At 36.6% G+C, this 72,089-nt stretch overlaps 1 long non-coding RNA gene across 1 annotated transcript; it reads left to right on the top strand.

The window, feature by feature from the left end:
• Positions 1 to 15,379: 15,379 nt before the first annotated feature.
• LOC145716500 (uncharacterized) lies at positions 15,380 to 36,526 on the top strand. Its single transcript, XR_014139183.1, has 4 exons — positions 15,380 to 16,970; positions 24,167 to 24,261; positions 27,411 to 27,519; positions 36,169 to 36,526. It is a non-coding gene; the product is annotated as an uncharacterized LOC145716500 (long non-coding RNA).
• The last annotated feature ends 35,563 nt before the right edge of the window (positions 36,527 to 72,089 follow it).

Here is a 72,089-nt window from a genome sequence, read left to right as displayed (position 1 = left end):
TTTGCTACCTCAAGGATGAGCAAAACATAGACCCAAGACCTGGTTTAGCCTAGCTTACTAATGTCCTAAGATTTTTAGGAACCCAGAAAAAAACTAATCTAAAACACAGAGCCTATGAGGTTGAATTTTAATGATCTCCATTAGCATTTAGTAAGGACTCAGGATTTTAGTATCCTAGTCCTGTCAAAATTGATGTAAAGCAAGTGTATACAAGGACAGAGTCAGGGGGCACCCGGGTGGCTCAGTCGTTAAGTGTCTGCCTTCAGCTCAGGTCATGATCCCAAGGTCCTGGGATGGAGCCTGCATTGAGCTCTCTGCTTGGCAGGGAGTCTGCTTCTACTTCTCCCTCTCTCTCTGTCCCTGCTCTCTATCTCTCACATGCATGTACACGCTCTCTCTCTCTCTCTCTAATAAATAAAATCTTAAAAAACAAAAAAGACAGTCAGGAGGGCAAAAGTTTAAGCCTTTCATTAAAAAAAAAAAAAGGCATTGGAAACAGTGCAAGTCCTCAATACTGGACAGGGGGCTAGTGTATGTTGGGAGAGTTTAGACCTTAGAAGGAATTGGAATACATACGAAATAACCAACACAACATCTGCGTTTTCCTTGGAGGAATATATTCAGTAATAAACCAGGTATTTTTATTCTATTCTACTCCTATTCTATTCTATTTTATTCTACTCTGTTCTATTAATTTGGTCAAGGTTAACAAAGGCTGAAACTGCAGTTGCAAATTTACTTTCCCAAGAAGTAAGGAAGTGACCCATTAATTTTAACTTTCTAAATTATGGTTAAAAAAAAAAGAAAGAAAGAAAAGGAAAAGGTGATTGAAACCTTAATGCCATATGGAAATGAGAGCAGAGAGAGAGATTTATTTCCAGTTTTGAAAGGTAATAAAAACAATTGGTGGGAGGGGAAAATAACATTATACTGTGGGTGGCAGATTATTTTGAAGTAATCATATACTAAGGGGTAAAATTGTATGAGGTTTAGAGAAGTTTACTGATTTTCAGATACTCAATTGGTTAAGGGCCAACAGGTTAGTATAAACTGAATAAAAAGATGTTGTCATTTTCTCCCAACAAATTAAAGAGGGCTCTAAAGGTAAACTTGCTTTTTTTTTTTTTTTAATGTCTGTGACATAAATCGTGGTGTATCTCACCTGCCATCAAGCTGGATCACTGTGGATAGAACTGGTTGGTAAACATCATGCTGTATTATGTATTTTGAGAGATATTACCTTTTATTTATTTGGTCAGAAGATGGTAATCAACAGACTAGTGCTCTCCTGATACAGGAGGGAGCAAAATGGGAGATCAAATGCTTTTTACCCTCTGCAAATAACTGTCTGCAAATGCTCAGGTCTGTCAGGATTCCAGAAGATAGTGAACGCTCCACAGCTGGGGAAGCCCTGCTTCTTCAACTCTGATGGCTGCATCTTATTGTCAGGTGCAAATTATTTAGCAACTGCCACATTAGTTATAGGTACGAATTGCACAAATTAATCTCATAAATAATTCATTTGGGGGGCTATGAATTAAAAGTATACCACAGTAAAATAAAAATTTATTTCTGCAAAGCTGATAATGATTGATAGATTCAATTTCTTTTTCAAACAAGACTTTTAGAACGCAGCTTGTGGCTTTTTAAGGGTTAGAATCAAGAGTGTGCAGAGTACAGTGAAGAAAACAAGTATCCAGATAATCCATGAGAATGCTCTAAAATACAAAGAGCATTGAGGCAAATACGTAGGGATTTCTGGTGAGAGTTGTCCAGATAATTACATCACTTTTCCAATTCACTTAGGGTACAGAGAAAGACACCCATGTAATAAGTAGAAATCTCCTAATGTGGACAAATTAAAAAAAAAATTTTTTTTCTTCATGATAGATCTGAAATATACAGACTCATAAGTAGAAGTATTTTGATAGAGAAGATAGTAGGTCTTGATTGAACTGAGTGGCGGGCTGTCAAACAATTTCACCAATCAAATCACAAGAATATGACTCAGGTACCCCATAATTCATTTTAGAAACTTGAGACACAAGCAAAAATCTCACTTCCCCACAGTAAGACATAAGAATGTCACTGCGGACCTAAGAGAAAGACAGTCGCAAGTTTGTTTGCTAGTAGACTCCTAGGGAGCTGAACACAAAAATCCGATAAATAATTAGCTCTCCTGTGACAGGCTTCTGAATTACTGTGATACATTAATTGGACAAAATTAGCATGAATTAAGGCAAATAAGTATAACATGTAATTTATTACTTACTAAGCATGGTGCTGCAGTGGAAGCTTCGAATTTCCCTTAAGATTGCTTTAACAGCTATAATGCATTCCTTAATTTACTCTGTGGAAAATCAATTTTTTCAGAGTTCATTAAGCACCAATATGTTACAATGCAACTCTCTAGAGCATGGAGCCTCAATACATTATGCAAATCCATGCCAGTGTGGTACCAATATGTAAATAGCAGTAATATTATTGTCAGCCTCCTATTGATAAGTTTCACCAAGATAAGAACACCTAGAACTTCTTGCATCTGTTGACTGTGTGTGTTAGGGCTGTTGCATGCTGTCCTTTGCTAACTATAGCACCAATATTTCTTGCAGGATGTATCAAAGCTTTTGTCAACGGCTAGCAGCGGTGTCATTTCTTTCTAATCCCATGTCTTGAATACCCAAAAACAACAAATCAACAAGTGTTTAGTAAGTATATAGCATGGGCCCAGTGGAGTTGTTTTAAAATTTTAATTGATTCTGTGCCTCATATACCTCATTTGAGCCAGAGAAATAATTAAGGCTATCAAAGTCACAATTTCCTGGAAATATATTTCAAATCCTCATTTCACTTGGCATCAGTTATGTAGGTTACATTACTACCACCGACAAAAAAATGCAACACATGATTTGACTGAAAATAATTTTGTAAAAAGCAATATATTCAAGAGAAATGTAATCAAAAGCATTTTGGTTGGCTCTAAACTTTGATATGAAGAATGTTCTTATAAAAAATGAATGTCCACAATATCTTGTTATTCAAGGGTTGTTGATTTCGGTGCCCTGATAGTAGCAGATCCATAACAATTTATGATTCTTCCCCCACCCCCCAATTTTTTTCCTGTTTTAATTTCTAATTAATTTCCCACCATTTATTTCTCCGGGTTATTCATAGCATTAAAAATCAGCTAAATCTCATGGTACTGATGTGGCTCAGTTAGCTAAGCGCCAGATATCTGACCCTTGATTTCAGCTCAGGTCATGATCTCAGGGTTGTGAGACGGAGCCCCACAGCAGGCTCCATGCTGGGTTTGGAGCCTGCTTAAGATTCTCTCTCTCCTTTTCCCTCTGTCCCTCCCACCCCTCTCTCCCACTTAAAAAAAAAAAATCAGCTAAATCTCAATGTTCAATAACAGTATGCTATGGACTAAATTATGTCCCCTTAAACTTCATATACTGGTGTCCTTACCCCCAATATGATAGTATTTGGAGATGGGGCTATTGGAAGGTAATCAGGTTTGGATGAAGTCATGAGGGTGGGGCTCTCATGACACAATTAGTGCCCTCAGTAAGAGACACCAGAGAGTTTGCTTTCTCTTTCTGTCTCTATCATTTGAGGACACAGCGAGAAGGTAGCCAACTACAGTCCGGGAAGAGGGCTCTCACCAGAATCAACCATGCTGGCACCCTGATTTCAGACTTCCAGCCTCCAGATCTGTGAGAAATAAATTTCTGTTGTTGATGCCACCCAGCCTATTATAGTATTTGGTATGGCAACCAAGCTAAGACAGGCTAAGAGTTGGAGCAATCTAAATGTACCCAATTTGGTGGATTACAAGAATAAATTATGTTAATTTTTAAATATTGATAAGGATTAGAAGGAAATAAGCTAACTCATAACTCAAAAATTGAAAAAAAGGAAAAACGGTTAGATTTAGTAAAAGAATAAAAGTTAAAAGCTACTGAAGTAAAAAACCAAATTACTGCTAAATTCCATACAATGTAATTGCCATGAAGAAATCACTAACATATTATCTCAATGAATAGTAGACATCACGTTTTCATACTGAATTCTTAGTACCTAGAGCAGAATGAAGGAGGGCTGAGTTAGGAAGCTGGCTGGAGAACTAATATTTAAGTATTTAAACATTATTAGGACACCAAAATATCTCTGGAAACATAACAAGATGGTTTAACTGGCATTTCCATATTTTTTCTCAGGGAGAATAGCTTATGAGGCAGAAAGAAATATTTACTATGAACTGGAGGGTGGAATAAAACATGGTGGACTCTCTTAGGCAGTGGGTGTAGTTCTCTTGGGGCTTTGGTTTTGCTGAATGAAGTGTGCATCAATGGGACCAAACTGACTCACCTGGACTTAGAGGAAGTACTGAGCTGCATCTCAGTCTACCCATCCAGAGTGATAGTCCCTGTCCTCTTTCCTTCATGGAATTCTCAGGCTCTACATACATGGCAAACAAATATTTTAAGAATATCACTTGTAAAGGATACCCTAGTGATCATGACTTGCTCTACATCCTACTGTTTCCACAGTTCTTTTGTTCCTGCAACACATAAACATTGTTAAGCTGATGTTTTCTGGAATTTTTCAAATCAGATGGGAAGAAATCAGGTATTAAGGAGGCTGAGGGAAATTACATTTGCTTGCGAACAGTTTGATTCCCTGACTTCATGACTTTATATGGACATAGATTATGTGGGGATATCCTGACACTTCTAGAAAGTTCTGACCACATTTAAATTTTGGCAATAAGAGCTCATAAATATTTATTTTACAATGTAGGTTTTGTGAATGTGTTTGATAAACAAATATGATGGTAAGGTCAACAAAGCATGACTCAAAGTATTTACAGGACAGACTGTTGTGATATATTGTATCAGACCTCTGATTTATAAGGAGTAACTAGAAATGAATTTACATGATAAAATACAGCATTTACTGCCTGTAGAGTGTATAAAATACCAGCTCAATCTGTACTGCAGAAGTTTATGTGACTTTTACTACAGGTACTTTGGTTGTTTCTATCTACTTGATAGTTATTTTTTAGGGTCCTTGTAATATTCATTTTAAAAATTAATACTCTCAGATCAGATTAAAATCTAAGTATCTGGTAAATAACATATATCATGAACGATTGCATTGTGAATGAGAATGTTTTTATGAGTGTAATAGCTATGAAATCTTATGATTTGTCATCTAAGTAGTGCTATTGGAATGAAAGCTTTTAAAGATACCTAACTTCTCACTTTCCTAGCAATTTTTTTCTTTTTATATAACTATGTTTTCTGAAACTGTTTTGAATAATAATTTTTTTTTGGTCTGAGATTAATAACCACATCTGCTATTTGTTTACTTCTGTGCTTAATAATAATATTGTCATATTTGCATAGCACTTCTAATGTTGTGCTTTCACATCTTCTGTGACATGCTGTGCTTACAACAACCATCATACAAATAAATCACTTCCTAGTTAGGATCATTTTATGTGGCATTTTTTTTTAATGTAAACATTGAGTCACATGTCTGGATTTGCATCCTGTCTCTGCTTTCCACCTATACATAAGACATCTGAGAATATCTAACAAGAATTGAACACTTACAACTGCCAGCCATTATGCTTTACATAGTTTATTCAATTTAATCCTCACAATGACCCATGGCATGGGCACCTTTACCATTTTTTCTTTATAAATTAGGAAATTGAGGCTTAACGAGATTAAGTAATTGCCCAAGGTTACAGAGCTTGTAAATGACAGAGCTAGTAATGGGACCCGGGCCTGCCTGAACTCAAAGCCTGATTTTAATCATAACACAACTGCATCTCTTTAAACCATGGTGACTAGGGACCTGGTTCCCACAGAATAACACTTTGTTGTCATGATCTTTCCTACCTGAGATCTAAACTGTGAGCTTTATGGGAGCTGCATGGGGAGCTTAATCATCAGTTCTTTCTTATAACCATTCATTGTTCCCTTTGTGGGAAGATTTGCCAGAAGGTTTTTCACCATCTCCATTCTAATGCTACCCAATCAAACAGAAAACAAAAGTCCTAAAAAGAAAATTTCAAATTTCTCAGTCTTAACGTTCCTGATTCTTCTTCCTCAGGGATTATATTTGGTTCTAAATGAGAGAAGTTGGATTCAGAAGCAAACACCCAAAGTGTGATGAGAGAGAGGAGTTTCAGAATAAACTAAATAGGGCAGCTCAAGGAAGCCCAGCGTGAGGAAGGCAGTCAAAGGTGATGGGTATGGGGCCATGAAGACAGAGCTGACTGTCAAGTCTGAAAGGGAAATGAGAAAAGTCTCAAGACTGGGGGAAAGCCGTGGGAGAAGAGCTTTGGTGAGCAATTTAGATCTGAAGAAGCAGTAGTGCACTTGGTGAGGAATGAAGGTGAGCAAAGATTAATCAACTTTCCTACTGTGTGCTAGGAACTTTATATGTGTGCTTTGTGTGACTCACCCAATAACCTTGTTAGTTAGGAATAAGCATTCCTATTTTATAAAGAAGGAATGGACCCAGAGAAGCAAACGAATTAGGATTAGGAAGGAGTGTTATCTTTAAGCCAATGACTGACAGACTCTACAACCTATTCCTTTCCCACTGCCCTGAACATAACAAGATCAGAGTTTTCCCTTTATGTAGTGCCAGTATTGAACAAGTAAAAATGTGACTCCTGAAGAAACTTGTCTGTACCTCTAGACAGACCCATAACTAAAAACTCCACAGTTCTACTAGAATCCTTCCTTTCTTCATTCCTTTCCTCATATTTAGTTGGAAGCCAAGTTACATGAGTCTACTTCTAAAATGGCTCTTAAAATGTTATGCTCCTATTCATTCCCATATCTAACACCCTGGGAAATGTCATTGTCATCTATTACCTGGATGTCAGATGCCTGCTAACAGGGTTTCTGAGCAAATCTTCCTTTACCCAATCTCTCCTTATAACTGCCACTCTACTTATTAATAATCATCCGTGACTCTCTCTTAGTTACAGAATTATTCCAAATCCCATAGCATGGCAAATAAGTCCTTTCACCATCAAGCCCTGATCTATTTTATCAGCCTCATGTCTTGCTTCTTTGTTTCTGAACAGTAATGCTTCAGTCCATCTGGATTTATGTACAGTTAAGAGACTTGAAATTCTGAGATTTCCCCCTATTGGTAAGGTAGCAAGTTGACTTGCAATAATTTCATGAGTTTTGTCAAAACACAAGACATTCTTGGATCAGAGACACAGGACTTTATTACTCACAGCAACAGTAGTAGCTAAAATATCAGTATTTTTTTTGCCTTGATTCCCAAAGCCCTAATTCCTACATAGTGACTCAAAGGGGTTGGGTGATATCTGCACATGCAGTGGGTTGAAACCCCCTGAGCTTAGGGTAATTAGTACTTTATAATGGGCAGTAGGCATGGCAGCTTTTGCTCTGGAGGGAATTAATAATCTTCATTTTATTGGGTAATAAGTATGCCTGTCTTTTGATCTAGAGAGAGACACTATCTCTACCTCATTTCCCTGTAAGGCTAAGGGGAATGGTGATCAAATCATGGTGGTAGCAGTCTTGTGAGGAATGGTAGACCTAGCAGTCAGTTAAACATAAGACTTGCAACAGTTTGGGAGAACTGTATCAGGGTGTTTTTGTTCATGAGGAAGCCGCCAGAGTGGCTGACAAACCACAAATCTTAAGGTTGCTGTGTCTCCACTAAGGTTCTCATTCATTTTCCTTCGCATTCTCACTCAAATGCTCCTCCTCCACAGCAGTGAAATCAGTCTGTCCCTACCCATAGCTATAATGTCATATTTTTTTCTCAATTATCTCCTATTTACATCCTAATCTTTCACCTGGAAACAACAAATAGAAGAGGGACAAGTGCAGTTTTGTAAAATTTACAGGGACACATTATGCCACCCGCTTTGGCCTACGTGGGCCATATTACTGGGGACTTGGTGAGCAGCAGGCTTAAATGAGTATTCATTTTCTTATAATCTGGGATTACAATAATCTAATAAGAGAATCTAGGTGACCGAACCACAATTACATTTGAATCCTCTCTTTACCAGGCAGATTCCCAGAGATCAGAGCAACTAGTATATGTGGGGTTACTGTTAGGGGAAAGATGTATCATGTCAGGAATGGTCACGCAGAATGCCAGATTTTCAAAATAGATCCACATAATGCCCCAGCTTTTATGACCTGCTCATTGCTCATGAAGCAGGTAAGAAGAAACCATCTCTTTCTGAGACAATCAACTTCAGTGACTAAACTGACTTGCTAACACTGTGGACCAGGAGGAGGAAGGGAGGTAGAGTCACAAATATTTTTGACTTGACATTTAAGGAAGGCTTTGCAGTGCTCAATAAAATCAAATCCTGTGTATGCATGGAAGATCTGTTGAATATTTGCAATATAAACCCACTGTTGAGTGGCTTTTTCAATAAAAGGTAAAGCATTATCAAAATGTAAACTGTTCGAGAAGCCAAAATACAACACAGATCATTTCAAGGACCATAATGGTAGAGCCAGAATCAACTGATCTGACTAGCACAACACCTTACCAAAAAAGTGTCAACAATGGTGAGGGCACCACCAATAGCTCCGAGAGGGAGATCAGTGTTCTTACAGAGTTAATCTGCTAGGGGTGAGAGGAAGCAATGCCCCTTGGAATGTGTCTTCTTCCCCTGTGTGACAAATGGATCAAATTTGGCAGAAACCACAGTCTGGCATGCAGTAGAAGCATCTGTGTCTGAACATAGTCTTTTATTCTGTGCTTAGTCTACGACCGTGGATGTTTCCATTTTCATTAAGATAAAGGATCCATTGTAATCATGGTAATCTAGGTGGTTTGGGGTCTAATAGCAGCTTGATTCCATTCAGTCTCATTAAGGAACTGTAGCTACTGTCCATGTGTGACCCAAACAGTTTGATCAAAAGTCACAATTTATTTCCACAGTTTACAACCTCAAAAAGGAGTGTCTTTAATCTGATAATCTATAGTTTTCCACATGGCAGACCAAACATTGGCAACAGCCTAAGAGTTAGTAAAAAATATAACAAGATTCATCAAGGGGAGTAGCAAATGAGAACAGCTTTGCCTTACTCCCACTGAGCAGAACTACCAAGTCTATTTTGGTCCTAGACTAGCTGCTGCTGAGTTGAACAGCCACATCAGCTCAATGGACCACAAGATTCAGTTCAGCTGAACTATCGGTGAACCAGGCCCAGAAATTTATGGTGATTCAGGTGGCAGAGTGCAGAAGTTTCTTCCAAAGGGAAATCTGCCACTGTTTCATATAAAGCTGAGACGCTGGGGCCAGACTGCCCTATTCTTGGCTACACCACTTCCATTTGACAAGGAAGGCCCATTGGATCTTTCCTGTCTTGTTAGTCATTGAAGCTAAGCTGACCCACCCTAAAATGGTAATATCAGACCAGAGAGTTACAAGACCTCCTTGGGTCAGGTGTTCTGTTTCAGTAGGAACCTAGCAGTAAGTAATATCTGATTTTCAACAAGATGGGCCTGCTAGTCATGTCAGGAAGGTTGCCACCCCTTGCCAGAGGCTCCCATTGGCCAAATCATCAGTCACAGAGATCTAAAGCTCAAAGAGGTCACGAGAACTATGGGGCTCCAAAGATAACAGCACTTTCCTACATGCAGCTCTTCTTAATCAGAAGAATCCCATGGCCACTTTTGGGATGGAAAGGCACAAGCAAATAATATCTCAATTACTACTCTACATTTTGATGTAGAACAACAAAAGCATTGAGTTGGCCCAAATGGCCATGCCCGTATGTCATGCTTCCCTTCACTTCTCTGAAACCTGCCTAAATCCCATTAGCTTGTGAGACATACAGTGGAAAACTTTTACCTACCATCTACTGTTTTCCAAAAACACAACCTGGCTTTATGCTCTGGGCTACTCTTCATGTGATTCCCTCTGCCTGATATGTCCTTCTCATCTCTTCCATCTGGCAAGTTTTGTTTCTTTTAGAGCCCATCTCAGGGGCAGCATTCTCTGTGAAGGCTTTGCTAACTACATCCATTGGGTTGTGCATACTGCTGGCCCTTCAGGTTTCCCATGGCCCATTTCTGTTATGGTAAGAATCACACTGTGCTATAATTATTTGTTTACAATACTAGCTAGCCTGTAAGGTTTTCAGGGCAGGGGCCATGTCTTGCTCATTTTTCTATCCTTGCTGTCTGGTGTCTGTTTGTGTACTGAGCACCCTTCTGAGTGGCGGGATGAGTATCAAAAATCAGCTTCTACTGGAGTAGCGCCAGATCTACTTTTTGATATCAAACAGAAATAGGTCTTAATTCTGTCCTGTTACCAGAATGAAATATATTTTCCTATCAAAGCAGAGTACAATAAAATAATAATGTTAGGAAAGCAAACTTATGGTTCATAGATTAGATTGCTGATATGATACTAAAAAGTAACAGGATTCAAGTCAGTTTGTCTAACATCAAACCTGCTGCAAACCTCATTTGGCTAGAATTAGTTCCGATAGACAAATTAAAAATAGCAATACTAGAGTTTTTGGGAAGATGGCAGAGTAGGAGGATCCTGAGCTCACTTCATCCCACGGACACACCAAGAGAGCAGCTACATCTATGCAACTAACTCTGAAAACAGCCTGAAGATGCAGAACAGACCTTCCACAGTTAATCACAGAGGAAGGCCACATTGAAAAGGGTAGGAGAACAGAGACGTGTTAGGAACCAAACCCTGATGAGACTAAACATAAGCAGGAGGGACATCACAAGCAAAGAGAAGTAAGAGGATCCAGAAGTAAGAGGATAGGCACTCCTGGCACTGGGGGCCCACAATAGGAAGATGAGTTCCCCTATTTTCTGGCTTTGAAAACTAGAGGGGCTTAACTCTGGGAGATTTAAAAACCAGGAGTTTAACCCTAGGAGAGCTGGAGATTGATAGGAGTCTCTGCCCTTAAACCACCCCCCAAATAACTCACCCACTTTGGCAGGTGTGCCTCCAAAGCAGCTCCTGCCCTGCTATACTGAGCAGGCAGCCCAGGCCAGGACTGGCACCACCCCAAAGTGACTCCTACCCCTGAGAAGAGGGGATAATCCCATATACCAGCACACCCACAATTCCTGCAGCTGGGCCTCTTAGCTGGCTGTGCAGGAAGCAAGCCCTGCCCTTTGGGGCACCTGCAGCTATGGTAAAGAGGGTAATTGCAGATAGCTAGGCTGACTTCCAGCCCCACCCACCAGTGAGTCAGCAGGGGCTGCAAACAGGCCTCTCAACAGCATGGGGAACAAACCTTGTCTAGTACACCCACAGCAGGCAAAGCAGGTCATTGCGGCCATCTGGACTGAAGGCAATCATGGTTCAGTCACAACAGGAGGGCACATTGTACTATAGACACCACAGGATGTCTTCTACACAAGGCCACTACTTCAAGACAAAGAGATACAACTGACCTACCTAATACATAGAAACAAACATGAGAGTTAGACAAAATGAGGAGACAGAGGAATATGTCCCAAATGAAAGAACAAGACAAAATCACAGTAAAAGAGCTATGTAAAATGGAGAAAAGCAGTATACCTGATAAATAATTCATAGTAATGGTCTTAAAGATACTCACTGGACTTGAGAAAAGAGTGAATAAACTCCGTGAGAACTTAACAAAGAGATAGAAAATATAAAAAATAATGAGTCAGAGCTGAAGAATTCAGTAACTGAAATAAATAGTATTCTACATGGAATCAACAGCAGATTAGAGGATGCAGAAGAAAAGATCAGTGATCTAGAAAACAGGGTAATGGACAGCAACCACACCGAACAGCAAAAATAAAAAAAAAATTTAAAAAAATTAGAATATGTTAAGAGAATTCTGTAACATCATCAAACTTAATAACATTTGCATTATAGAGATCCCAGAAGGAGAAGCGAAAGAAAGAAGGGGATAGAAAACTTATTTAAAGAAATAATAGCTGGATCATTCTTCAGCATAAATCACCTATTAGGCCACAAAACAAATCTCAATAAAATTAGGACGACTGAAATATCAAACATCTGTCTTGACCCCAATGGTATGAAACTAGAAAACAATTATAAGGAAAACTAGAAAAACACAAACACATGGAGTCTAAACAACATGATACTAAACAAGAAATGGGTCAACAAAGAAATAGAAAACACATGGAGACAAATGAAAATGAAAACATAATGGTCAAACATTTTTGGGGCATGGCAAAAGCAGTTTTAAGGGGAAAGTTTATAGCAATACAGGCTTACTTCAAAGCACAGTGAAAATCTCAAATACATAATCTAACCTTACACCCAGAGGAGCTAGAAACAGAACAACAAAGTCCAAAGCTAATAAAATGAAGAAAATAAAGATGAGAGTGAAATAAATGAAATAGAAACTAAAAAAAGAAAAGATCAATGAAACAGAAAGCTAGTTCTTTGAAAAAATAAATAAAATTGATAAAGCTTTAGCCAGACTTATCAAGAAAAAGAGGGGGCTCAAATAAATAAAATCAGAAATGAAGGCAGAGAAATAACAACCAACACTATACAAATAAAAAGAATTATGAGAATATTATGAAAAATTATATGCCAACAAATTATACAACCTAGAAGAAATGGATAAATCTCTAGAAATATACAATCTTCCAGGACTGAGTCAGGAAGAAGTAGAAAATTTGAACAGACTGATTAATAATAATGTAATTAAAACAGTAATCCAAAGACTCTCAACAAATAAGAGTCTAAGACCAGATGGTTTCACAGATAAATTCTACCTAACTTTTAAAGAAGAGTTAACCTCTATTTGTCTCACACTTTTCCAAAAAATAGAAGAGGAAGGAAAACTTCCAAATTCATCCTACAAGGACAGGATTACCCTGGTACCAAAATTTGACAAAGACACGAAGGAGGAGGAGGAGGAGGGGAAAGAGGAGGAGGAGGAAGAAAGAAGAAAGAAGAAGAAGAAAAGAAAACTACAGGCCAGTATCTCTGATTTATAAAAATCCTCAACAAAACTGAATTCAACAATACATTAAAAGGATCATTTCTCACAGTCAAGTGGGATTTATTCAAAGAATGCAAGGGTAGTTCATCACATTGACAAGAGAAAGGATAAAAGTCATATGATCATTTGAATAGATGCAGAAAAAGCATGTGAAAAAGTACAGCATCAATTCATGATAAAAACTATCAACAAAGTGGGTTTATAGGAAACATACCTTAATATAATAAAAGTCATATATGAAAAACCCATAGCTAACATCATACTAAATGGTGAAAAATTGAAATCTTTTTTTTTTAAGATCAGGAACAAAACAAGGATGTCCATTCTCACTACTTTTATTTAACACAATACTGGAAGTCCTAGTCTCAGCAGTCATACAAGAAAAAGAAATAAAAAGTATCCAAATTGGTAAGGAAGAAGTAAAAGCATCACTATTTGCAGATAATATAATACTATATATAGAAAACCCTAAAGACTCTGCCAAAAAACTATTAGAACTGATAAATGGATTCAATAAAATCGCAGGACATAAAATTAACATACAGAAATCTGTTGCATTTCTATACAATCGCACCCAAAAGAATAAAATACTTAGAAATAAATTTAATCAAGGAGCTGACAGACCTATACTCTGAAAACTATTAAGACATTGAAGAAAAAAACTGAAGACGACACAAACAAATGGAAAGATAAGCCATGTTCATGGTTAGAAGAATTGAAATCATTAAAATGTCCATACTACCCAGAGCAATCTAGGGGGTCAATACAATCCCCATCAACACACGAATAATATTTTTCACAGAACTAGAACAAATAATCCTAAAATTTGTACGGAACCACAAAAGACCTCAAATAGTCAAAAACAGTCTTTAGGAAGAACGAAAGTGAAGATAACCACAATTCCAGATTTCAAGATATAACCCTGATGGTTATAATAATCAAAACAGTATGGTACTGGCACAAAACATAGACACATAGATCAATGAAACAGGATAGAGGGCCCAGAAATAAACCAACATCTATATAGTCAAATAATCTATGACAAAGGGGACAAGAATATACAATGGGGAAAGACCGTCTTTTCAACAAATGGTATTGGGAAAACTGGACAGCTACATGCAAAAGGATGAAACGGACCACTTTCTTATACCATACATGAAAATAAACTCAAAATGGACTAAACACTTAAATATAAGACCTGAAACCATAAAACTTCTAAAAGAAAACACAGGAAATAATCACTTGGGCATCAGCCTTAGCAACATATTTATGGATATGTCTCCACAGTCAAGGGGAAAAAAAGGTACAAATAAACTCTTGGGACTACAACAAAATAAAAAGTTTTTGCACAACAAAGGAAACCATCAGCAAAACAAAAAGGCAAAAGGCAACATACTGAATGGGAGAAGGTATTTGCAATATATCCAATAAGAGGTTAATATACAAAACATATAAAGAACTTAATACAACTCAACACCAAAAAAAAAAAAAATCTGATTTTTAAAAGTAGGCGGAGGACCTGAATAGACATTGTCCCAAAAAAGACATACAGATGGCCAACAGACACATGAAAAGACATTCAGTATCACTAAACATCAGGGAAATGAAAATCAAAACCACGATGAGATAGCACCTCACACCATAGGTGTGAATGGCTAATATCAAAAAGACAAGAAATAACGAGTGTTGGCAAGGATGCTACAAAAAGGAAACCCTTGTGCACTGTTGGTAGGAATGTAAATTGATGTAGCCACACTGGAAAACAATTCCTCAAAAATTAAAAAAAAAAAGATATATCACATTATTCAGTAATTCCACTACTGGGTATTCACCCAAAGGAAAAAAAAAAACACTAATTCAAAAAGATAAATGCACCTCTGTGTTTATTGCAGTATTATTTACAATAGTCAAGATATGGAAGCAATGCAAGTGTCCACCATAGATGAATCAATAACAAAGATGTGGTATATACATGCAATGGAATATTAGTCAGCTGTAAAATGAATGAGTTTTTGCCATTTGTGACAACATTAATGGACCCAGGGGGTAGTATGCTAAGTGAAATAAGTCAGGCAGAAAAAGACAAATACCATATGATTTCACTTAACATGTGGAATCTAAAAAACAAAACAAACACATAAAAAACAGACTCTTAAATATAGAGAACAATCAGGTGGTTGCCAGAGGGGAGGCAGGTTGGGGGTAGGGCAAAATAAATAAAGGGGATTAAGCGGTACAAGTTTCCAGTTATAAAATAAATAAGTCACTGAGATGAAAAGTACAGCACAAGGAATATGGTTAATACTATTTTAATAATTTTGTACAGTGACAGATGATGACTATACTTATTGTGGTAACTTACAGAATTGTCAAATCAATACGCTGCACATCTGAAACTAATATAATGTATGTCAATTACATCTCAATAAAAAGTTTCTTTAAAAATATTATATAAGCACTCATTGAGCATTTATAAGGTTATAAGCAAAATACAAGTGGGATCAACTGAGATAAACGTAGGGCAGACTGAGTTTGTTTCCTGAATCTATTAACTATGAGCTGGGTCAAATTATCTCACTTTTCTCTTTGTTTTTTCCTCTGATTAGGGTAAATAGTAATAGCATCTATCTCAGAAGATAGTCATGAAGAAATAGATAAGCACATGTAAGGAGCATAGAATAATGCCTGGTAACAACATGTCCCCAATAAACTACACAGCAAGTGACTGAGTCATGATGGGGATCCAAGAAAAATGGGCACTAAATATGTAAAATTTGCATTAATGGGTATTAATACCCCTTATATAACATTTTGTGTTTTTAATGTCTATTATTTTATTTGATACTTAAACACAACTGTGAGATGAGTAGTATAGGTAGCATTCCTTTATCTTATTCGATGGTCAGAAAACAAAGTCTCAAAAATGGTGACCTGGACATTGTCACATGGCTTATTATTAACAAGTCAAGATTTTTAGCTAGATCTTATCATGCCATTGTTCACACCCACTGCATGTGACCACACTGTCTTTATTTTGCCTCAGCCAGAATAATGCTCAATGATTCTATTCACTATGGGCGTATCATCTTCTAACAATTTCTGAGACTTTTTTTTTTCTGAGACTTTAATAGAAATGAATTATCAACAACCATTTCAATGTGTATGAGTATTTTCCCCAGATTTTTCAGCTCAATTTAAAATATACAACCAATTACAAATTATCGCAGTTAAATTTGTAAGATGCATTGAATTTTAGTGGCACCAGATCCTTTTGGAAATAGGAGACTTGTAAATAGTAACTGTAAAAATAAATTGTTTTACCAGTATCTTCTTACTGGGGGGTTTACAATGTTTTCCCGGTTTTGCTCAATGTGTGGCTCAGTCAACCTATAGTATTCTTTTGTCTGTGTTTTGACATTTTCTTCTAAAGTGCCCCACGCTGTCTTTGTTGCTCAGTCTTTGCTGCTGCTTCTTCTGGGAATAGTTTAGTCTGTGTTGCTTTGCATGTTTCAGAGGTTTACAGGCTTCCTTTAGCAGTAACTCAGTGTTTGCTTGTTGTCCCTATTATTACTAGGGTACATGGACCTTATTGCAAAAGCCTATACACTCATGTTTCACCATGTCTAATGTCTTTTTTTTTTTTGCACTTAAAATTTTTTCTGCTTTTTTCAAACAAGATCCCATAGTAGATACTTCACACATTTAACTACCTTGGCTTTCTCATAGCCAAATACCCATTTGGTATTTACACAGGCTCCAATGGGCAGACATAACCTTCTTTTACTGATTGTACAGGCTGGGAAGAATTCCCGTCCACCCTCCCCTCAGGAAATCCTCTGATTTGTAGCTGGAAAGAACTGCTGTCGCGCAGAATCCCCAGAAAGTCAGGTACCCTCAAGAACCAGCAATACTCTGACTGCTGGATACTTCTCATTCCTTCATTTTGTAAGTACACTTTGGCTAAAATTAAAAAAGGCTACACATCAAAAGTTTGTAGCAATATGCCTAATTTCCTCTCTGTCCAACTCTATCATGCATTAGTTGTGGTTTAAAAATATATAAAAATTGAAATAAATTCATTTTTAAAAATTTCTTCTAGAGGCAAGACAGGACAAAGTGAGAAATGTCACAAATAAAACACTTCTATTTGTTATTGTCATAAATATGCAATATGTTGTTATTCAATAGTAGGAATATATTTGTGAAATACAGTGAGGGTCACTCTCGTGTTAAGTTAGGTAGAGAATAAAGATAACTTGAATCACCTCGCTAGGGTCCTCTTCCAGCTGTCTCCACTTTATTAAGGGAAGGGGAAAGGGAAAATGTATTACTGGAGAAGAGAGTCTGGAAATTTTGCAACTTCTCAAAGATTACTGTAATTGAGATTAAACAGTAGATTTATTTTATTTGGCCTGCATGCATTCTTTTTTTCCATTTAGGCTTATCTTCAAAGGATTATTTTAATAATTGTGAAAGTTCAAACTCTCATACCTTAAATAAAACATTGAAATTACTGGTTGGTACACAATGGCTTTATGGAAAACTAATCTAACCAAATACTGGCACTGAGTGCAGAAATTTCTATCATCTTGAACAACACACAAGAGGGTCTAGGAGGGGTAGGGCAGGAAAGGGTGGAACTCGGACACCAACAGTTACAGAAAAATATCTCTTTCTGATTTCCACAAAGGGTGGCAAACATCTGTTTCTTCAGACATGCTCCTGGGGCTTCCCTGTGTGAGGGCTTGAATTCCACTAACCCCCTTTGTCATTACTAAGCCCTAAATACACTACAGAGTTAACTTTTCTTTTCTTTTTTTTCTCTTCTTTTTACTTTTCTCTTTCTTTTCTTGTTTTCTTTCTTTCCTTTCCTTTCTTTCTTTCTTTCTTCTGTTTTTAAATCATATCCTTATCATTTCAAAGGTCAAGGCCATTTCCTATTAGAATGAGGGAATGGTTGGGACAATGATGCCACATTCCACAATATCCCTTTGCACAATATCTCTTTGCATGATATTTCCAAATGATACAAGACTCACAAGAAAACCAAGTTAAAAACACACCTCTTTGTGTCAGATGGGATGTCATCTAGTGTCACCTGTCATGTCTTCTTGTCCAGAAGTAGACCATAAAACCTAGGTGAAAAGGTTTTCCAGTTATCATACTATTCCCAGAGCCACTGATAAAGATATTGGGAAATATTCTCCAGGAGTTCATTGGCTGTATGATTTATCAGCGAAAGGGTATTTCCTATGACTCCGTTTTTACCACATCACACCAGATGGCTTGCACGCTGAAAACACTCAAGTCAAGAATAGCTAATCTCCTTGCCCCTGAGAGCTCACAGGGCTTTAAATATTTTTTTTTTTAAGTTCCATTAGCCAAAGAAGAGGAAAAAAAACAACATTTTTTTAAATTTTAAGTTCCATTAGCCAATATATAGTACATTAGGTTTTGATGTAATGTTCAGTGTTTAAACATTTTGAATGTTTGCTTACATTTAAAAATAGTGATTTTCTACATGCAAAAGCTAAATTTGTGTCCTTTCCTCAAAGTCTGGCACCCTGGGGCCTGTGAATCCCATGCCCCTACAAAAGATGGAGCTGGGCGATATGTCTCTTTATAGGGGACATTTCCTCATCCATTCAAAGGAAGCCAGCTCATCTTGAACATGTATTTACATGTCTTGACATGGGCATTTGAGTTTGACACAATTAAAGGTCATTACCTTATGCCATTAACCATGTTTGAAGAATTTTTTTATTGAAAAAGAATATACATAAATCATGCACATATCTGTGTATACCTCACTGAATTTTTACAAACTAAACATACCCACGTAATCAGCATCAAGATTAAGAAGCAATGTTATGAGCACCCAGAGACTCATGAGTGCCCCTTCCAGTGACCACTCATCCCCAAATAACACTGATTTTGACCACACTTCCAGAATGTTTGCTAAGTGTTTGAATATATTTTGTCTCATATGATCCTTACAATACTGGGAGGTAGGTGGGGCTGGGTAGTTACTCAGACAAAGAATACAACTTCATTTATTCAATGCCTTTTTTGTTGCCTTCATCATGGCATTCCATAATTTGGGCAGTATATTCTGTGAATAACCTGGATAAAATCCACCTGAAAATCCTCCAATCCTACTGAAATAACTAAACTTGAGATGTTATATAACAGATAATAAAACCCGACCCACTGAAAGCGCCTGTTATTTCAAGCAGTGGGAGACTCCAGTGCAGTGGAACTCCTTCCCCTCCAGCTTTTATTCATGTTGCTTGTTTTGAGGGCTCCTGGGTGGTGCTCTGATTAGAAGTGAAGAATACAGTTGTTAGAACATTTGCTGCAGCTGTATGCTCCGCTTTCAAAGTTCCTATATTACTGAGATATTGCAATGGCTCTGAAAATACATAAAGCATTATTGTTATGCTTAGCATGAGCCCTGTAATGCTTCCATTTGGGGAATTTATTTTGATGGAAATAGCTCATTAGACCAGAAAATGCCTGTTTTGTTTTCATTTCATTTAAAAAAAATATCTGTGCATGTTTGCATAGCAGGTAGAGTTAAAAACCCAGTGTAGCAAGACTTCAGCTATTTTTTTCTTCCCTTTCAAAAACAATAACAGAAAAGGGACTTTATATATAATATGCTCCAATTTACTTGAAAATAATGAATGCATACAATTTTGCATCCTCAAGTATTAATTATAGAGGAATTTATAGTAATTTATAATGCATTAGAAGATTATTTTTTTAAGAGAACTTGGCCAGAGCCAATGGTAACTTTAGCTCTCACTTATAATAATGGAATAACTGCATTGAAACTTGACTTTTTATTCTAATCATATAATTTAAAAATAACATTTAACATACCCCCAAACATGATGAACTCATTAAAAAGCTTTTTATTTGTTATTTTACAATAGTTTAAATAATTAGCTTGTTTTAAACAAAATTTTAGCCGTTATTTTCCTTAGTTCTTTACAGACTAACAAATACTGGTGGAGTTGTTTCTTCAATTATGTCACCGTATATGTCCAAATAAACTGCAAATATATTGAATTATAGTGCCCTGGTGGTTCTGTTTAAGAAACTTTCTATAACTGCCAACTTGCATGGTATTGTGTCTCTAGAATTCATAGGCATTTTTTTTTCTTTTATGTAAAAGAAAATCAAGATTTTCTAAGGTTGGCATAAGGAGGTTGAATCAGTCGTAGAATAAGGGGCAGGTGGATTTTTATGGTCTTCTTTTTGGGGATTTTACTGTGTTTTCCCCTACTGTACTTGTAACTCTAACCCTGATCCCAATTTTATTCTGAGAAGTGGGTTTAGTGCTTTTCTGGTTATTCCATTTTGACCCAACTATGAATGTGTAGTCTTTACCTTCATAATCTGCAGTGCAGTTTAAGTAAGGCACTCAGACAGGATTCTAGCTCTTTCAAATGGAAATAAATGAGGGAAGTAGATAAACTACACTATTTGGCTTATGAGGCAGACCTTAATTTCAGCTAGAATTTTACTATCAGGATAGGCTAGCTCCCCAGAGGCCTGTTCTTAACAGAAGCCATATCTGACCACTGCCCCTTGGAAACACCTTCAAAAACATCTAGAAGTCTCAAAGTGAATAGGAAGATGGAGAGGCAGAAATAGAGTTGGCTCTTTTTTTCTTTTCACATTCCTTATCCAAAGACAAGAAATCACTCTTCTGTGAGTGATTGGTCCACAGACCTTAGGAGAGACCTCATCTGCCCACAGAAGCAGGCCCTGGCTTAAAGCCTCCACAGGAGAGTCTGCGGTTTAACAATACAATAACATCACCCCTCCCCTTAGGGGTACCATAAAAGGTCCACTTATGCAGAAAAGGGTGCTTGCTTTGTGTTTTTTAACCCATGAGAGAAAGCCCTTCATTTCTATCCCACAGTGAGGTACCCAAATTCCCTGCAATCCTCTGGCAGAGAAGGGACAGATTTAGCCTTAATGTGGGGGGGGGGGGAATCCTTCTTGGGTGGGGAGTGGGGCCTCCACGAAAGGCTGATCAGCAAAAATCTTGACAAAATATTTGTATAGCTAAGCAACATAGTTATCTCTGGTCCATTCCAGATCATGGTGGTTGATACTTCCTACCACCTTTCTCCTCTGAGGCCTTACCATCTGTTGAGTGTGCTTCCTCCAATCTCTGCCCCATGGTAGATAGGGGTTTGATGTAGACCAGGTTTCTACCAGCTCTGTGTGTGTCTTGGGCGGGGCGGGGGGGAGGGTGACTGGTGGGGGGAAAGGTGAATTCTGTGCCCTTAGATAAAGGTAATATGCATGAATCAATTAGGTCTCTTTTTATTGCAATTTACAGACATCTAATTTGACCAGATTAAGAGAGAGGAAATTCATTGGTTTATGTAGCTGGGAAGACTACTGGGGTAGTTAGCTCTTTCAAAGAATATTCAATAAGGTCTGGAACCAGAGATCTAATGCTATTTGCTCTAACCTTATTTCTGTTAGTCTCTCAATTCTACTGCTCTCTGATTGGTTGCATTCTATATATAGCCTCTTTCAGCTCTGCTGGAGAAAAAGTATTTCCCTCAGCATCCTTTCACATATTCTAAGTCAGGACTGTTGGTTTTGCTTCTGTCACGGGCTCCTGTCTTGTAGCAATCGCTTTTGGAGTTCAGCCCAAAGACACAGAGTAGGGTCTGGGACCAGAAGCAGAGGGGTGGGTTGAGAAATTTTGCTGGCTAACAAAAAGAAGCAAACAAATAAAAACAGTATCTCCAGCAGTTCTCTCTGCAGAGTGTGCATGCATCCTGTTCCATCTCTCTCGGTCAGTGAGGGCTGAAGCCTGTTTCTTCCTGAGTTTACCCAAGTGCAAACACAATTACCATGAATATATTCTCCCATGAAGAATGTGTATTCCTGCTAATCACATGGAGCCATTGCTCTGGCACCATTCCTTTTGAAATGATATCTCTGGGGCGCCTGGGTGGCTCAGTTGGTTAAGCGACTGCCTTCGGCTCAGGTCGTGATCCTGGAGTCCTGGGATCGAGTCCCGCATCGGGCTCCCTGCCGAGCAGGGAGCCTGCTTCTCCCTCTGACCCTCCCCCCTCTCAGGTGCTCTCTGTCTCTCTCATTCTCTCTGTCTCAAATAAATAAATAAAATCTTAAAAAAAAAGATATCTCTGGTATCGTTTATTGAAAGTACATTTGCCTTATTGTTGGACTTAGCCATTTTGAAGGGCCTCCCTTTAGCTAAAGATGCTTCTGTCTGTGCAACAGTGAGTGGATGCGTCTTTTATCAGTATTTTCTTTCAGAACCTCAAGTTTCTCTCCTGATGATGGTGGTATATGTATATTTCAGTTTTCCTTATTACAGTTCCAAATGGACAACTGAAAGTGTGCCCTTTTTTGAGGAAATAAAGAGAAAATTTGGTTTCAAGATGTGTCTTTCAGAAAAATTCACAAAGAATGACATGGAGTGTCTTTTCAGAAAGCAAAACAAAAATTCACTAGAATGCCAACTAAATATTTCTTAACCTGAATATTAATTTCCCCCTCAATCCTCCCTTAGTACTTCAACCTCAGAAATTAATTGCTTAAAATAGTTTGGGAACATAATAGAAGCAAAGCACAAGCATGAAAATGGACAATCGACTGGCTATTTAGATTGGGGAGAAATGAAAGGATAGTTTATTTTGACCTCTTAGTAATTGCTAAAAATAGTAATGACTCATTTGATGGTGGACATTAGTATTGAATAAGAAAGTGGCCCAAATGCAGAGAGTAACCATGCTATGATCCAGCTCACCCATGTGGCACAGTTTATGGTACTTTGTCAGTTAATCTGGGGAAAAGGGATCTACAGGTGGGATACTTTCCCAGGAAGGTCAAGTATTCAGGCACAAGGGAGAGAACTTTCTTCCCAAAACTTGTTGCTGATAACCAAAGGAAACAGATATACTTCTTGCTTCTTTTGTGACAGAGAGCTATCACTATGGGCATGTAATATTTTTGTTAAATATCATTCTTCTTGAGGCCATTGATTATTCCTTTTGTGAGAAGAAACATCCACTAATTTCAAACATTACCTTAGAAAGGAAACAGACAACTTACATAAAATAAATAGAAATAAAATAAATAAATAGAAAGCCGATGAACTGAGAACTCCTTTGCTGAAAGCCAATTTGCCAAATGACCAATTTGCCTAAAGCGAATTTGCTAAAAATCAATTTACTGGATGACCTAATCTCCAAATTATTGAGGATAGAACCAAATTTTGGTTCCACCACTGGTCCTACTTCTGCCACTGCTCTTTGTTGTCATGTTTGCCCCAGTTGGGTCTTTGCCTTTGGTAGCAAAACAGCTACCAAAACTATGCAAATGCCTGTTTCAAGGTATTTATCAGACAGTCATTAGAGGCTATGTCATCTGTTTTAGAGAAAAGGAAACTGAGGTTTACAAAAGTTAATTAACTTGCTTATTTCAGTCAGTTAAGTTGCCATACGCATTATGTACACAGATTTCTCTGGGTCCGAGGCATCCACTCGCTCTTAACCATCATTAACCGTTATATTGTTATTCACTCATTTTTAGAGTATTTCATCCTGCGACCATACCTAGGAAGAACCAGGGCAAAACAAGTTCATAATGACCAGGATCTTTTAGGAAAAGAAAGGAAATACCAGCATATTAACCAATGCTCTGTGAGGGAGTGGCATATTTGGATTGATTAAATATTCTGTTTAAAATAATTATCTGTACTCCATCTTGGAGATAAATATAACAGAAATACACAACTCTACATCTATATGGAAAGAATGGAATTTTATTGTTTATTTTAGGTTGATTTAAAAAATATCGCTGAGCTTGGAGTCACTGTTCTGATCAAGAGGAAGCCAGATTCAGAGTTCATACGTGGAACAAAGATCCAACAAATATTTAAAATCCTGAGAGTACAAGGTTATAAATTCATTTGATAAATGGTATCAGCTGTCAAAAAATGTTACCAGTCAGTAACAACTTACTCGTTGTTACTTATTAGTGTTATCAGGAACTTTTGAGAACAGTCCTGGCAACTGGGATGGGGAGGGTAATCTTACTTTGGAATAGTAGCTCATTGATGGAGTCACATCTTCCAACAGGTAAAGGATGCTGTCCCTGCCCACAGAGTAAGAGCCTAAGGTACAATTCAATAACCTGTGGTCAACAGTGAAACTGAAGCTGAGATGTTACAGAGGTGATGTACTGAGGCATTCATGAGCCCGGGCAAATTCATGTCATTTTTTCCCGGGAACTATGGTACAGAAGAAACAATCCATTCATATCACCAGATATAATGCCTGCTCTTTTGCAAGGGAGGATATTTTTCTGACTAAGTGGTTATTGGCTCTTTAGAAAAAAGAGGATTTTTAAAACCTCTCCTGGAATTTAGGTGGGAAACAGGATCACTGTGCCAAATACGGCACACTGGGGTACCTATGAATGAATTAGAAAATGGACTCCATCAAGGATAGGGATATATTCAGATTGGCTGGGAGAACCTGGGCTGGATCCAGCTCCCCTGTCGCCTCGGCTGAGAGTCTTTGTGTGGGGCACAACCTGTGTAACCATGTTTTCCTTCCCCATTAAAAACTGTGACCAACAAAAAAAACCATACTATTTACAATCTAGTTTCCAAAAGTCTGTTCCTCGTGTCAAATTCCATATTCTCATCAAATATTTTATAATTAAGTACTAATTACTTTCTAATTGCCTATTTGTTTTGTTTCTTATTGATTTTAAAGTAAGTGTATTTTAAAGTAAGTTTTTTGGTATAAAATGGTCCATGCTCATTATATCTATATATGTATCTCTTTATATAAAGTAACAAAAATGGACAGAGAAAAAATGAAAGTCTTTCCCCACTCCCAGTCTCATCTTCTGGAAATATCCACTATAGGACTAGGCCTGAGAGGGAGGGTAAATAACTTGCCCAAGCTCTACCCACCAGTAAGCAAGGGTTTGACTCAGGCCCTTTGACTCACGGTTACTCTCTAAAACTCTACATTCCATTGCCTCTTAACAATTTCAATGTCTTCATTTTTTTTTCCTTTGGATTTTTCTCAGTTATTGCCATAGAAAAACTTCATTTCTCTTACTTTCACCCTCTCTTCCTTTTGCTAGTTGGGAATCCCATATGGTTCCGGTCAAGTCAAGCAAGTACAAGAATAGAGCTAATGAAATATCTTCATTAAATAAAATCAAAGTTTTATCTTTTGTAGTGAGATTGACAGTGACAGGAAGCGACAGCATCAACCTTAAAATATCTTGAATCCTCTTCAGAATCTATAATGACATCTTCTACTTTCTCTTTCTCTTATAATTAAAATTTTAATTTAATTTACCTTAAGCACTAATGTTCAAGGGAAATTTCTTATTAAATTTTATTGTACCTCTTATTTTCCAAATTTATAGCAACTTCTACCTCACTTTGTATGAATGAACTTGAATACTGCTTCAGACTTCTTTCTTAAACTCAAGTACCTCTTTGGAACACATAAAGTACATAAAGTATGGAATAGAATCATAAAAGTGGCTCTATTTCTATGTAGTTGATTGATTTATAGAAGGAGCTTCATTGCACTGTAGTCAACATAATATGCACTACTGGATTATATTACACTTATTTAAATGTTTTCTAGTATGTGATCTCTCATCCTTTTAAGTAATTTTTCTTATTGCATTTTGAAATTCTCAAGAGCAGAACCTCTTTCTACTGCATGGCATGTCTGTTTACAATATAGACTTCACACAGGTTTAATAAATTTTATTAAATTTTGTTATATAATTAGCCATCAGATGTGAAAAGCTTTTCTACAGAGCTATTTTTTATAACATGATAAGCTCTTACATTACGGACTTTATTTATGATGGGTATGTAGTAAGTTTTACTAATTTTATCCAAAAGTTTTAGGATGATACATTTTGGAAGGAAGCTGGGGTAAAAGCTTCAGTCCAACTCCAAGCATCTGGTCCCAGATTCAGATCACCTCTGGCCTTGTTTTCTTGCAGCATTGATTGAGAAGGGTGAGACTCCAGGAATCCTGGTCTGCAGAGTTGTGGCTCCTCCTTTGAGAGAGAATGCACTCTATGAACGGAGAGTTTATTTTTTCACATGTAGCTAAAAAGTAGGGAATGTTATTCACTATAATGATTACTATGCTGTTTTAAGATTAAATGTGGACCTAGCTCTAATTATAACTTACAACATTTAAGTTCTGAATTTTTAAAAGCCACGTGTTTGTCCCTACTGATTTTTTTCTCTTTTATACAGTTTTATGTATTCCTGCATTTTTAACTTGCAAAAGCAGCATGATACTTAAGATCTTGTATTGTTTCTTTTTTCCTTTTCGTAAGACTGTGTTTTTAAGATCTACCCATGTTTGCTATTTGCATTTCCAGATCATTGCTTCTAAGCAAGGCATAACGTTTTATAGTATGCATGCACCATGCTTTACCAATCTATTCTGTTAGTGATCTTATTTGATTCACACTCTGCCACCACCACTAATGTGACACGTTCTTCTAAATGTCCCCTTAAGCAACTGTGTGAGCGATTCTCCAGGGATATGCCCTGGAGAGGGATTGCCGGATCATCGGTTACACCATTCCAATTTTCACTAAGTACTGCCAGACTGTGCTTCAGAATGACTACTAGTTTTATTTCCACATTTTTGGCTAACTCCTGGTATTGCTCAATTTCTAGATTTTTACAAATCTACTAAATGTGAAGTAGTACTTTAATTTGCATTTTTTCCTAGTAATTAGTCAGACTGAGCATCTTTACAAATCCTTGTTATTTATGTTCTCATTGAATTTCTCTTCCTGTATCTTGTTCAATTTTTTTTCCTATCAGGTTTCTTATCTTTTTCTTTTTTTGTGTAAGTTTCTTTTAGAATGTAGATACTAATCCCTCGTTAGTTTTTGTTTTTGAAGGGTCTTCAGCTTTCCTGGTTCTGTCAGCCCTTAGTCTATGGCAACTGATAAACAGAAACCCCAAATTTGGTTTAGTCTTCATCTTGTTGACCTTTTTGAATCTTGATTAAGAAGTGCTTTTTCATTCCAAAGTCACAAAGATTTTCACCTGCAATTTCTTTTACTGGCCTTACATTTTCTCCACTAATTTTCACATAACAACATAATTTTATTGAACTTCAGTGGATGCTACGGCCTTTCCTCAAGTGAGAGATCTAAACCCCTCCACGATGTAGTAAACCAAATTCAGCATTTGGCCCAAAAGCATACTCTGGAGTAAACCTTTTTTCTTACGTATTTAACTTGAATTTAGATTTAAAAAACTGAAATGTGAGAAAGATTTTTAAAGATGTCTGTGCTTTCTTCAAACAGGAAGGAAGCAAATTTTGAGAAATGTTCACAGTTGTTGGTCTGATTCAGTGACAGTAGGCAGGATGGAGAAGATGCATTCAGACTGACAGCCTCAGAGCAAAGTTGTAAGGTAAGTATATTTGTTTGGATCACAGCAGTCCCATTAAGGTGCAGGAGTTTAAGCACATGCCCTGTTTGTATGAAAAGCATTATTGTTTTCAAACATTTTCCGTTCCTCCCTAGCCGCCTTTCATTTTGTGCCTTTCGAATGATAAAACAACTCACATTTCAGAGCTGTTGCAGTGTTAAAGTTGTGGCTTCATAGAAACCCCAAGCATTTTCTTTTTTTTTTTTTTTTTTGCTCTACATTTTGATTTTTTTGTGCGTTTGTTGTCTCTTTTGGTTCTTAAGTTAACCTAATTTATAAATTGAGCCCTATCCATTTCCATTTATTTTTTTATTGCCTGAAATTTGTGTCAAAAAACTCAGAGGATACGGCCCCAGAGGAAACAACCTATTTCCCAATTTTAGATGCTAATTCACTACTAAATTTCTTGGATTCTCATATATGTATTTATTTTTGATCCTACATCTCACCTTGGATGTACAGTCTGGACACGGCATTTATTGGGAGGGTTAGCCTATCCCCAGAAGAGAGGTACACAGGATGCATGGAAAATTTTCACAGCTCCCGTGACCTCTGTCTTTTGGGGAGTTTCCTTCATGTCATTGCCATTCCTGGAATAGCCAGAGACCAGGGAGCAGAGCCCGGGGAGAAGAATGGGGGGCTGATACGGTGACCTCCCAAGCCAGCTGTGCAATCTGCCTCCTTATCTTCCAGAGAACGAGGCCCTGCAGCAGCTGTTCAGTGGAGAGTGCTCAGGACCGCACTGGGGGCCTCTTTACTTGTCTGTTCTTTGATCCCCCCCACTTTTTGTAAGCCCAGATGTGTGCTCAGATGTGAGACAGCTGTTCAAAGGACATCTCAGGATAAAAATCAACTTCTATTCAGTCATTATTATCAATTCTTCAGATATCATTAGTCTAGTAAATATATATGTCATGACTCGAGCAAATCTTCGCTACTAAGCGGGGTATTTTCTCAATGAGGTTACTGTTACCAAAACTTAAAAAAAATAATATCCTGTAACGATTCTTATGCTTAAATATATATTTTTAATAATCCCCCTCCTGCCAGGGCTGGTCCTATACCTACCTTGTATAATTTAAGGGGTGTAGAAAAGCTACTCTGTTCATAAATGTTTCACCAGCTTGTTATGAAACCTATAGTTTCCCCCGGAGAGGCCTCCTTTAGGTCAGGCGTCCCCAGCTAAACTCACATGCAAGGGTTGTCTTACAACATGGTCATCTTATTGCCGCCCTGAAATGGGAAAGCATCTTGCTGGGGACAGAAGATGCAAATGGGCATGGGTCAAATAAGGTTCCTGCCCTGGGGGCCCTTACAGTCTGGAGAGGCAGGGTACACATACTGGTGACAAAATAACAAGACGAAGGAGCATCTGTGTAGATCCTTACATCCCCTTGTGTAAATCATCACTTCTGTAGAAATCATCACATTCTGGGAGTTCAGAAAGATCTCCAAGGCCTGGTCCTCAGAGAAAGGGTTTTCGGATGACTAGGTGCTGAAGGCTGACACAGATGAAAGGTAGGGCTTGGGTAAAAGAGAGAAGATAAGGAATATTCTAGACCAGGAACAAAAGTTAATAACGTGGAAACAGGCCAGGCCAGGGTGACTGGAATGGGTGAGTTCATATAAGAGGTTCCCAACAGCGAGTATGCTGTTGAAGACAAAAGCTTGCATAACAAGGTCAAATAAGTGGACATTTCTTGTTTTCTATTTTAGATCTAACCTATGAAAAGCCTGATTTTTAAAATGCACATAAAGCAAAGAGAGTCATTGTGTTTATTATTTAAGCCACAGAAAGACTTAACAAAGCTGTGTATAAATGACACCCAGGGCCTCTCCTAAGCAAAACTGTGAACACATCAAATCTGCCCTTGATTCCCTGACATCCTCTTTTCCTAGTAACGTGATTTATTTCTTTGCTTGCTGTCCCTTCTACTGGAGATGATCAGTCTAAATGCCTTTGGGATCAGCCCATTTTCTGCCCGTCCATGGGGTTTTTATCAGAAAAATTGGGAGAGAAAGAAACCCACTATGCTTTGTCTCCTGCTGTCCCTAGATTCTCCTAAAATGAAACCCTCTTCTCTGGCTCTGCAATCTTCATCCCAGACCGCTCTGTGAACCTCCTCGCCTGACTTCTCTTCCACTGCAGCATCCTTCTGAACTTTTCAGGGTGCCACCCGAATCCTCAGTTACTCCTGGTACCCTCAAACCCTTCCTGTAATGTTTTCGTCCTTCCTGATCTTACTAGAGACCTAGAAGCCTCTTACAGGTACAGTTTCCAAGGCTGCTCATTACACTGAGGTTTCTCATTCCCTCATACACCACATACATACCTTAGGGTGGGGTAACACCCTCCTCCCTTCCCAGTTCCCCCTTCAGATCTTTTTTTTTTTAATCCAAATAAAAACACTTAGTCCTTTGAAGCCCTTTATTTCCTTCTACCAACCTAAAGTCTACCAGCCAGTCCAGTGTTTCATCCTGATTTACTACTTTCCCTTCTATTCCAGCTCCTTTCGTCATCCTCAATGACTGCTCACATTGATGTTTAACCCAACATTTTAGCTCGTTTTCTTGATGTCTTCCTTCCAGTGGCCTTTATGTCCAGTTTATCTCAGGTACCCAAACCTATGACCACATTCTGGACATTGGAATCATTTGCAGTGGTTCCTTCTCTGGAAGAACACATTGAAACACTCTCCCTATGACTGCAACCTAACTGTCCTTCTAACTCTTCATCCAATTACTAATGCTCTTCTCAACCTTTACCTGCTTAGGGATATCCAGTCTTTTCACTGTTCTACTAATTTTCCAGGTATCACCCCACATGTCCCTTTACTCTCTTTTTACTCTCTTCTCTATGCTGACTGGATGCCATAGTCCTTTCTTTTTTTTAACTACACTGTCATCTAAATCTCTAGAATCTTTAACCCATTGTCCTTTCGTCTCATCCACCTGATAAAATTCCAAACCTGGGTCAATGCAGCCATGTGCTTTCTTCATAATGGCACATTAATTGGTGAACTGTTGGAAACACACACACACACACACGCACACATAACTTCATGGACTGTTGCCACCCAAATTCATGGTTTCTACCTTCACTTGGTCATCCATCCTGCCACATCTCTTCTGGTGCCCCAATTAGCTCCCCTCTATTTCCTGTGATGCTCCTTCAAATCTTCTCCATTAGCCTCTGACTTCTATCGCCCCCACCCGCACCTCCACGGTCTCATTTTTGGCAAATGAGCTTGCCTCTAGCCTCAAAGGAAAAAAGAAAGAAAAAAATAAAAGGAACCCTCTTTTTCTTTCCCAAACCAACAAACTTAGCTGCCTGAGCAACTATTATTCCCTCTTTATCTCCTGTTGAATCAGAGAAGACACCCCTTCTATTTGAGGATTATCTTACTCATGGTGCTTTGAGTCCCATCCTTTTATATGCTGCTGTTATTCAGATTACTAGTCTCTCCTGTATCCCAATCTCCAACCTGCTCACCTAGTTCATCACTTCTTCTCTATGCCTCCTCAATCCCACATCCTCTCTAACTGTGGCTCTGTCACTCTGCTTTGCCTCACCAGCAGAAATCTCCAGAGAGTTGCCTCACCTTGATCTATGCCATATTCACATCCGCATCCACATCCTTGTATCATCTCCCTTTCGCTCTCCTGCCACCTGGTGAATCTGCTCTTTTACAAATATGCAGTTGTTCATTCCAAAGGACATTTGTAAGCCCTCCCCTTCCTTGTCTTCTCTGCAGCACTGACGATTCTGCCTTCTCCCTCTTTTCTGACAAAGTGCCCTCTTGCACTGCAATTTGCTTCATAACAGATGTGGGAACACATCTGCTTGCCAACAAAATCCTCACCCTTACATCCACAATCAAGCTTCCTTTCCCCCTCCTGTTGCAAGAGAAGAGGTGACCTCTTCTTCCTGAGGCTAAGCCTGTCACCCACCGGTCTGAATCCACTCAGCCAGAAACCCAGACCTCTTGACTCCTCCTCTCTTACCCTTCTTGATATAATCAGGCATCATGTCCTACCAATTCTGCCCCATTTCCTGTCTCTTGACTCTCTCCAGTATCCTCATCCCCACTCTAAGCATTTTGGATCAGTGTACCATTATCAGGTCCATACTGTTATTTCAACAGCCTCCAGAGAGGCCAACTTATTGCTAAGCTAATGCTGCTTCAGTATTAAGGTTCTATACTTCCACAGGCTTTGCAAATACCCTGGTCTTAGAATGTTGCATTCTTTGTCTTAAATAGAACTTCCAAATTGCCTCAGCTTTAACACCTACCATCCTTGGGCCTGCCCCCAGGTCCACATACTGTGTTGTCTCCAGGATTGTGCCCAGCTAACCCATGCTCCATACAGCCGACAGTGTGACTATCTGCAAGTGAAAATGATACTACTGTGCCACTTCCTTGCTTAAAAATCTTCCAATGGTTTCCTATTGCTTTTAGGTTTTAGGGGAAAATTCCTAAATACAGCTTTTGGGTTCACTCTGACCTTACCTCTGCTTTTCTCTCTGGAACCCCCTTTCATTACACATTTTACACGTTTTCAGGACATTCTCTTATCTGCAGGGTGGTAAGCAGGGCAGCTTCTATCTTTCTTTGAAGATGAGAAAAATAAAGCTCAGAGAGGATACATAATCTTCCCAGGTCTATGGAACAAATGACTTATGTGGCCGAGATTTGGGCCGAGTTCTTCAGATTCCATTTGCAACTTATTTTTCCATTATAACATGTGGTTTCTATGTACAAATGTGCTCATTCTGCGACTATGCTGAAAACAGAAAAGTCTTTGTAAATCCTGGGTCACTTATTAGTTGGTAAGGTTTTCACAATTTGATTTGGATGTCAACGAAATCAACTGGGTTTTTTTTTTTTTTAATTTTTAAGTAAACTCTACACCCAATGTGGGGCTCGAACTCATGACCCCGAGATCAAGAATCACATGCTGTACCAACTGAGCCAGCCAGGTGCCTCTCAACTGTTGTTTTTTGTTTTGTTTTGTTTTAATTAATCTTCTAATTATTATATTTTTGTTCCTACAGTCATCTAAATTTTCCTATTAACTTTTTGCAGGCTGACATGTGTTAGGGCATGTGTTTCCCAAACAGATCCATTTATAAAGGGGATGGTTTAAGCTGGGATGCTCCCAGTTCTGTGTGAGGTCATCCTGATTTCAGAATAGTGTACCGACTGAGATGGTCTGGAACTTGCCTGAACTTTTGCCAGGTTTCTTCCTGACCTCTCTTTTCTTAGAGAATTTCCTTAAAAAAACTTGCAATTGTAAATTCTTTCTCTGCCCTCTGAGATGTAAATCTCCCAGAAATATAATAATGCAATATCTTGAAAAGTCTTCCTTGCCATTTTTATCAAGTGTCCAGTATAATTTCTTTTTTGTAGTGTCCACCATTGAGAACTATTTATAAATATATGGAAAAATATATTTGTAGGCACAACACTGATACTGATCTTGGTCCTTTCATTGCATTTCACGTGCCAAAAAGATTTTATCCTATGTATTTGCTACTTGTACACAGAAAAATAATTGATGTATATTTCTCAAAGATCACATCACTATTTCAGGGGAGCCTGGGTGGCTCAGTCGTTAAGCGTCTGCTTTCGGCTCAGGTCGTGATCCCAGGGTCCTGGGATCGAGCCCCGCATCGGGCTCCCTGCTCGGCGGGAAGCCTGCTTCTCCCTCTCCCACTCCCCCTGCTTGTGTTCCCTCTCTAGCTGTGTCTCTCTCTGTCAAATAAATAAATAAAATCTTTAAAAAAAAAAAGATCACATCACTATTTCAGAGTGCATTGATTTTTTTTTTTTTAGATTCCCCCTTTAAATGGATTCTGACAGAGGGTGTCACTTTGGTTACCTTTTTCTCCTTCTAGGTAGTATGTTTTCTTGGCAATGTTTTTCTTAATATAAGAGCAGACAGCATTGTTTTCCTTGCTGATAGTGCCTTGAGTTATTTTATGACATAATTTCATTTGTCTCCATAAAAGTAGGAGAATATTGAGAAGGCTGGAATATAAGGAGAGGCCGTTCAGCCCACCAGGCTCTTTTCCCTTTAATGCACCCTGGAGAACATTTAATTGCTTCTTGAATGACCCCCAAGGTCTTCCTAGAATGAGCTTGTTGTCTTCTTTGTGGAGGAGACCATCCCCATTTCACTCGAACTCATTGTGACTTAATTATAGGATACATATAATAAATTGGAGGCAATCAGTAATCCTTAATCAAACAGGGTAAATTTGTTTCACATGCAAGACACAATGGGCCCTTGTGAAATAGATGGCACACTTTCATTTACTGAACGATACCCAGATTAATTAACTCACCTGATAGCTGTGGTTCCAATTTCCCAACTGCAACTCAAGTCTATCTTATGCTTGCCCTTCTTTCTTCTCTTTCTTGTTATCATTCCATGAAACTGCTCCTTAACAGACTTGCAGATTCAAAGATGATCATTTTGGTCCACATATGTTATCTTGTCATTATACAAAATAAAGCATATATTTATGAATAGCACATAGTATATATGTATATATAGGACATATACATACATATATCTACATGCATACATGCATATGTGTGTGCACAGACACGCATACTCACCCGCACTCGGTGTGGGAAACACTAACATTTCTTTTGATGTGGCATTTCTTTAATTACAACTCCATTACAAATCTTAGTTCAATGGGTCTATATCCAGAATTTTACAGTAATTTCCTCAAGCCTCCAGCAGTGCCTAATCACTTTCTAGAGCAGAGATTTTAGCTGTTTGGTGTCTGCTGGCTGTTTTCCCTGAAAATTACTGTAAGAGATTTAATTGATTTATATTTCATTTATCTTACAAAAAGTTGAGGTTTTTATTAAATTTAAGTGCCTGTTTAGTGCCTCTCATTGTGTATCCTGATTACTTTTGGTGACTCAGTGTAACATTTAATAACTATTAGTTTTCTTTTGGAGAGTTCTTAACCAGGAAACAAGAGTTCTTACAGCTACATAGATAATTAACTTGAAGCTTGTCTGTCTCCTGAGAGACATCAAATATGTAAATGAGGAACTTAAGCCTTAACAAGACATGGTAAGGAAATCACTAAAACTTTTATCACATGAAAGCTAAAATCCGCAGTTAAAAAATATACCAATATGCTTTGAAGAACTAATATATGCTTCTTTGCTTAGGATTTGTGAAATTTATGGGCTTTAAATTCTTTTTCAAAGCTGCAGGAGCTAGTCAGATCTGTTAAGAAAAAAACCAAAGAAGATAATAAGAAAACAAGGACAAGAACCACACTTAAATGTTCCACAATGCTACCATATGATTGGAGCTCAACAAATATTTAATAAACATACACCAAGGTTTTCTCTTTTATTTTACAAAATCCTCATTTGCAGTACCTAACATTGTTCCCATCTTTTAATCATAATGCCTTTCAGAGCCAACCAATACATGATATATTTGGACTGTTGTTTTTTTTTTTAATTAATTAATTAATTAATTTTTTTATGTAGTGTTCCATGATTCATTAAAGACTTAAAACAGAAGGAAGAGCCATTCATGTTTGATTTTTTAAAACTGATTAACCAGTTCTCTTCATTTTTCTGTACATGCCTCTATTGTATAATGTATCTAAAGAAAAATATGGAGGAAAAGACCCTTTAAATTTCTGAGCTTGTTTTAATATGAAAACATTTTATCATTATAAAAACTTCTAGTTACCTGGATAACATGTTTTTTTGTTGTAATTGATGGATTATGTTTGCTTGAGACATGTGGAACTAGCGAATGGAATGGGTGAAACTGAGAAACTATTTGTAAATTCACCAGAGAATGGTTTTCTTGAAAAGTCGATAGGTTTTTTGATTTTTTTGAAAAGGCAAATCATTTGAAGCTTTTAAAGACAATTTACCTGGCTCTCAGCGGGTTATGTACTTTTAGTGGAATGTACTTCTAATTCTTTCCTCGAGTCTTCAGTTGGGTGTGCAGATTATATATATGCGAGTCTATCGCTAGAGTTAGGGATAACATAGCGGCCCAGACCTGCCCCGGATTTGGACGTGGTTGAACGCCCCTGTGGTTGGTGCGGCGACGTGTGTCCTGTGGGGACAGGCATCCACTTGGGGCTCGCAGAGAGCCACGGCCGCAGTGCCTTTTCCCTCTGCAAGTCCTGGCCACATCGCAGGCCTAACCTGGGCTAGAACCAGGATTAGGATGGAATGTGCATGATTTCCTTAAGGAAATTGTCTGACTCTTACGTAAACACATTAAATAGCACTTGGTCAGGAATAAAGGGCATTTGTGTGCTTGACCAATGCTCCTCCGCCGGAACTCAGTGAGTGCCTCCCATATCAACTCTGGCGAATCTGACTGAAGGCAAAATGACTAAGAAGAGGCAGCATGGAGGAAAGGGCCACAGCCATATTTTCTTTAGGATATTAATGCTGGTTTCACTTCCTTTCTGCCCATCACGCTACTTTGTTATGATGTGAGCACGTGTTTCCCTACGTCCTAATGTTTCTGAGTTTCCCAAGTGATAAGATATTACTGGGATTCTAGTCATAACATCAATACAATTTTTAATGACAATTAGTTTTTTTTCTTTCTTTCTTTAAGCTTGTTTCAAGGGTCTCCTAAGCATGATGTTCCGAAGAGCTCCGAGTGGCCCCGGGCCATGGGTTGGTTATCACTGCGGTGCACGCTCTCAAACCCTGCGGGTGGTGGAAGATGTTTCTCGGCTCATGAGAAGTTTACAGCCTCACAGGGGAGATAAAGTTCAAATTATGAATATTCACTACCTTATGTGCCATGGATTTGGTTCCCTCTTGACTTCCAACCTCTCCTCAACATCTTTTAGGTCTCTTAAATTTATAATAAAAATATCTTTCATTGGTATTGTACTTTTCTATTCATAAAGCTCTGTCATGTTCACAATCCCATGATCCTTGCAGCACCGCTAGCTCACTGCCTACTTACTCGTCTGCCTCATTAGCTGAAGTCAGTTTCTAAACCCATTAAACACATCTAGAATTCAGATGAACCACGTCATCCTAAAAACAACAACAAAAACACAATGCATCTGTAGAAAAGAGAGGACTGGCTCTGTTGTAGGACAGCAGTTGTTTGAGAATTGTATTTGGACTACAGAAGCTAATCTAAAAAATCTTTGATCATCCACTCATAAGTTCATTTGTAGATATCTGGGCCAGTTATCCTTTAATTCTTACTTTTTTGGCTTGCCCTCTTCAGAGCCATCCTAGAAAATGCATGATAGGGTGGCTCACTCCATGGGAGGGGAAAAATCAAATAAAGACTTGCCTGGCTTCCTGTTTAATTCACTACCTAAAATGTTCCTTTTAATCATATTAATGATTTTAAATTTTGTTACAAATAATTCCAATTAAAACTAAACAAGGGATCCTTTTCGGGATAGAAAAAGGGAGTTTATGGTTCAACATATGGCCTTTTAAAAAGGTAATTTAATTTTGTTTCCCTTCAAAGTGAAGGGAAGATTTCAAAGCTTTAAATTATTAGAATACTTGGCTTTTGGGAATATAGTAAGAGGATTACTTTTGGTTAAATTACTGGGACCATCCTTAATAATTCATAATAGCTACATCATTCATGACTTAAGATTGCCTTAATTAGAGAGGATTTTTATCTCATCTTACTTTTTACTATTAGCACTTAACTACCGTTTCAGTTTTCTCTTTGACACTATTGGCATCTAGAGCCATCTTTTCATGGGCCAGATACATAATTATTATTTATATTTGGATTTATGATGTTTAGAAAATATATAAAACCTAAAGGAAGAAGGTAACTTTCCTTGAAATTCATAGAAATGCATCAATTCTAATATTTTTGGGGTTTTGGCGATTTTAGTTTTACTTGTCTATCTAAAGAACAATGTGCTTTCTGACTATTTGGTTAAAGAAGCACATTAGAGAGAAACGTGGATTTGGGAAGAAATAAAATTTAGAATATTTCCAGGGATGTTTTAATTTGTTGACTCTCTACTGGATTGTTTATAATTGTCAGACATAAGATAATTACGGAATAAGTACTGACTCCATCCTTAAGAAAATTTACAGCTGTCATTGGCTATGCTCAGTCTCTTTCCATGTATTTCTTGTTTTCTTTTTTTTTTTAAGATTTTATTTTTAAGTAATCTCTATACCAACGAAGAACTCAAACTCACAACCCTGAGATCAAGAGTCATCTGCTCTACAGGCTGAGACCTCCAAGTGCCCCATCTTTCCTGGTATTTCTTGCTGAGGGTAATCATTTGCAAAGGTATCTGTATTTTGATACATGGACAAATGAAATATATTTTCGAATTACTTTCAGTATGATCAGGTCCGATTGTGAAAAAGGTGAATGCAAACATTCATGGGGTTGTAAATTATTTTAAGACTGAGAAAAGCAAAGTGCTACAGATTTCAAATTTGAAATCAATTACAGAACATTTAAAATGCAACCAAACTTATTTTGGCAAATGTTATTCACTGATATAGTAACCAAATTAACACCTTTGTTAGCAGAGAACACCTTTGTTTCAGTATTCTAAAAATGGAATAAGGCAAACTGGAACTTACTAAGAAAGCAACCCATAGTTTTTATGCTATGAACTCATGGTTTTTATGCTATAAAAGCCAAGATAACACCATGCAATAGATGCAATCCTGTTTCTTCAGGTTGGGTTCTCATGGATGTTTTCTATATACACTCAACATTGTGCATTAGTCCAGTAGTATTTTTTTAATGCACTATGATCGTAACCGGAGGTTTGTTCAATAAATTTGGGTTTTAGAGCTTGTTTTGTGTGCAAACATACTATCTTTGATTTAATTTTTTCTGACACCATGCCCACTGCACAGTAGAGAAAAAAGTGTAATTGTAGTTTTGTCCTTTATAGTACAGGACAAATAAATGTCAAAATCAAATGGTGGTATCCCCCAAGGGAAAACACACTTCGGTGATGAAATATTCTTCCTCACTTCCCATTGCTATTCCTCTGAACACCCAGGTGAAGCTGCCTCAGGACCTAATCAAATGCTACTAATTTGCATATAATAAAAACCTTGTCAAGAGATTTTAGACTGTTACAAGGGAAAGTGCATCACATCTCTAAAATGGTAAATTATGAAGATATGCATACATCTGTTCTGAACCTACAGTTTATAAACACTCAGAATAGTTTGACCAGACCAAATCAGATAGGAGCCCCTGCTTATGTTGATGTAACTGTCAGTTAAATTCTGTGCCTAATAAAGATCCTTGGAAGTGGCATACTGCTATTTCCTATGTTCTTGAAAATGCTGAGATATTGATAAAATGTCAGACTCCTTCTTGGGAATGACGATAACAATCAACTTTGCAAAGCAATCATTAAGGTAGCTTTTAAAAGAGTTATACGAACAAACAGTTTTCCTGGGAATTATTTGTATTTAGAATAGTACTTCTGTTTTTCAAAAATAACAGTTCACACAATAAATGTGAGGTTTTCTTGCAAGAATCATCCCCACCCCAAATTATTTGAAAGAATGTATTTTTAAATCATACGAATTATTTTAAATTATTATTATTATTATAAATTCTTTGAACTTTAGGCTTGTGGTTGTTTTGATAATTTCTGCAAATTTATCAGGTGGTTTAAAAAGGAAAACAAACTCATTTTGCAATATTCTTTTTGGATCTATAGGGTGAGCCTGAACCTTTTTTTATTACAGTTAACATCAAATTCACAAATACAAAGTATTAAATTTCTGTTCCCTAATCCTAACATTATACACAGAATTTTGAAAAATGTCTTCTGGAAATTATGGAAGCTACCTAAGCATTTGAAATGCTTGATTCTATTTTTTTTTTTTTTTCATTATGAAAAGGCTAAATCCCCTCTCTCCGAAAGTGAAATACTTAAGTGGTAAAGGAATATACTTGAATTCTGAGATAATCTCATGTTATTCAGTACTGTAGAGAGATACTAGTTATCATTTCATTGCATTTGACATGGGGCACAATAAATATTCCATTTTATGCAGCCACAATAAATATTGTTTTTAAGGACACAATAAATTACAGAGAATGATTTGCTGTTCAAAGGCCATATGGTCAGAAGGAAGAAGGCTTAACTGAAACATGAGGAGATGAGGGTAGCCAGAAATTTCCTGTCTAGGTTAGAACTAGAGATGTTACTCAGGGTCATTTTGGAATTTCTTATATTGAAGTTTTTGAAAGCACAATTGGTTCTCATTTACCAGTGATACCCTATCTGGAGGGAGAAGAACAGACTAGTATTTAGCAGTGTGTCAGTGGACTTTCATGTAACAAAGTTCATGTGACAAGAACTTAGTGTTCTGCAGTTCAAATCATGTCTTCTGTAAAGCAACAATTATGTAGAATAAGAGGCTGTCTGAATGCAAAAATAGCAAGACAAGAAGAAAGATTTGTCTCTGCTCCCGGGCAAGCTTCTAAGGACTGTTGGATTCCTTTTATTTATTTTTATTGTATTATTTTATTTTAATTCCACTGTAGTTAACATACAGTGTTATATTAGTCTCAGGTTGGGTTACTTTTATTTAAAGCAATCATTAGGTCACTCTTCTTCAGCCACAAGCAACAGAATTTATGTATATGGGGAATCCCAGTGGACAGGGATTGTGTCCAATTCCTCTTTTTGTTCCCAGAATCTGCACAGGGCCAGTGGTATAATAGGCTTTCTCCATCAATGTGTGTGGATGAATGAATGAAGTAAATAACAATTGATTAGGCTTCCTGATTTTTCGGAGGCTGAGTGCCCTTTTTCAAGGACTGAAGCTGTAGTTTTATTACTTCAGCAACAGAAAGTCCTTGGGGTACACATGGATTTGAGGTTTTCTTATGATGATCCTCCAGCGATCCTTTCTCCTGGATGGAACCTTCTCTCTTGGGTGGTCAGTCGCCAAATGGCTTTTCTGTGGTCACCTCCTGTATCCTTTACATGTCAGCAGGCGTCACACTGTGGATGGAGCATTGAAGGGACACTCAATGGACTGATCCCTTTTTCTGCTTTGTCTAAGTGAAAGGAGGGAGTGTAGATGCTGACACACTACTTGCTTCCCATCAGGCTGTGCTCATCTAGAGTCTTCGATGACCACCCCCCCCCCGCCCCTGTTAGGCTACAAGTAGGCTGTTTCTTGTTCTGTACTTCTCTGACTTGAAAAAAGGTGCTATTCCATAGAGACCCCAATTTAGGCAGAGTCATTTATTTTAGGCCCTTTGAAACAAATTTGAATTTGAGTTTATGCTTTTCCTCCTGCATCATTATCACTTTCAATTTCTTCTGTGGTTCTCCTCTCATTCCACGTCTACTCCTATCCAAGCTGAAGTAATTTCTTCATATGAATAATCTGCTTTGAAAAAATATTTTGGATTTACCATTGCTGACTAATAGAATTCCGTGGAAAACCTAGTGAGACTGTACTTAACTTATTCTGCCGAAATGTTGCCTTTATATACTATGAACATCTTCAGAGTATCTTCTTTTGAAATTGGGTCTCACTTATTGGAAAAGCCTAAATTTCAAAGCCAGTACATGGCTGTGTTTTTTGTTTTGTTTTCTTTTGTTTTTCACAATGCATGCATAGTTTCCACCACAGTTTGGGCTTTTATTTTTATTCTAGGGGCTTATTAACTGTTTTCATCTAACTTTTTGATGGAATTGTCTCAAAATTCATGAAGGAGATTTTCTTGGATATTATCAAGGGTTGCAGTTTTGTCCTATTCATGAAATGTTCTGCCCTTTTTAGAATAACATAAAATTCTTGGTAACTTTAAAATCCAAGGTTTTACAATCATTCATGAGTACATTTTTCCTTGATACTTTTCTCCTCATGCAGAAAAAGTAGGGCAGTAATAAATGATGAGAAGCTTAATGGCAAACCTGCAAGGTTTTATTTTTGGTGTCCAAGGCTTATAATATTTTCTAAATTAACATTTTTGACCAATACATATTTTGATTATTTCATCAATTGATAAATCATTTATTAGCTCTTTAGAATGCCTAGATCCTTTCCCCTGATCTACTCCTTTAAATGTCATATTCTTTCCCCAGAGAAAAAAATATCTGTATCTCATGATGTTTATGCCAGATTAATGAGAACTCCGTTAGCAATGCTCAGGAGATATTTTTTTTCCAGTGCAAGGTGGCTTTACTACAATGTCATTTATTTATCATTATCTAAAATCTTGAGACAATTTTACATATGATAAAGACTAAACAATGGGCTTTTTAATGTGTCCATGTATGATTATCAACCATTTTCAGGACAAAGACTTCTTTCAAGAGGAAAAAAAAAAAAATCAAGGGTTTACATTATATAGTAGCTGTATCTTCCATTTGCATTGTTTCATAAAAAGTGGCGACAAAAAGTGGCCTTAAATTCAATAATCCGGGTGCCTGGGTGGCTCAGTTGGTTAAGCGACTGCCTTCGGCTCAGGTCATGATCCTGGAGTCCCGGGATCGAGTCCCGCATCGGGCTCCCTGCTCGGCGGGGAGCCTGCTTCTCCCTCTGACCCTCCCCCCTCTCATGTGCTCTCTCATTCTCTCTCTCTCAAATAAATAAATAAAGTCTTTAAAAAAAATTCAATAATCCTTCTAACTTTGTTATCACGATAGCATTTACATATACCTGAAAAATACAAGTATATAACAAGACAAAAATACACCTACAATTATTTTATTATGCTATCAATGGGTCATGTTGGGGAGAACTTTGCCCAGTGGATCCCCTACAATCATTTCATAACTTCCCCCACTCCAAGAGGATTGTGACCCACAGGATGGACCCTGCAGGTTCAGGAAAGGCCATACTAGTCAACTCATCTCATCCTCTTATGGTCAAGAAAGTAGGCCACTGGGCATTTGATGGGACAAATCCTATAGCAAAAAGGAGAAAGATTAAAAGCAATGGCCATAGAAAATCTGGCTGTTGGGGAAGATAAGAGCCGGAATTCATCGACATTATGGAAGAGTGTTCAATCTTCAGAAGCTTGCTTTTCTCCACAGGGAGAAATATCATTATGTCCTTTTCCCTAGATGAGCCCAATTCCGGTATCAGAATACCTAAGATTTTACAGCACTTTATATTCTGATTTAATACTTATTCAAGGTTTGACATGAGCTTTCTTTATTGGTGAGTATCATGGTAACAGCCACTTCTGGACTAGACAATCCCTTTCTCCTGGGTTACTACTCAGGGGCTAGGATTGACGCCACTTTGCCACTGTTTGGAGGGAGAAACAGGAGATTGAAAGTGTCAGTAGATTTTTGCCATGTGCACTGACTATACAAGAAGAGATCCTTTTTAATTTTCACTATAAACTTGTTGAGCACCCGCTAGTGCCAAGCATTGTGTTGGCTCATGGAAATTTACAGTTTTGTTAAAGAAAAAAAAAAAAAAAAAAGCATGGCACCTGCCCTGAGAAACACACGTCTAGCGGAGACAAAGATGTGGTGACAAGCAATTACAATCACATGGAAGCTTTTAATAGAAAGAAACTTGCTAGAATATAATAGAAAGAAATAGAAATTTGGTGGGAAAGTAAAAGGAGTCTTATGACTTATTCCAAGTATGATACTGACCAACTGAACAATTAAAGACGAAGAAATAATTATCTGTCCTTTCAAGTCTCTTTCTAGGATATGTACGTGGCAGAAAGTGCCTGTTGCCTCAATTACAATGTCCCCTGAGTGGAAAGTTGAGTTTAGTATCCTGCCAAAGACTAAACCCCAAAAACATTTCCAAGTCACATCAATGGCTCTTCTGGACCAAAACTGTCTTCACGACCACAAACCAAGACAAAATATTAACAAGCCACACCACTGATAAAAATACTTGTATCCAAGTTACATAAAGACCCTTCAAACTCAGAATTAAGGAAATAATTCCATTAAAAATGGGCAAAAGATTGGAATAGACATATCATCAAAGAAGATACATGGATACCAAATGAGCAGATAAAAAAGTGTTCAACATAGTCATTGGGGAAATGCACACGAAAACCACACTGGGATATCACTATACATCTATTAGAATACCTAAAAATAAAAAATGATGACCACACCAAGTATTGGTGAGAAAGTAGAGGAACTAAACCTCACATACTTCATAAAATGTTTTAACAACTTAGGACAATATCTTGGCAGTTTCTTTTAAAGTTCAACACACATCTACTATATGTGATTCAGCTACTCCATGTTCAGGCAATTCCACAAGAAAAACGAAAGCATATGTCTATACAAACACTTAGACATGAATGCGCAGAGCAGCTTTGTTGAGCAGCCCCAAACTGGAAACAACCCAAATGTCCAACAACAGGTGAGTAGATAAACTGTGGTTAATCCATAAAATAGAATACTACACAGCAATATAAGGAATAAACTGGTGATATGTGCTATAACATGAATAAATCTCAAAATTATGCAAAGTAAAAGAAGACAGCCAAAAAACAGTATATACTGTATGATTCCATTTATATAAAATTCTAAAAAAAAATGTAGACTAACATAGAGCAAGAGAAAGTGAGTACTTGTGCCAAGCATTTCCTTTATGCCATCTAAGGGGCACACTTGGGAAACATTTTGGCACTCAGACAGCTGAGAACACACTGAGGCTGCAGGAAGGGACAGCAGAGAGGAATTCTAAAGGAGCACAAGGAAACTTTTGGGGATGACGAATATTTACCACCCTGATTGTGACAATGATGTCACCAAAGTACACACATGTCAAAATTTGCCAAATTGTGCCCTTTAAGTATATATGTATACTCCACATCAATTATAATTCGCTAAATCTATTTTTTTTTTAAAGCATTTGGAACATTGCTGTTACACTGATTGCTAATGCTGGAAAATCAGAAGTAAGCAAAAAAGGTTCTGGAGGAAAGAAATAGATGCAATTTTCTTTTCTGCCCTCTGTTTTCAGTCTAATTTGTCGAGGGCATCACATCACTGGTGACACTGGTCAGTCACTAATTTATTAAAATTTTGTTGGAACCCACCAGTGTAAACCGTAGACTAATATATTTCTTAAGGGGAACCTCTACAGTCTTCGGCTGCCTGGGAAATCCGTTTTAATGGAAGCTTTCATTGCACTCAATACATCAGAGATTAGAAGCCTTAGCTACCTTTTATTTAAAACATGTTTGCTTAAATTACAACAAGTTATTTTACAGCTAGACATATGAATGCCACGTGCTAAGTAAATTGTACATTATGTAGAAAGTGTTTAAAAATACCCTGAAGTTGTAGAAATATGAGATGCATATAGAGAATGATAATTTAAGCAGATTCAGTCATCTCACTGATGTGAAACCGAGCTTTCTGTAGTTCTTGCAGCAGAGAGACATATGCCTTGAATGTATTTTAAATATATGCCAAAGCTAGCCCTTTTAAGGGCATCATTGAATTGATAATTTCAAACAGTTTGTCAAACTTAGATATGTTCCAGAGAGGGAAGAGGGATCTTGAATGCATCATTTAGTATATTTTATAATGTCATTTTTGAGGATTCATGTTTACTTTGACTGCCTGTCCCACTGTACCCAAAATATGAATAAATAAAGAACACTTGGTTTCCATGTCCTTCCACTACACAGTGTTGAATGAGTGTTAAAGCTAATATAGCTGGATACAAGTCATATCCTCCAGTCATCACTCTGTTAATTTGATAATTGCTAAATACTGATCTTAATGAAGTTAACATGCCTGTTATCTGTAACCATAAAACGTTCCTGATATAAAACAGTTCCACTGTAAATCAAAGAAAAATGATATGGTCACACATATTAACATGTAAGGTGGTGAACAAATTACATGAAATTGTCAGCTCTGTACAGAAAATCCTAATTTTGTATAAAAGGTCTTGATTTCTAAGCTCTTTACTTGAACAAGAAGATTTATTTTATCTGTTATTTTATGAAGCATTTTTATGCGTAGAAAAAGTACTACTTGTTTGCACATGCTGGTTATGTGGCATTCTTACATGATTTCATGCTTTGCTGATGGAAAATTAGACCCTTGTGTATTATAAAAGAATAGAAGATGGCTATAGAATTAGGATGCAATTGCCTCAGGACATTCTGTTGACAGCTAGAAATATATACAGACAAAGCAATGTCATTGGATGCTAATGTGAACTATACCACTGATGAGTACTGTAAATCCCTCTAAAAGGAGAAGCCACAACACTTTTATTGAACTGGGGGTGGGGAGGGGGAGTTACCTTAAATTTTGACTATGGAGGTAATTTCTATACTTTCGCACAATGAAACCATAATGAATATTTTATAATTACATTATGCCCATGAATTCATACCTATGATCCTGGGGGCCAATATATCTGGATAAAGCCACGTATGGGTACAAGGTCCTTCATTGCTGTTATTTATGTATTAGACTACTCATATGGTGTCTTTCATGCATACTGAAGATGAATCATTCATTTCTTGGATTAGCTTGTACCATGCGATTTCTTACACAATAATTTCCTTGTCAGAAGTTCTCAATTTTCTCCAGTGTGGAAGTGAATGAGAGGTATACTGTAATTTCACTAACAATATGTACAAGTAATAATATTTCTAATACTACCTTATAGGAAATGTAGTAAGAGATGTCAAAACAGCCCTAGAAGCGACAGTGTCTCTGTTGGTCTTTTTAACCTTCCAAGTCAACTTTAATAAGCATCACAAATACTCAAAAGAGCAAACCTCAGTGCAAAGGTGTGAATCTGAGGCCAGTGAGCCAAATTCAGAAAGGATCGCCCTGCTTCATCCTCATGTGAAATTATTTACCTTACATTTCAGAAAGCATCTTGTTGCCTATCAACACAGAGTGGGGATGAATTGATCTTGACTGCTTCAGCTCTATTTCCAGAGGCCTGCTACACTTTATGAGTTGTGGCTGAAATATTGGAAGTAAGTAAAAATGTGCAGTAGTCAAGTGCGGAGGTCTTCTTTGGTGATGTTAACATTCTTGGTGGGTTTGGCACCAGGAGCAATTTTCCATTACGATGCAACCATAATATGAGTGGAAACATTTTCTTTAACCAAACAACCCTGTAGGCAGGCTGTGTGTAGTGTTCCTTGAAATGAGTTTGGAAAAACAAAACAAAGCCCTTCCTTGTTTCTTCTAATTGTCACACTCTGAAATGAACTGTAAGTGAAACCTGGTAAGTAGAGATGTCAGGACTATTTGGTTTTCCTACAGCAACTGCTTCTTGGTAGTCAGTATCAAAGAGCAGCGTGCTGCCAGGTTCAAGAATCGACTGAAAAGAATACAGAACAGTCCTTGAAAATCATGGCAATTATTCACAGCAAAAAGACTCTGGCCTAGAAATCCTAATGCCAGTAGATGGTTTTGGAATTTTTGTTTGGGGTGTGCGTAAAACAGAAGAGCTATAGGAGCAGCTCTTTATAAGAAAAGTCTTTTGTTGCTATCCTTAGTCTGACCCTACTTTTAAGAGTGCCATAGACAACTGCGGGGGCATAAATTGAGCAAAAGGAACAATGAGCCTCAAAACCTCCTGGGACCGAAGATCAGGGACCCCAGTGAGCATTATTTCCCACTTTAAGTCAAATGATGTACTAAAATAGAATAGGGACTAACTGTACAAAACATTCTCAATATGACACAGTGGAGTGCTTAGAAGCAATTAAAGTTCACATGATTTGTTTCTATTTCAAATACATTGCCTTTTCTAGATCAATTTGACAAACACTCTCTCCAATTCTAAAATGGAAAAATAATTTTACCAACATGAAAACGACTTTGTATGCAATGAAACCAGAAGGAAGCAGATTTATTAACAGTCAGGTAGAACAATTTTACCTGTAAAAATATCTCAAGAGAAAAGGAATATCTTTGCAAACACAAATGAAAGAAAGATGACATGAAGAGTTAGCAAATTATCTCTCAAATTCATCAGTACTATTGTCTTAACTGATGAGACTGTTAAGCAGGCCCAGCTGAAGAAGACTAAACTGTTCAAGTTTTCTCTAAGGTGAGCCTTCTTTCTATGATGACTGACACCACCACCTTCGGGGTCTTCTTACCTCATAGCAGTTTTATCACAATTATTATTGCCAACCGGGACTGTGCTTCTACTTGAGCTCCCAAACTTTAGCCCAATTTGTTGTATTGTTCCCTCTTAATTTTTTAAGAATAGTATATTATTATTTCAACCTTGCTCAAAGCATTCCCATTACCCTCAGGAGAAAGTAAAATTGCCTGGTCTGGAGCTTGATCAAAGCCCTCCAACATCGAGAATAAAGTTCCCATTACCAAATACCTTTTCCTCCTTATCCTGCTTGCTCACAGGAGTTCAAAACATTATTTTCACTTTCCAACTTTTGATTTAGCCATACTCTCTGTGAATTGCATTCTGTCTTTTCTGCCTAGACAAACAGTACTCATTTATTTCATTCAACAAAGAATGACACACCCACTGTGTGTCAGGTCCAGTGCTAGGCAGATAGTGAATAAGACCAACATGGTCCCTTGCTCTCAAAGAATCATGTTCTAGTGAGCAATTCTGGGGACAGCAGACATACTGCTACTCTTTTTAAAAAAGGTTTATTTATTTATTTTAGACAGAGAGAATGAATGGGGGGAGGGGCAGAGGCAGAGAGAGAATCCACAAGCAGACTTCTCACTGAGCACAGAACCTGATGTGGGGCTCGATCCCAGGACCCTGAGATCATGACCCAAGCTGAAACCAAGAGGCATCCACTCAACTGACTGAGCCCCCAGGTGCCCCATGTTGCTACTATTAAAAAGAGATAGTAAAAGTGCTGTAAAAGAAATAAAATAGGTTCATGTATTGTGACTGGAAGGGTCACTTAGATTTTGTCATCAGGGAGAACGTCACTGAAGAAGTGGCATTTGAATTAACTAAATGCAAGAAAAGCAGTCACGCAGAGACTGGGAGCAGAGTTTTTCAGGGAATGACAAATGCAAATGCCCTAAGTAGAGAAAAATATGGTATATTCATGGAAAGAAGAGAAGGCAGTGAAACCAAAGAGGAAGGGGCTGAACTTCAGAGAAGTCTTAATTTTCTATGTCAAGTACCTGAAACTTACCCTGCCCTCTTGAAATATTCTGGCATGTTACTAATTAACTCCTATTTTGTTTTTTATCTTTTTATTTGGGTGTGTCATTGCCCTGATCAGACTCTGAGTTCACCTTATGCTGAAAATAAAGTCACATTAGAAATGATTATGCAGGCTTACAAGTTCTTCCAGAGTGTTTTTCACAGAGTTTTTAAACATAGTAAAGATGTCAAATCTCCCCCAAATCATATATAGGTTTAACATTATTCCTATAAAAATCCAAGCAAGACTTATTGTAGATATAGAAAAGATCCTTCTAATATTTGTATGGAAAAAACAAAGGAACTAGACTAACTAAAACAAGAAGAAAAGATTGAAAGGAATCAATCTACTCAATTTTAAGACTATCTATCTACAGTAATCAATACTATGTGGTACCGGTGGAGGGACAGACACAGAGCAATGGGACAGAAAAAAATCCCCCAAATAGATCCACACAAATTCAGCCAACTGATTTTTGACAAAAGTGCAAGAGCAATTCGATGCAGGAAGTACAGTACTTTCAACAAATGGTGCTGGAGCAATTGGACATCCAAAGGGGAAAAAAAAGAACCTTAACCTAGACCTCACACCTTTTACACAAATTAATTCAAAATATTTCATGGGCTTAAATGTAAAATGTAAAATTATAAAACTTTAAGAGAAAAACCAGAAAATCTTTAATATCTAGGGCTGGACAAAGAGATCTCAGACTTGACACCAAAAGCACAACCTATGAAAAGGAAAATTGATAGCTTAGCCATCATTAACATTTCAAGCCTTTCCTCTGTGAAAGACCCTTTAAAGGGAATTCAAAAAAAAAAAAAAAAAGCAACAAGCTACAGACTGAGAGAAAAATATTTGTGAACCACTTATCTAATTAAGGACTAATATCTAGAATATATAAAGAACACTCTAAACTCAAAAGTAAAAAACAACCACACAATTAGAATGGGCAAAGGCATTAACAGACATTTCACTGAAGCAGGTATACAGATAGCAAATAAGCACATGAAAAGATATTCAACATCATTAGCCATTAAGGAAATTCAAGTTAAAATCACAGTGAGATATCATTAAATACCCATCAGAATGACTAAAATACAAAATAGTAATAACATAAATTACTGACAAGGATGTAAAGAAGCTTAAATACTCATACATTCTTGGTTGGAATGTAAAATGGTACAGACATTTTGAAACAGTTTGGCAGCATCTTAAGATACTAAGACTCCTGCTACCATATAACACAGAACCATAAAATATGATCTTAGGCATTAATTCCAGAAAAATGAAAGTTTATGTTCACATAAAAACCTGTGTTTATAGAAGCCTTATTTCTATTTATTTATTTATTTATTTCATTATTCTTTTTTTTATTATGTTATGTTAATCACCATACATTACATCATTAGTTTTTGATGTCGTGTTCCATGATTCATTGTTTGTGTATGACACCCAGTGCTCCATTCAGTATGTGCCCTCTTTAATACCCATCACCAGGCTAACCCATCCCCCCATCCCCCTCCCCTCTAGAACTCTCAGTTTGTTCCTCAGAGTCCACAGAAGCCTTATTTCTGATAGCCCAAAACTGGAATCAGCCCAGATATCCTTCAAAGGTGAATTGTTAAAGCAACAACAACAACATTCATACCATGGAATATTATCAAACAATAAAAAGGAACAAACTATTTATACATATAACAACTTGGATAAAACTTGAGAGAATTATCTGAGTGACAAAATTTAATCCTGAAAGGTATATATTTATAATAAAGGTTGTATGTGCTATATTATTCCATTATATAACCTTCTTAAAATTACAAATTTCTGAAGATAGAGAATAAGTGGTTACCATTAACTAAGGAGGGGTGGGGGTGGAAAAGAAGTGTTTGCATTGACAATAGGAGATATCTTTGTGATGAAATTATTCTTTATTTGACTGTATCAATGTCAATATCTTGGTCATGAAATTGTTATATTTTGGTCTATCTCCATTTTTCTTTCTAGCCATCTGACTTTTCCCCATCCAGGTGTGAATGTGTCTTCTTATTGCTCCCTGGATTTTTTCTCAGCTTATTTCTCATTTTATGGTACATTTTATATCTGAACAAGTACATTCATGACCTCAAGTATTGCTTGTGATGCCTGAGTGAGAAGCAATAAGCATACTCAAAAGGCTTTAACCAGACAGAGTGAAATGAAGGAACTAGTTAAAAAGCTTTATGAGGGTTAAAGGACCAAGAAAGGATGGTGAAACACCGAAGAAGAGGTAGCAATCAGAAGCCATTACCATCCCTGGGCCTGAAGGTACAAAGAGAGGGAGTAATGACACTAGGTCTAGAGAGAGCTAAAGTCATGGACTGTGTTGGTAGATGCACTGCAATCAAGGAGTGTGTATCTTTATGTAAAACACTTCGGACAAATTGTCACCCTCTATCTGAAAGAAGTCCAATTCAACCTGCCAGTGGGGGGTGGGGTAACCGGCCCTGTCCTCCTGCCCCCCAACTATGCTGTCAGTCTGTTCTATCAGGAACTCAACTGGCATTGGTCTTCATTGCTGGAGGATTCCAGGAATGCCAGATTAGCCATTGTGAGAAGTTCATATTGTTGGTACCATACCTAGCTTTCATCCCTGCTGCAATGGACAGCATAAACTTCAGAGTAGATGGAGAAAGAGTGACTTTCATGCAAAGGATGGGTCATGTTTTACATCTGGTTAAGAGCCTCCTCCACTGTGGATACCCTCTGCTGAATATTTGTGTCAGACCAAATTCTTCACTCTGCTCTTTGGGCATGGTTTATTCACATGAATCTCCCCCAGATAAATGTTGCCAATCTTCCAATCTTGTCAGGTCATGGTAGACATTTATTTCTAAGTTTAAACTTCAGGTAACATTTTTCTGGGCTCACTTAACCTTAATCTTTTAGTTTTCAGCTTATCATTTTCCTCCTTTTTAAAGTACTATGTTTTTATGGGTATTCTTTTTTTTTTTTTTTTAAAGATTTTATTTATTTATTTGAGAGAGAGAGAGAGAGAATGAGAGACAGAGAGCATGAGAGGGAGGAGGGTCAGAGGGAGAAGCAGACTCCCCGCCGAGCAGGGAGCCCGATGCAGGACTCGATCCTGGGACTCCAGGATCATGACCTGAGCCGAAGGCAGTCGCTTAACCAACTGAGCCACCCAGGCGCTTTATGGGTATTCTTTATGACCACTGAAATATTAAAGGGAGAAAACTGCTTTAGTGAAAGGAAGTGAGTTTGAGCATTTACCAAAAAAGATTTGGTTTGACTAATATTATGTATAACTCCTTTTGATGTGGCCTTTCTATGCTTTATATATTTCATTCAATATAGAGAATGACCAAGGACATTTCAGGAATCCCAGAATAATGACTGGTTTGTATTTTTCATAAAAATATATGAATGATATAAAATACCAAATACATAAATGACATACTTTTTCAGGAGTAAGGTACAAGATGAAGACAGAAAATATGTCAAATTTTGTATTAATTGGTATATTCATAATGTTTGTTTTAATCAATTTATACTGATGAATTCATGCCAGGCTTGCAGTTTGATGTCAACATTATGTTCATTAACATCTGTCTTTGACTTAGAAGGCTTGGAGTGATGACCACTATGATTTTATACTGCATGTACTAAAGAGATATTGTGGACTCTTGCTATTCTCTTCTCCTCCAGGATTATCTTTCACAGTACTCAGAAACCAAATTTTGGATGGCAAACTGTTTAGTGAGAAGCCCAATTTTTATCCATAAGCATGGAGATAAATTGTTGCTCAACTAGACTGGCCAGATATTGTTGAATTATGTATTGGACCTAAAAACCTTTTCATATTACATCATTAATCTTCCAGGTAGTACTCATAGCATCTTAATAATGGTGATTATTTCATAATCCTCTACTACTGGCTTATTATTCCATGGCCAATCCTTTTCTTTTAAACTTATACTAAGTCTTACATGATTAGAAATTAAACATTTTTGGCAGAAATGTGGTAGAAAACTCACAATCTATCATATCCAATGATTTTTTTGGAGATATATATATATATATATATTAGGAATAGATACATTTATAAGAGTATCAAAATTCATACAGTAAAATACAGGCATTTCCCTTATATTAAATTTATCAGATAGCAAAATGGGTAACACTGACAAACAAAAAATGATGGGGATATTGTCACCAGTAAACCTACAGTAAATGAAATGCTAGGGAGTATACTTTAGGTAGAAGAGGCTCAGAGGGAAGCTGAGAGGAACAGGAAAGAATGGCAAAAAATAATGTAACTATCTAGATAAATATAAATGAATTTTAATGATATTAAATAATAATAAAAATGTCTTTCAGGATTTTAAACACATGAAGAATTAAAACTCATGGCAAAAAATATATACATCTGGAGTAGGTAGAGCAGTATTCTAAGGCCCTTATTTCATGTGTGAAGAGATAAAAAAATTTACTTACTTTAGTCTTTGAATAGTAAAGAATGTGCATTACAAGCTCCAGGGTATATTAAACAATAAAAATACTATATCAAATTATCAATTCAAAAGAAGAAAAGGGGGGGCCAAGTGGAAGGAATAAAAAGAAAATAGTATGAGTATAGATTTATCCCAAATGTGATAATAATTACACTAAATATAGTATAGCTAAATGATCCAATAAAATATTTATAAATTAGATTAAAATTCAAAACAAAAGAAACACAATTATAGACTGCAGAAGGCACATCTAAAGTATAACACATAAATGTTGGAATTTAAATTATGGAGAAAATATACCATGCAAACACCAAATAAGAGAAAGTTGGTGAAACTATACAATTATTAGATAAATAGACTCATAAGAATCACATAAGATTAATAGAGCTACTTCATAAGAAAAGTTTAATATACCAAGAAGATTAATGATTCTAAATTTATATGTATCAACAGCTTAGCCTAACTTTTTTTAAATAAAAGGTCAGAGAAGTAAAAGAAATATTGACAAATCCACAATCATGTAAGATTTTGGCAAACCTCTGCCAATAACAGAATATGTTGACCAAAACATTATGCTAAAGAAGATTTAACAATATAATTTTTAAAAATATAATCTGACACACAGATTATTGTACCCAACAACTGCAGAATAACACATTACTTTCAAATACACATGGGATATTTATCAAAATTGATTATATGCTATGCCATAAAGCCAGTTTCAATAAATTTCAAAGGGTTAATATTTTTGGAACTACAAAGGAATTAAGTTAGTAATCAATAAAAAAAGATAACTAGAAAATCCACATATAAATACAAATCACAAAATGTACTTCTAAGCAACTGAAGTTTCAAGGAAAAATCAAATAGAAATTAGACAAATTTTAATTGAAGGAAAATGGAAGTACTACTTATAAAAATTTGTGAGGTAGCATTAGCAAGATGGTGATATAGCAAGCTCCGGCTCCTCCTTTACCCCCAAAACAAATTAATTCAATAATTTGGGGACAAACTTCCTTTGTAAGAAACCCAGGGAGAGGTTCCTACACCCTGAGTGCAAATCTGTCCATATCAGAGCTGGTAGAGAACTTCAAGACACCCTCTTGCTATCATCTCTATCCCAAGCACAGCACCATATGATCAGAAGGAAACCCCTTAGCTTCCAGCTTCACGCTGGGGAGAGGAAAAGGGAGACTGCATGTCTACTGCTCCAATTTTCTGAGAGATACTCGGAGGACTGGTTTCTGTCTAACCAATCCTGGAGTGTTAATGAGATCTGGCATAATCTAGCTACCTTGGGCTAGGGAGAAAAAAGATGCAGTTGGGCTGGGGCTGGAATACTTCTCCTTGGCTCAGTGGACAGTGAGCAAACAAAAAACCCCAGCCTCCAGATGTTCCTTTGGGAGGGAAAGGGTTGGACCATGTGTCTAATGACCCAACTTTTCCAGGGGATACCCAGAGTACTGCCTTTTTTTCTAGCTGGTCTTGGAGAGCTGACAGAACCCAGCATAATCTATAGCCTCCGGGCAGCCACTATCTGCTCTATCTTGAAATTATTTACCACAGCTCCTCCCTCCAGGTTACTGAGAACAAACAGGTAAAAAGCAAACAAAACAAAACAAAACAAAAAACACATCCCAGTTTCTCCCTGGGATAAGGGAGAGTCAGATCAAGCATTTAATGATCCAGTTTTTCTGGGTATTACTTGAAGAATTAGCTTCAATCTCAGTCATCTTGAAGAGCTAATGGGACCTCGCATACTTTAGACAATTGGGGCATCTAAAAACAAAGAAAACAAGTTGGATAAGCATGATGATTGAAGAGATAGCCAGAATCTCTGGCCAGGCTGATAGTTGAAGGTTTTCTCCTGTAGGAGGCCAGTCTGTGAAGACTGGGAAAGTGACTGCTATGTCTATTGCACAGATACCAACATAGAGTCAAAGAAAATGAAGACACAGGGAAACATCTTCCAAACAAAGGAATAAGATATATCTCCAGAAACTGATCCTAATGAAAGACAATTACATGATTGACCTGAAAGAGAATTCAAAATAGCCATAATAAAGGGGCTCACCAAGATCAAGAGAATAGTGCATGAACAAAGTAAAAGTTTTGATAAAGAGATAGAAATAGTTTTAAAAAGTTCTAAAAGGAAATCATGAAGTTGAAGAACATAACTGTATTGAAAAATCCACTAAAGGGGTTCAAAACAGACTGGATCAAGCAGAAGAAAAGATCAGTGAACTTGAACACAGATCATTAGAAAACAGTCAGAGGAGCAAAAAGAAAAAAGAATGAAAAAGAGTGAAGAAAGCTAAAGGGACCTATGACACCATCAATCTAACCAATATAAAACACTGTGGCAGTTCCAAAAACAAAACAAACAAACAAACAAAAAACAAACAAAGAAGGGACCAGAAAGTATATTCAAAGAAATAAGGGCTGAAAAATTTTCAGATCTGGGGAAGGAAAAGGACATTCATTCAGATCCAGGAAGCCCAATGGATATCAGGCATCCAAAGAAATTCACATGGAAATGCATTATAATCAAAACTTTGGAAATCAAAAACAAAAACCAAATTTTGGAAGCAGCATGAGAAAAGCAACTTATCACATACAAGCAAACCCCATAACACAATAGTGGAATTTTCAGCAGAAGCTTTATAGGCCAGAAGGAAGTGTAAGGATATATTCAAACTGTTGAAACAAAAAACCTGCCAGCCAATAATATATCTGGCAAAACTGACCTTTAAAAATGAAGGAAAGGTAAAGACTTTCCCAGACAAAAACTGATGCTGTTCATTATCACTAGAACTGCTTTATGAGAAATGTTAGAGTTTTTCAAGTTGAAATCAAAGGATGCTAAACAGCATAAGCTAAATAGCATAAGAAAGTATAAAACTCATTGGTAAAAGTAAATATATAGACAAAAGCAGAATAGTGTATTATTGTAATGGTTGTGGGTAAATCACTTTCAATTCTAGCATGAAAGTCAAAAGACAAAAGTATTAAAATAAATATAGCTAAAAAATATTAGTGGATGCACAATGTAATGGATGTAAATTGTGATATCAATAACATAAAGCGTGTGTGCAGGAGGGAGTAGTAAAAATGTAGACTATATGCAACTGAAGTTAAGAAGTTAGCTTAAAATTGATTGTTCAAACTATAAGATATTTTATGTAATCCCTATTGTAACCACAAAGAAAATACTTATGGAGGTTACACACACAAAAAAGAGAAAGTAATTAAAGCTTATCAGTACCAATAATTTTAAAAAAATCAATGAAACACAAGAAAGACAGCAAGAGAAAAAGAGGAACAAAATAATTACAAGGCAGACAGTATGCAATTAACAAAATGGCAATAGTAAATGCTTCCCTATCCATAATTACTTTAAGTGTAAATGGATTAAACTCCCCAAAGACAGAGTGACTAAACGGATGTAACAAAACAAGATCCAACTATTACTGTCTAAAAGAAACTCACTTTTTTAAGATTCTATTTATTTATTTGACAGAGAGAGAGAGTTAGCGAGCGCAGGAACACGAGCAGGGGTGTGGGAGAGGAAGAAGCAGGTTTCCCACCGAGCGGGGAGCCCCATGCAGGGCTCGATCCCAGGAGCCTGGGATCACAACCAGAGCTGAAGGCAGACGCTTAACAACTGAGTCACCTAGGCGCCCCAGAAACTCACTTTAGATTTAAGGACACATGTAGACTGAGTGAAGGGATAGAAAAAGATACTCTATGCAAATGGCAACCAAAAGAGAACAGAAGTAACTACAAGAGACAAACAAGAATATTTTATAACAATAAAAGGGTCAATTCAACAAGAAGATATAACAATTATAAATCTACATGCATCTGACATCAGAACATCTAAATATATAAAGCAAACATTGACAGACCTGAAAGGGGGAAACAGACCACAATCCAGTAATAGTAGGACTCTTCAACACCTCACTTTCAATAATGGATAGAACAACCATACAGAAAACCAACAAAGAAGCAGTGGACTTGAGCAACATGATTAAAAAAAAAAAAAAAAAAAAAGGACCTATCAGATGTAAAACATTCCACTCAATAGCACTGGAGTGCACACATTCTTCTCAAGTGCACATGGGACATTCCTCAAGAGAGATCACATATTAGGTTACAAAACAAGTCTTATAAATTTAAGAAAATTGAAATCATAGCAACTATCTTTTTGAACCACAATGAAATTAAATTAGAGACTGAAAGCAGGAAGAAATTTGAAAAATTCAGAAATATGTAGAAATTAAGCAACACATTTTTTAACAACCAGTAAGTCAAAGAACAAGTCAAACACAAAATTAAAAAATGTCTTGAGACAAATGAAAATGAAAATATAACAGAACTTATGGCATTAGGCAAATGCAGTACTAGAAGGGAAGTTTGTAGCAAGAAAGCCAATGTTAAAAAAGATAAAAAGCCTTCTGATGTAAATAACCTAACTTTACACCAAAAAGAACAAGAAAAAGAACAAACTAAGCCCAGATTTAGCAGAAGGAAGGAAATAAGAAAATAATAAATACTAGAACAGAAATAAAATAGAGAATAACAGAAGAAAAATCAAAGCTACTAAGAGTTTGTTTTTTGAAAAGATAAACAAAATTGACCAACATTTAGTGAGATTAAGAAAAAAAGAGAGAAAACGTAAATAAATAAATCAGAAACAAAAGAAGAGACATGACAACTGATGCCACAATGATAGAAAGGATTACAAATGACTACTATGAACAAGGATACACCAACAAACTGGATAACCTGGAAAACATTTCATAAATTTCTAGAAACATACAGCCTACCAAGATTGAATCCCAAAGAAACAAAAAGTCTGACTAGACCTACAAATAATAAAGACATTTACCAGTAATTAAAGCCTCCCCAAAAAGAAAAGCCCAGGACCGATCCAATAGATTCACTTGTGAATTCTACCAAACATTTAAGGAACGAATTAATGCCAATCCTTTTCAAATTTTTCTAAAAAATAAAAGAGGAGGAATACGTCTTAACTCATTTTATGAGCCCAGCATAAACCGATAGCAAAACCAAACAAAGATACCCAGCATAAACCGATAGCAAAGCCAGACAAAGCCAGACAAGAAAACTACAGATCAATATCCTTGATGAATACAGATGTCCAAATCCTAAAAAAACAACCAAATGAACAAACAAAAACACACAAAAAAGTTAGCAAACCAAATTCAACAAACATTAGAAGGATTATACACCAAGATCAAGTGGGTTTATCTGGGAGGTATATATGGTTCGATATATGAAAATCAATTAATATATTAACAGAATGGAAGATAAAAATCATGATCATCTCAATAGATGCTGCTGAAAAGCAGTTGACAAAATTCAACATCCTTTCATGTTAAAACTAGAAATAGAAGGAGATTTGATCTTCATATAGAATGCCAATGTGTAAAAGCCCACATCTAATATCATACTCAAAGGCAAAGATCAGGAACAATGAAAGGATGCCCACTCTTATTACTTTTATTTAACATAATACTGGAAGTTCTAGCCTGAACAATTGGGCAAGATAAAGAAGTAACACTCATCCAAATTGGAAAGGAAGAAATAAAATTATTCCTTCTTTCAGATCACATGAAAAGAAAACTCTAAAGAGTTTACAAAAACTGTTAGAAGTAATAAATGAATTCTGTAAGGTTGCAGGATAAAAATCAATATATAAAAATCAGTTGTGTTTCTTTTTATACACTAATAATGAACTATTTGGAAAAGAAATTAGGAAAACAACCAAATTTACAACAGCACCAAAAGTAATAAAACATAAATAAAATTAAATAAGGAAGTAAATGACTTATACAGTGAAAACTACAAAACATTGATAAACAAATTAAAGAAGATACAAACAAATGGAAAGATATCCTGTGTTCATGAATTGGAAGACTTGTTAAAATGTCCACCCAAAGTGATCTATAGATTCAGTGCAATTATTATCAAAATCACATTGGCATTTTCTACAGAAATAGAACAAATAAAACTAATATTTATATGGAACCAGAAAAGACTCCAAGTAGCCAAAATGATTTTGAAAAAGAACAAAGCTGGGAGGTGTTGTACTTCCTGATTTCAAAATATATTACAAAGATACATTAATTATGACAGTATGGTAACGGCATAAAGACATACATATAGACCAACGGAAGAGAATAGAGAGCATAGAAATCAATTCATGCACATATGGTCAACTGATCTACCACAAGGATGCTAAGAATACACAAAAGGGAAAAGAAAGTTTCTTCAACAAATGGTGCTGGGAAAATTGCATATCCACATACAAAAGAATGAAATTGAACTCTTATTTCATTCCATACACAAATGTCAACTCAAAATGGATTAAAGACTTAACATAAGACTTGAAACTGTAAAATTTCTAGAAGAAAAAATAGGAAAAATCTTCATAACGTTGGTCTTGGCATTGATCTCTTGGACAAGAAACGAAAAGCACAGGTAAGAAAACAAAATAGACAAGTGGGACTATATCAAACTAAAAAGCTGCACAGCAAAGGGAACAAGCAACAGAGTGAAGAAAGCATCTTATATGATTGGAGGAAATACTTACAAACCATATATTAGATAAGGCATTAATATAGAAAATATATAAAGAATTCTACAGTTCCCTGACATACGTAGTAATGTGGATGAACCTTGAGGGATTATGCTAAACTAAATAAGCCAGTCACAGAAGGACAAATACTGCACGATTTCACTTATATTAGGTATGTAAATGAGTCAAACTCATAGAATCAGAGAGTAGCAGGGACTGTGGGGAGAGGGAAATAGGGAGTTGCTAATCAACAGGCATAAAGTCTCAATTATGTAGTTATTATAAATTTTAGAGATCTGGGACGCCTGGGTGGCTCAGTCGGTTAAGCGGCTGCCTTCGGCCCAGGTCATGATCCCAGGGTCCTGGGATCGAGTCCCATATCGGGCTCCTTGCTCAGTAGGGAACCTGCTTCTCCCTCTCTCTCCCTCTGCTTGTGCTCTGTCAAATAAATAAAATCTTAAAAAATAATAAAAAAATAAAAAAAAAATAAATTTTAGAGATCTGCTATACAATGTTGCCCCTTTTATACATATTTACATTCTTACTATGTCTTCATTCTTTCGTGTAAATTTTCATCTGGTTTCATTTTCTTTCTGCTTGAAGAAATTTCTCTAATATTTTTTGTAGTATAGAAATGATGGTGATGAAATCTCTTGCCTTTATTTTCCTGAAAAAATATTCATTTCAGCTTTACTTTTATTTTTTTTCACCCTTACTTTTAAAGCATATTTTGATGGGATTAGAATTCTAGGGTGACAGCTTATTATCTTTGTCATTTTAAGGATGTTATTCAGCCAAATTACATGCTGTACAGTTTCTGCCAAGAAGTCTGCTATTATTCTTATATGTGCTCCATTGAATGTAATGTGTCTTTCTCCTGGCTAATTTAAATACTTTAAAAAATATTTTTTTAAAATATGATTTAAAAGTACTTTGATTATGATAGTCCTTGTAATTGTCTTTGCTCTTATTCTGCTTGGGGCTCACTGAGCTTCTTGAATCTGTATAATCTATATGTTTATTATTTTAATCAAATTTGGAAAATTTTCAACCATTAATCCTTCAAATATCCTGCATCCCCTTCCCTTCCTCTATTCCCAAGACACAGAAATTAAATTATTTGGTGTTATTCTCAGGGATCACTAAACTTTTATGCACTTTTTCAGTCTATTCCCTCTTCATGGTTTCTAAATTTCACCCAATTTGAGTACAGATTGGTTTTCGGAAAAAGACTCAAGGGGACCTACTTTCATATTCTTTTTTTTTTTTTAAGATTTTATTTGAGAGAGAGAAAGAGTACATGTGAGCAGGGGGAAGGGCAGAGGGAGAGAGAGAAGCAGACTCCCCACTGAGCAGGGAGCCAGATGTGGGGCTCAAACCCAGGATCACGACCATGGCCTAAGGCAGACGCTTAACCGACTGAGCCACCCAGGTGCCCCCACTTTCATATTCTTAAAACTCTTTTTCTCCATCTTTCTATGACACTCTGTTCACTATTTCCTGCTGCCTTAGTTTCCTAAATTCCAGTCTTAGTCTATTCAGTTCAGAGGGATTACTAGACTTTGATTGCTTTTCCCTCCTCTGCAATGGAATTTGAAAATTTCCTCTACACAGAAATCTAGGATGATCATAGAGCTCATTTTATTTATATGACTTTCCAGAAATCTTAGTCCTGCACTGCCTGCTTATTGTCCCAAAGAGTTGTTTCACGTATTTTCCCAGTGTTTCAGTATTTTTATGATGAGAAGATAAGTCAGAATTCTGTTACTTTCTCAGGACTGGAAACAAAAGTCCAGAAGTACATTTTTGTTGTTCTTGAGATATATAATCAAATTGCTTTCCAAAAGAATCAAACCAATTTATATTACCATTCCATTGACTACTTCCTTTAGAACAGCTTCACTGAATTTTCAATGGACTTTTATTTTAATAGCATACTTTGACATAAAATATATATGTGTATGTGCGTGTGTGTGTGTGTGTTTTCCTTATTACTCATTCCTCATGAGTAAGTGCAGAGTATATGCTCCCTGGAACTGCCGTCAAAGCTCACATAATTCTTTTTTTGTAAGATTATTTATTTATTTATTTATTTATTTATTTATTTGAGAGAGAGAGAGAGAAGGTATAAGCAGGAGGAGGGGCAGTGGGAGAGGGAGAAGCAGACTCCCACTGAGCAGAGAGCATGACCCTGAGATCATGACCTGAGCCGAAGGCAGAGGCTTAACCAACTGAGCCACCCAGGTACCCCTCACACAGCTCTGTCTATAAATATTTTAGGTATCACTTTCATCTCTGGGATAAATTATAGAATCATACATTCAGCTTTGGAATCTTGAAGCACTTTATTAATGTGAATCAGCACATTATCATAGATTTGCAGAATATGATAATATATTTGTTTATGTAATAAAAATATATGCCTTATTTTATATTCTATATTTTTATATTAATAAAATACATTAAAACCATATCTATATCTTGCTATGATTCTTTATTCATTAAAAATAAATTTTAATTTAAAGTCTTAAAAAATAAATCAGAAATTGTAGAAAGTAGAAAAAGGAAAAGATGAAAACAAGGAAAGGTTATCACCTTTAATATCCATGATTTTATTAATAGTTGCACTTAAAAGAGAACTACTGTCAAAATTTGGAACATCGCTTTTTATATGGTTGCCATCTAATTTCATAAATAATTTTATATTCTGCTTTCCCATTTAATAATATACTTTAAAATATTTTCTATTTATCTTTTAGAATCACAGTATATTTTATATGTATATATATATACACTATTGTTGGGCCATTAACCATTTATGCTATTTCCAAATGATTTTCAATATAAATACTTAATACATTTGTTAATCAAAACTCTATTATTGTTTATGATTTTAAATCACTACTACAGGAGGTATATTTAAATGCTCAGAAGGTATAAACTCTTTAACGGGCACTTAATAAACACTGTCAAATTTTTTTATGAAACTGAGAAAACAATACATAGTTTCACAAATAGTACATGAGACTAGTTGGTTCCCTGCATTCAAATTAGCTTCCACTGTTACCATTTTTTTAAAAATCCAGGTTGAAATTGTATTTCACATCTGACTCTGGTAAATTTCCATTCTAAACAAGGCTGTGTTTTGGGATTCTGGATCCCTAGGAATTAGGGATTGTTCAGATGCAGGCCAACAATCCTGAAAGGCCTGGATGTTTTCCTTTCTCCAGCATAATTAATACAGGTCCAGTTAAGCCTACTTTGCTCAAGGAGCTCTTAGTGTATAAACTGAGTTAAGCCTGTAATATGGGTGAGGAGCTATGACACTTTCTTATCCCTCCTCAGGTTTCTACGTTTCCAGATCTAGAGTTATTTTGATGATGTACTCACGTAGCCTCTTTGTGGGCTGCTTATTCATAAGGGGCCCAACGATCAATTAGCCAGCACCAAAAATTCCTGCAGTTCATACAAGGCTGATTACTATGCAGACCATATTTCCTAATTAGGGTGATACACGGAGCATGAAACCTGTGAAGAACTTTTCTCTTACCCAAAAGTTACCTACTGCCTCAAAAGATTAGTGGAGGGTAAGTGGAAATAGTTTCCATCTGAGAATAAAAGCCTCAACTTGCTTCAATTTTTAATTTTAGAGAAATATTCACTACAGTGCAAAGTATCGAACAAAGAACTTGTAGAGTAAGTGTTCCTATAGGACAGGTATAGTGATTCCTTCCTAATTCCACTATGAAACAGACTTGAGAGGCAGAAAGGGTTGTGTCTTCAGGGAATGAAAAGAGTTTGTGGCAGATTTCAGGTCGCCTCCTCCTTTCTCTCCTTCCTCATGATGGAATGGAGGATCCCCAACTCAGAGGTGCTCATAAAATTGACAGGTGTTTCTGGAAATGGGCGCAAAGGCAGCTATTGACTTTGTGTGAGAAGCTGTGAATACACAGAAGTGGTCTGTGGCAAGCTATGATTAAAACGAAATGAAACTCTGATACGGAAAACCTGGTGTTGGTGAGGGTAGGTGGAAGAGTCCAGATCCAGTACCACTTAGCTATAGGCACAGATGGCATTCTAGGTATTTGGTATTCTCTATAAAAATATTAATGGAGGGGGGCGCCTGAGTGGCTCAGTCGGTTGAGCGTCTGCCTTCGGCTCAGGTCATGATCCCCGGGTCCTGGGATCGAGTCCCGCATCGGGCTCCCTGCTCCGCGGGAAGCCTGCTCCTCCCTCTCCCACTCCCCCTGCTTGTGTTCCCTCTCTCACTGTGTCTCTCTCTGTCAAAAAAATAAAATCTTTAAAAAAAAATATTAATGGAGGGATATGTTATGATCCAAGAAAGGGGAGAGGATCCAAAAGAGAATACATGTGCAGTGGTGGCTCAGGGGAGAAGCAATTACCCCTTGAGAAGTATTACCAAGGCTTTGAAGTCAGGTAAAAAGGAGCAATGCCCACAAATGCACAAGGTTTTCGCCAAAAGACCCACAGGGGACAGAACACTTGCATAGTACAAAGATCACAATGATGATTAATTGACCCATTATCTTCATCATTTCAAGCAAAAGCAAAAAGGACTAATGATAGAGGTAACTCCCTATCTCCCTCCTCCAAAATGGACAGAAAATAATATTTTCCCTCCTCAGGAATAGTGAAGAGTGATCCCTGCATAGAGGGCATCCTTCCTTTCAAAGCCAACAAAAAACACGTCTCAGTTTTCTTTGTGGAAATAGAGCTGACCAAGTGACGTTGAATATGTTGTTTTGGCATGAGTCTTTTTCAAAATCAATATGGAGTTATTATAATTTGATATCTAACAGTAGAGTGCCCCTTCCATGTTATTCTAACCTTAGAGTTGCGTTTGTGCTCTCCTACAAATCATCCTGGAATTCATCTGATGTTCCACTATGGGACTTCAGTTACTCTAGACCTCTATCCCAAACCAGATCATTTTTTCAAATAGATCATCTTTTCTAATCATGGAATGGTAAAAATGAAACCAGTTACCACTTCATCTATCAAATCAAATAAATCAACAATAATGAATAGAGTGGTGACAGATGTCAGAGTCAGATTGCTCTCATTTTTCAGGGATTTATGCTCTCACCTACTTCCTTTTCTCACTAGCAACATGCCTGTTGTTTTTCAAACTACTTAGTATCTGAAGATGCAGTCTCTGAAGATGGAGCCAACTGCCTGAACTTAACTGTCCCGTGGCAATTAATACTATTATACAAGGAAAGTGACCTTGTATGGCAGGTTTGAGATGCACTCTGTAGACCATCTACTTTAACACTCTTATTTCAGAGGAGGGAAATGAAGCTAAAGAAGTTTAAGAGATTTCCCATTGCAATTTTCTGTAAATGCTTTTTTTTTCTTACATGAGTTTATCCTTGGAATTAAGATACCAGCATTGGGATTAACTGAATTAGCCACAGAATTGAGCTTTTCTGTAACTTATCTTACCCTTTTATAAAATGGGAACAATAATACCTACGTATTATCTTTCACACAGGAATTTTATGAAAATAAGTGTTCCAAATGTATGCAAACAATATAGTGATGTAAGACAATTACTGTTTGGGTTATAAGTGAGTTTTATTAGTTGAGGTTATATCTGTCTTTACATAGCAGGATATCATATAAAGCAAAAATTTCTAATGTTAAGTAATGGAGGACATATAATGCAAGAATTGTGCATTTGCGAGATCACAATAGGGCCCTTAGGCTATAATTTGAATGACAGCAATGGGATTTGGTATCTAATCTAGCACCCTAAATTGAGTTGTAACCTGCATTTGGGTGGAAAACTAAATGAAGAAAGTTAAAATTATGAATACCTTACTGCCTGTCAACTACTTTATTGCATTTTGGTTAATCATGTTTGTAAACTTCTGAGTCTACCATCTTGGAAAAAAATAACTTTTGAAATAAATTGTTTCTTTCAATTGTTGTTCCTAGATATTAGACTTTTTGTGAAAATGGCACACTTTTTCTCAAAGTTGACTCATTGGAACACACAATCATCAAACAGGTTTTGTCTTAAAGTACTGAATTTTGATTGGCCTTGGCAGCGGTACATTTTAAAGGGACACATTAACACATATAACCTGTCTGGCTTAGCTGAAACTACTGTTAACATTGTAAACTGACAATTTTGTCTTCTTGAAGCAGAAAAACAAACCACCCCACCCCCCAAAAAAACCCACCAAAACACAGTTTTTCTTCCCAACAAAGGCTTTTTATAAAAGCAATAAGGTAATGGCATGAAGTGTGCTTAGCATGCTGTAATCACACCCCAGGGGGAATGGGAGGTACACCACTGCACCTCTTGCTTTGTAATGACCCAGGGGTGTGATTATCTTATGGTAACCACACTCCCTGTCATGCCTTATTGCTTATATATTCCACATGTCATAATGAATCCTGAAGCACTTTCTAGGTCTCATAGCAAAGACAATGACTTTGAAGTACAAGAAGTAGCCAGCTTTTCTAGATACACACAGATTAATATTGTATACATTAGGGGGAATTATGAATGACTACTTTTAAGTGCCAACCAAGCCACAAATATTGGGGAACTTTGGGCCTTATGCCTTAAAAAAAAATCTTACTTTAGCTACCTTTTAAAAAAGTTTTATCCCCCTGTTCTAATTTTGATGACTACTAAATTATTCTGTTTATAGAAGGAACATTATCCTTTTCCAAAACCACCAGGGAAATAACATCTATGACATAATTATCTTGTAGTTACTTGGTATGATGTTTTACTATGAAAACTGGAGAATGATGAGCTTTCTGACAAAAAAATTAGTTTCATTTGATTTTAAGTGTCCATTATTCAAGAATCACAACCATTCTAACTACAGATTTCTAAATCTTCGGGTGTAATATTTGAGGGAGGGACAGTGAGGGAGCATTTTAATTTATTCCACATGATTAAGGGCCTTTATTTATTTATTTTTTCCAAATGTTAGAGTTGCTATATTAGCTCTAGTTATAGTGTCAATTTTATCTTATTGGGAGATAACAGGTAAGTTTTGAGATTCTTCATTGCAACTGTTAATATACTCAAATTAAAATGGGTAGGGTTAATAGTAGACCTATAGGGAAGAAGAGAGATCAAGAGTAAGAGCTTTCTGAATTTAGCATGAGGCTTTAATATAATAAGACAACAAGGTAATAAACTAAGCAATTATTTTTGATGCAACTTGCATGATTACCATACCACAGACTGAATCTGCACCTCAGGGAAAGGTTTCCAAGTAATTTTGTAACCTTCGAATGTACAGAGCAGTCAACATCTAAGTCCTACTGTCTCTGGCAGAGAAAAATCTGCAACAGTCTTTTTATCCTGTCATTGTAACCTAGGTGATGAAGATGGTGGCCTTCCACTGTGACCGCTGATGAGTTGATTCAATGTCTGTGTCAGCTTCAGGATCAACCATGTTAACCTTAGGTCACTTCAAGGAAAACTGTGTGTCGAAAGTGACGATTATTTAACTGCCTACCGCATAAGCAGAGATTCTTCTGATTACCATAAAGGTCAAATATGCACATTTTGACTGGTGGTAATGAGTAGTTTTAAAGATGTTTTAGCCTTTTCTTAATCTTGCAGTGTAACTAGGCTTCTATTGTTATGCACCAATGAATGCGCCTCTAATTGTACCATTTGCCCTATTATAGCTTGTACACAGAGCCAGTACGGTGATGTTACTTGTGATAACTGCCTACCACATGTCCTAATAATTATTAGCCTTCAATAAATTGTATAATAAGCTAACTCAAGTCTGGAGAAATCAAAGGTTCTTTAAAAAGTTGAAAGCAATATTTAAGAGGCTCATGTATCAAATTCTAATAATAGTGGAGAACAAAATAGGATATAAAAATACTTTTCAAGGTGTGAAAACCTTCTAAGAACTAGGAAGTATCCTAAAGGATTTCAAATACTAGAATTGTGTGCATGTGCGCATGTGCATCTGTGTGTGTGCACGTCCATATATATATATATATACACACACTCACACATGTACAATATGCATGTGTTTATGTATAGGCTTATGCATATTTATTTTTAAATTATTTAGAAGTTCACTTTTAAAAAAGAGGCTTTTTGTCACTTTGTCCCAACGTTAATATTTGTCACAAATTATCTTACAAACAAATTACATCAATTGAAGCTTCATGTAAAAATTAGGTTTTTAGAGGAGAAATGATAGTGTCACTTAGAATTTATAAGAAATGTGAAGTATGTTTCTACATTGAACGGATCCATGCAATTAAATCTTCAGGTATTTTCAAAGAAACTAGCTTTAAAATCGACAAGTTCAAGTAGTTTAAAATACCATTGTACATACACAAAATGGAATAGATATGTCAAATACTACTTAGAATATCAATCTCAACCAAAATCTGATTCTGCTCAATAAACTGAGCAGGAATAAAACAATTTCATTTTTTTCTTTGTATTTCAATGACTTCTTGGATTTAATAAGGGCACTAACTAACCTTTTTCATATTCTCTATTTCAAACTTTTCAAAATCCAGTATAGGTGAGTAAATACAATAGAAAAACTAAAAGTAGCTGGGGAAAACACAAATTGGAGGGTATGGCAAATCAGATTGAAAACATTAAAATATAGATTAATGATTCAAGTTTCCATTTTTTGTAGATACGTTTAAGTTTCTAAAGATGATGAAAATGTGTGAATATAAGTAGATTCCATGTAAATATGAGGTTAAAAAGTGGATTTACTTTTGGCTGCCTTTGGACTTTCAGTCTTATTTCCCTAAAATATGATAAGATGCCATGCTGAAGCTAGTGGGAGAGCGACTCCAAAGCAAAAGAGTAAAATTTGAATTTTAGTAACATGTGAAAAAGAATTTAGCATTTTCATGTTATAAGGTCTTATCGATCGAGCTCTTTAAAAAATAAACAGAAACTTTTATCATGAAATTAAGTAAACACATTCAATAAATTTATGATCATAAAGACAACTTATTAAACGCAGAATATAATAGGCATTGTTAATTCTCACGTAATTCCAGTGTCTATTGTATGAATTTATATGAATTGGTCTGAATTTATATCTGTTTGTCAGACTGTACATTCTACCAAAAATCTAGCTGAAAGGTAAACATTTGTTCTGCATATCACTGAAACACCCATAACCAAGTTAATATTTACATATATGATAGGTTTATAAATCACATTTGGATCTGTAGGAATTCTAGTCACATTGGAAATCTGTTTTCCCTAGTTATAAGAAATAGAAAATGAGAAAAGGTAGGAACTTAATTTCAAAAAATATTGTTAAGTCATTTTTAAAATATTTTAACAATTTGGAGTCAAGAAAATACCCAAATTTGAAAATATCATGGATTTCTAGTTATTAATTGGGTAGGTTTTTTTCCTCTCATAGTATTTTGTTTGGAAATGATGAAACAATATAAGTAGGCTTCCTAGACTAAGCAATGTGACTTTTCTTAAATTTCCTATTGTACATTTCAAATTAGTAGTTGAGATAGTCTAGTACTTAGTATTGGTACTCTATTTAGGGTATTGGGAAATGTTGCTTCTTTGTTTTTTCTTTTACAGTGTTTTAAATCTACAAGTATCTACTCAGAAACCTTTTCCTAAACCTTACACCTATAATTCTTTTATGTCATTATATATGTTTATGTGATTTGAAAAAAATATATAAATTAATAAGGTAGCAGACATATTCACTAATAGTGATTTTCAAATATAAAGTGGAATAAGTTTTAACTAGTTTTCATGCACTCAGAATAGGTAGATTGCTTCTCTTGAACTTCCTTTTTTTTTTTTTAAGATTATTTATTTATTTGACAGAGAGAGAGAAAGCACAAGTAGGCAGAGCGGCAGGCAAAGGGAGAGGGAGAAGCAGGCTCCCCGCTGAGCAGAGAGCCCCATGTGGGGCTTGATCCCAGGACCCTGGGATCATGACCTGAACCGAAGGCAGATGCTTAACCAACTGAGCCACCCAAGTGTCCCTCTTGAACTTTCTTTGCACTCTGTTTTCCATTGAAGGCTATGTTTTGGTCTGTACATGATTAATTTTTTTTAAAGATTCATTTATTTTAGAGAGAGTATGCATAAGCAGGGGGAGAGGGAGAGGGAGAGAGAATCTCACACAGACTCCATGATGAGCACAGAGCCTGAGAAGGGGCTTGATCTCATGACCCTGAGACCATGACCTGAGCAGAAAACCAAGAGTCTGAGGCTCAGCTGACTCAACACCCAGGCGCCCCACATGACAAAATTTTTATGTACAGAGAGTGCCACTATCCCAGTGTCATAGTGGAGTCTACTTGTTCTGGCCCATAAGAGCTGATAGTTAAATTATCAGGAATTTTGCAAGGCAGTTGTTAAATATACCCATTATTACAAATTTAAATTATATAAATGCACAACTAAATAAATATAAAACAAAAGTAGAAAACACTCAGAAGTCATCATTTCTTCATTATTTTACTACCTTTTACTATTATATCTGCTGCTAAGGTTATTTATATCTCTTTAATCTATATGGTGAATATCCTTGATAGTGGTGTGCTACAGCACTTCTCTTTCTGGACTGTGTTCAATGACTTTACGCTGTCGCTTGAAATTGGCCATTGCGGGAATATTTAGATCTTGGAAACTGGTAAATGCTACAGATCACGGCATGGTTTATTGTTTTGTGCATTTTCTGCATTTAAAGAAGTACTGGAGAAAATGTTAATAATGCAGATTAAATTTAAGAGGTATTATATCTGTAGCTGTTATGCTATGAATAGCACAAAAAGCTGGGGAAATTGTATTCTAGCGTTCAAAAACTACCATCCCATTCAGCAAAGTATTCATTTACATCATTGATGAATGAGTGAAGTTCTGAATTAGTAAGTATATCTCCATGAATACCTGTTTATTGTTCCACTTTTTCTTATTTATTAGTGTAGGTGAAATTACCAACCAACATTCAGGTTGGAACTAGATCCATTCAACAACTGCAACCATGGGTTGCCGATGGATATGACCATTTGGCAAAAATTTTAAAAAGAGTTGTGTGAAAACTGACCCTGTTTCCGTTGGAAATGGAAAACAACTGATGGATGGGATCTGTACACAGTAATGCTGCCTCGCAGTTGGATTTGTTTTAATAAAAGGGGGAGATTTGAACATTGGGTCTTTCATGTCCTTCCATTCATGTCCTCTCCACAAATAAGACTGAAACAAAGGCTAAAAAAAAAAGAGTTGTGTGAAAATAGTTGGCTATATAGAATTTACCAAACAATATGATCTATTTTGCTATTTGTAAATTATGTTCTATATATCTTTTGTGATAAAATGTATAATGAACTTATGTAGTATATACACGTACACACATACACACATGCACAGACATTTTTATTTCCCTGAGAGTCATTGTGTAAGAGAGATGCAGAGGAATTATAACTTACCAATAGCTCATTCTAATTTTTAGGATGTCCAGTTATTAGGAAGTTTCTTATGTTTAGAAAATTCTGCTTGATTCAGCCACTACCAGGTAATCTTTGGGAGTTAACATTAAATAAATAATTTTTAAATGGTGGCCCTTTAAATCTTGCCCTGATGTTACCACATCTCTTTTTTCTCTCTGGGAGAAATAGCTTTAATTCCTCCACCATATAACTCCTGAATTGATTTCTAAGCTGTGACAATCTAAGTAAGTCCTTCTTCGCATATTTCCATTAATCAACAATATGCTTAAAATTTAAGGTAAAAAATAAATTTTTGAAGGTAACAGTGGAGAACTTTGCCTCTCCTAGAGCACTATATTTCTATTCATCTGATATTATACTGATTAAATTGGCAAGCATTTGACTCTGTTATATTTGGAATCAACTCAAACCTCCAAGATTTTTTTAAGATTTTATTTATTTATTTTAGAGCTAGAGAGAGAGAGAGAGAGAGTGCAAGTGGGGTGCGGGGGGAAGAGCAGAGGGAGAGGGACAAGCAGAGGGAGAGAGCACAGAGCCTGACGCAGGGCTTGAACCCAGGACTCTGAGATCAGGACTTGAGCCGAAACCAAGAGTCAGAAGATTAACTACCTGAGCCACCCACGCGCCCCTCTCCAAGCTTTCTTTTTTTTTTTTTTAAAGATTTTATTTATTTATTTGAGAGAGAATGAGAGAGAGAGAGAATGAGAGAGAGAGAGCACATGAGACGGGGAGGATCAGAGGGAGAAGCAGACTCCCCGCCGAGCAGGGAGCCCGATGCAGGACTCGATCCAGCAACTCCAGGATCA

The sequence above is a fragment of the Leptonychotes weddellii genome, chromosome 12 (genome assembly GCF_054177405.1).
Source record: "Leptonychotes weddellii isolate Sample4059 chromosome 12, ASM5417740v2, whole genome shotgun sequence".
In the NCBI taxonomy this organism is placed as follows: domain Eukaryota; kingdom Metazoa; phylum Chordata; class Mammalia; order Carnivora; family Phocidae; genus Leptonychotes; species Leptonychotes weddellii.
Note: the sequence above shows the minus strand (reverse complement) of the source record. Positions and strands in the feature narration are given on the sequence as shown.